The sequence below is a fragment of the Leiobunum rupestre genome, chromosome 4 (genome assembly GCF_980474605.1).
Source record: "Leiobunum rupestre chromosome 4, qqLeiRupe1.1.hap1, whole genome shotgun sequence".
NCBI classification, from domain to species: domain Eukaryota; kingdom Metazoa; phylum Arthropoda; class Arachnida; order Opiliones; family Sclerosomatidae; genus Leiobunum; species Leiobunum rupestre.
This window is the reverse complement of record NC_143387.1, coordinates 52509942-52582030: the sequence shown is the minus strand read 5'-3', so window position 1 is coordinate 52582030 and position 72089 is coordinate 52509942. Positions and strand designations below refer to the sequence as shown.

Below are 72089 nucleotides of genomic sequence, written 5' to 3'. Positions count from 1 at the left end.
TGATTAGCGTCCCCACAATTTATATCAATTGCGACGATGATAAAGAGGATAAATGTTTAAATAATTTACGAGTTATACCTTACGATAAATTAAAAGAATTGATGACTGTATCGTTTCAAATATCGTCCGGAAGTCACGAAGAACAAGTAAATTTGTGCGAACGATTAACGAATATAATGATAGAATCTACAGCTGCAGCTGACAATCACCTAGAAGATGTATTAATGTTCGTTAAATTGGCCGCTAAAATGGGCAAAGATTTAGACGTAAAAGACGATTACGTGGATTCAACCACGCAATCTATTAGTTTCGATATCATTCGGAATTATATAAACGATCCGGAGACGGGACTATTGTCTTCTACCGAACCAACGCGATGGAATGGCGCGTGTTTGTACTCCCAATTGCCTGACGAACAAGGTACGTTGGCTCGATCGCAAACGAACGACACTGATCTAAATAGAATTTACTATTGTTTATCGCGTTACGAATCTACTTTGCTATTTAAACCGGGATACGTATACGATAAAACGATTAAAGTCGCTAATTTAGGCGTATTTTACACGTGTCTTTTGCATTATTCGAGACCTATAGAAAATATGTGCTCTAACGATATCAAAGCGAATATGCTAAGTTTCGTTATGGATTTAGTAGTTAGAAGTCGGGTAATTCAAGCTTGGAGAAAAGAACGCGCCAGCAAACTATTACTTTCTGATCTAATAAAAAATTACGATGGCAATAATCATATAATCGCCATGTGCAGACTAGATACTCCAAAAGCTAGAGCTAAATATTTAATCGGTCAGCTAGCGAAAGCCCCCGAAGTTTCCAAATTCATTAAACACATATCCTACGAGTCGTACGAAGCTTTACTAGAAGGGTCCAGACAAAGGATCGCGGACTCGGATTATTACGTTTTGGGTAATAAATTCCTAACATCCGCGGCTACGGAGCAAGGATTCGCGTCGTTAAGGAAACTTTACGAGGAATCACGACAAAATGATACAAAAAGCGACATAAATAATTTACTAAGCCAGATATGAGTTACAAAAAAAAACACACACACCCATTTAGTTGGTCGTTTTTTTTTATTTTTTATTGCGAATATTGATATGTAAGTAACGCGTGTATTGGAGGTGAAGGGAAAGATAATTTATCAAGTCTATAGTATTTAAGTTTAGAAGAGAATAAAAAAAATAATTAATATTTAATCGTCATAGTCTCCGGTATTTACAGTTATTTCTTGATTCAAGCTATTTAATTTTTCTTGAATATCTTTGAATGCTGTAGATTGCGCTAACAAGGCAACGATTTGATCTATGTTATTGGGATTATTGAATAGTTGCTTCATCGATTGAAACGTGGCGTTCTCCTTCGACGTGGTTGGCGGCTTGTACTCGCTTATATGAGCTACTTCATGACGACTGATATTTCCCAACTTGTACCCGTCTTTAAGCTCCACGGGAATGACGCGTTCAAATAAATTGATGTTGTTGGCATCAACACCGGTAACTGCAACTTCCGCGTTATTTAGTGTGATAGTTAATGAACCATCGGTACGGTTAACGGCGTTAGTTGATTTGTTTGACTTGTACATTGTTGTTCCAATAAGAGCCGACGTTGGACCAGATATATTTGATTTTAACTTGCATACTAAACCGTCGTCCGATCTGAATGCCAACCACGCGTGCTTTTCAAATGTACCAATTACCGCGACTGTCAAATTTGGCTTGTAGTAGATATACGAAGGTCCAAACCCGTCTTTCTTCTTCTGGATGTAACTCGTTTCGATACGTTCCGCCGTAGCTGTTACCGTTTTTACGTTATTGAATAGTTTATTAATCAACGTTATACGTTCAAAGTAGTTTGAAGATAAAACGCAATCTTTTATATTGGTTTGGATAATATCTAATACTTTATTTTTTGTAGACATTAAGACATCCAACAAAAGGTATTCTTCTTTTCCTAACGACGCTTTCAGTATCATGTTTTTTTGTAAGTCCTTTTCGGTGCTCAAAGGTGGCAGAATAAATTGGTATCCGTCGAAGATCATAGTTAGACAGTTGGTTATTAACACCGTCGAACGTTTGAAATTGGAAATTTGAATTCTTACGTAATCTTCTCGTTTCGTGTCGATTTCGTCTTCTTCGTATTCGGCGTCTTTAAATTTTAATTCACCAATTAGCTTGTACATTTTGGGCGATAGCTCGATACCGTTTTCCACGATAAACCGTAAAGCCTTAACATCGTCTTTATCGCTACGACTCAAATTGCTCGCGAACAAATCCAAAGTTTTGATATATTCGACTAGGATTCCACCATTACTTAATTGTCCGACGCTTTTGGGTTTTTTTTCATGCTTTACCAATTTATTCGTATCGATAAAATCATTCGGCGTGACAAATCTCGAATGCGTAGCCAAGAAATATTTTAAATGTTCCTTTTGAAATTGTAAATTGACATTTGCTTTTTCAAAATCGGCAAATAGTCGCGCCACGATTGTCATAAATATCGAACGTTTACATTGCAATTTATAGTTCTCGTTAGCCGCGATGGTCGCTGCATCTTCAGCGCCAATTTCGTCTCCGTTGGGTTCGGTATCGAAATCCCGGGGTTTTGCAATTTTAGTTGGTAGTTGTTGCGTTGTCGCTTCATCCAAATAAGATACGAACGAGTTGGGAATTATTAGCTGCTTCGCCGTACTGATAACTTTTATATCATTATAAGCGCGCCATAATATCTTGATAAATTGATATAAATTTACAGTCGCGGACACGGCTTTACGCTTTTTCGACTCGGTAGCGGATAAATAACTTGGCGACGGTACGATGGCTGGCACTGATGATACGGTAGAAACGTTGGATACAATAATTGGAGAGCTCGGAGGTGGTCCTTCACTAACAATTACACTTTCACTCGTCGACGATTCCATTTTAAGTTAATTTGAAAGAAAAGCAGTTACAATGTACGTCTACGTGTTAACAAACGATACTATTTTGGAAATAACCGGACGTGTCGCTAATGTTGGCGCTATATATGTGTGTGTGGATAAAGCTAACGCTCGAATAGTTTGATATCAATGTCATCCAAATCAAATCGTATACGGCTCAGACACGGATGTCGAAGCGATTTTTTGCGCGTTAATTTATCGGCAATAATCGTTACTATAGTTGGTTTTAAAAAGAAACCATCGTTAGGATTTACAAGCATCTTTATCTGATTTCTTTTTTCCGAATCGATACCGCTAGCAACTTTACAGACGAGTTGGAATTCGTTGTTCTCGTAATATCCGCATTCTAAAATATTAGGTATATTGTTTTTATCCGGCAAAATACGCCGAGCGTACAACTCGAACTCTTCTTTTCGTTCGTTAATGTGTAAAGACTTTAGTTTGATCCAACATCTTTTGTTTGGTATATAAGGTTCATTTTGTTCTTTCAAGATAAGACCTTCGCCACCAGCGTTCGTAACTTTATCAAATGCCCGTAAAGTTTGGCTTTGAGATACGCATTTGGTATACGCTGATATTTGGACACGTTCCGTTTCGACTAAACATTTAACGAGAAGGTTTTTACGTTCCAGTAAGGGTTTAAAATGCACGGGGATCCCGTTCACGTACTGAACGTCGAACACTTTGTACGCGGAGTTCAGTCCCTTTCGGAAACCAGTATCGCATATAGGTACGATTTGATTTCGTTCGTCGGTATATATCAATTCGCCGTCAAACACGCAATTAGTAAATCCATCAGCTAGGATTATTGGGTACGCGAATGACGCGCGGTTTAACGTTCGCGTATAAAACGCGCGTTGTTCCGCGTTGGAGACGGCACTCAGTAGTCGTTCGCCGTCGTATTTTTCTTCGTACACATAGTCGGCGTAGTTTATTTTATTCGGATCGACGGGTTTCGCGAGCATCGGTAATAACGGATCCAAAGTTACGACGGTATTATAAGTCGTCGAAGAGGCGTGAACAAATTGCGAAGCTCGGGTTCGAATATCGTTTAACATCTCCGTCGCCGTAGGCATTCGATTCGTTAAGTAGTTACTAGTCGTCGCGATCGCTAAATTTAAAGAAATTTGGTCGAGTGGTTCTTTTTGAATTTTCCGTTTTATTCTTCTTAAAGGTTTTCTTTTAATTCGAAGCATTGTTTTTTTTTTTGAACCGGGAGCTAAATAGTATATACACCGTATCGTGTTAAACCATCTCGCGCCACCCCCACTATAATCACGTCGGACAAAGATAGTTGGAAGCGTATATAGGTGCGTGGATTCCATTTTCCTACAAATAATAAAAAAAACTCATGGATTACGACGAAACAAGTAGCTCAGCATTTTTACAGTCGTCGCCAGTTCGATACGAACCAATCAGTCCGCCTCATTCGCCATCGTATTACCAGCGAAGCAGTCCCATTCATTCGCCATCATCGGACGTACCACCAACAAGTCCAACATCCGCGCCGACTTGCTCGAAAAATGTGGATAATTTTTATTTTGAGGAAGGAAGCGTCCGGCCACGCGATAACCCATGCAAATTTTATACCGAAAAAGTCGTTACGCGTAAACGCATATATGGCGAGGAGTATCGTATACCCGACGTGTTAAAAAACCAACCGAAATGTAAAATTTTGAAATTGGATCAGCCTGAATTTGTAAATATAAGTTCGTCTTTAAATGATACTACGCGATTGGAACAAAAAATTGTATATAATAAAATATTCCCAACACCTACTAAACGGCAATATTGCACCGTTATAATAAATCAAAATGATATAGGTCAACTATGCGATAATTGTTACGCTCGCAATTGCATTTGTTTGATATGAAAGAATAAAGACGATAGAATTAATATTAAATGGTTTTGAATATTATTTATGGTCCGGGGAGGTGTATTTGTCCCCCCCCCCCCCCGTTTCAATTAAGTGTTTATATTTTTTTTAGATTTGGGAGATGGCGTTGGATTTCCATTTATATTAACGTTGTTATCTGAAAATTCGTTATCGATTTCGCAGTCTGTATTAAAATCTACTTCATCATTAGCGAGAGAAATCCACTCATCACCCGAAACATCGGTTAAGACTTCTTCGCTTTCGTTATCGCTTAAATGGTGTTTTGCCGATTGATCATCGTCATAGTCGCTATAACCATCACCGCTGGAATCGTATCCGTCATTGTCGAACACCTCGTCATCGAGACGTTCTTTTATTTCTTCCTTTAACAATCCTCCATCGTTATTATTGTAGTTTGGAACGGATTCAACTTTGACATTGTCATTGACTTGTGGAACTAATTGTTTGTAGCTCATATTTATTACGTAAAATTTTGGTTCTCTAATATTATTTTATTCAACGGTTCAATCTTAAAAGGAACGGATACAATTTCTGTATAACTATATTACGCCCCTTCTTAATGATAAATAAAATTAAGTAATATCCCCCCCCCCCCTTCCTCACAGACACACACACACACAAACACGCGCGCGCTTTCTAGCGCGTTTAGGCAATGAGAAAAAAAATAGTTTATATCCTTAGATCTGAATCATATTTACGCGATCCGATAAATCGAGCAGTTGCTTTTGTATGTCTGTTTCGATAAATAAATTACCGTTCATTCTTGGAAGATAAATATTTATTTCGTCGTTATTAACGTACAAAGGCCAGACATTTCGAATCGCGGTAACTATATCTCGAATAGAAATTTGCGAAGTTTTTTGCGTCGGAGCCCTGTCTACGATCACGATACCATCGTCGAAAGTAAGAAACGAGCCTAATAGCTGTCTCGAAATATTCAACGGCCCTTCCCACGAAGAATTAAATACGTCGCCGTTTGAATTTCCGAATTTAATAAACATTTTTTTTTAAATCCCATTCTATAATAAACGCCGCGCTATAATATAAAATCTATATGTACGGTTAAAATTGGAAGAAGTGAGAAAAAATTGAATCTTAAAGGGTAGGTAATAATTGTAGAGCGAAACTTTCAGTTTCATTGTAAATGCTTATTAGTTGTTCTTTATATACGCTATCCGACTGGTCCAAATTCCTTATCAATTGTTTCAAACGTTCAAGGCGTAAAAACACCCCGTCCTCGATTCTGACCTCGGCTCTAAGCGCTCGAATGACGTTGGCTGGGGTATTTGTCCGGATTTTTTGAATCAAAGCGTTGATTTGTTCTTTCGGAGCGCCCTCTTCGATTCCAATATCATTTACGATCTTTATGAAATCTTCAATTCTATCTTTAGTGTTCGGGGTGTATATCGTATTTTCTTCAATCAGTCGTAAGTTTTCCAAAACACTAGCCGCGCTTATCGGCGGATTTGTTCGTAAGCTAGTGCTAAAATTGCGATTATTTATTGTCACCGTTGGAGGATCGACCGTCGCTAAATTAAACGCGATATTCGACGAGGTTATTATATTGGCTAGGTTCTTTTGTACGCGAGTTAAGGGCGAATCATTTTCAGAAAGCTCGTCTATCAAGAGCCCCAACTCTTTAAGATCTAAAGTTTTTTTCTTCACTTTTATAAGTCCCCGATAAAATAATTCACTTTGCGATTGTATCGCGCCCAATTGGGTTTTAATTTTGGTTTCGGCGTGCATAGCTAGAGTTAATTGCTTTTGAATAGACTTGGATTTAGTAATACGCTGTTTAGCTAATGCCACCGGGCTTTCGGGCAAACCGCCCAACGTCGTATCGCCGCTAAGACTGCGTATATTCGTCGACGCTTCCGAATAGCGACCCAAATTATCTAATAGATCGGATGATTGTTCTTGCAAATTTATAAACCAAGAGTTTAAAGTCGCTTTGCCTTGCTTGATTTTAGCCAAAACGGCGTTTACTTTATTGAAGGTCGCGACATTCGATTTCACCTCGTGAAGCGTAAATTTAATTTCAAATTCGCTTTCTTTCGCTTTCAGCCAATCTTTGTATTCGCTAATACTTTCGCCTATAGCTCTTGTTACTTCGTAAATATTATTTCTAATGCTATCTACGTCTAAAAACCGAGCGGATATGGATATATGACCGCTCGATTCGTTTGAAAACGGATTTGTACCATTATTGGCGCACGAACCCAACGAACACGTAAATGTTCTATCATTTGAAGTGACAGTTTGATCCATTGGTTCGCCCATTCCGTCGTTCATATAAAAAAAACCGAAACAATACAAACAAAAAAAAAACAATAAGTTTTAAATAATAGTTCTTTTATACATCAGAATATACTATTTACAATCAGTAAACATAAAACGCGAATACTAATAACATTTCATTCAAACAGGTCAATATCGCTACAATCTTCCATTTCGAACGTTGGTGCGGACGCATTTTGAACTACTTCTTCTTCTTTTTCTTCGTTCGGATTTTCGAGTAACTTAGATATATCAGACGCCAAAATATAATCCTTTTTAGAATCCGGTCGCGTTATATTATGGATATTTAAATAGGAAGGCGCGTACGGATTCAAATTAAAGTTCTCCGCCGAATCGACTATATCGCGACATCCAGCGCGACCGATAGATCGATACATATGCGTAGTTATATTTGCCAAGGTATAATCGCGTTTGACAGTCGGCAGTCTAGTTTTAACTAGTAGCGGCCTAACAATTCCTCCGTTGCTGATTTTAGATAATAAATTTGACAAGAATGTCGAAACCCCTAACACCACTACGTCAGAATCAGTATCGGATTTAAACCACGCCATGTCGATAATGGCTCCTGGATATAACGTTTCGTACATTAAATTTTGAAGCGGAGTGTAATACAACCATTTCGATCGTTCTTCGTCGGTGCCTCGTTTTCGCGCGCTTCTTAACTCGTCGCATCTGTTGATATCACTATCGATAAATGCCAAACCATTAATTAGGATACGAAGGTTTTTGTAATAATACGTATTTTTCAGCCAAAGGAAGGTATTTTTAAAATTATCTAAAAATTCAATTACGGACGAATCCGCGTTTTGGGGTCTTACATTTCCAAACTTCAACAAATAGGCGTTAAACTGCTTCCACAACACGTTCCATTCTAAAACGTTTAACGGCGAACGATCATTAAAATGCGGACCAATACAATTTTGATCCACAAAACCGGACGACATATATCCAAGCATCGACGGAAAATACGTGTCCGTATTTTTAACATTATTATTGCGTGTTACTTTGGTCACTTCATATCCGGAAGCTGCGAGTATGGAAGATTTTTTGGTGCAAGATGTACCGTCTACCGACAACGCGAACGTTGGAGCGGTAAATAGTGTCGTATCTATTCTGTCGTCGCAAATATTAATAATTTCTTGTATCGACGACATGTCTACTTATACGGAAGACGATATCGGGGCGGCCGGAAAATTTGCGGAAAGCAATAACAAAATTCGCTTAATTCGAAAGATAAATCAGAAGGCCCCGCACTTAGCCTCTTGGTTAAACGTGACTGTTCGCGATGCCACTAACGACGATTATTATATACCCTCCACCGTCAAACACGCGGCGAAAGTCGTAGATGTCGAAATAACGGAAGATTTATGCAGACGTTTATCGTGTAATCCCATCAAAGAAAAAGACGTCTGCACTCCGAATAATAAAGCCAGTTACTATTACGTCGGCGACGATAGCTACGATATACAATGCCAGCCGGCGTGTTTTAATACAGCAGCAAAAATATCGTACGACGAAGATGGATCTAGAGCGCCCGATACGCCAATGTTAAATTGGCATAATAATACGTGTCGGCTTGTCAATTCAAACATGGTTTCGTATTTAGAAAAGACCTTTTACCGATCGGATACGAAATACGAAACCCGACTGAACGACATGCCTACGGGGTTTAGTAGATCGAAAAGTCAAAACCCGTACGGTTGTGGGTTTACGTATAAATCAAACGAAGCCTATTGTAACTACTACGATCGTCATTTGGAAAAAGACGGATCGTGCGCGATGACGGTATGGGAATTGGTTTTAGATTCCGTAATTGGAATGTCTTTAATTAATACCGCGAAGTCGAGTATAAGACTACTTTCAAATGGAAACAAACCATTCGATCTACCGAGCAATTTACCAATTTTACCCGAAATACCAGCAATATATACGTTAGATGGTTGGCGAAAAAATATAAATCCGACATTCGTCGTTCCCGAGCTAATTGATACCAAGCCTAGACCACCAACGAATAAAGCGGCTTACTATAAAAATATCGGTGGTGCCAGCGGCGGCGGCGAACGCCATAAATCTAGCGACAAACCAACTTTAATTGATTTCGTAAATTACAGGCGGCGAGCTGAGATACTCTCGGAAGACGCGTCTGGTTTTACGCTCGCGCAAATGGGTCGACCTGAAAACTCTACAAATAAAACGTTAGACGCGAAACGAGACGGTTACTCGAGCTTTGAAGAGGAACGTTTTGGCGGCGATGAGGAGGGGGAACAAGATACGTCGTGGACTAAAAAAGCGAAAGAAGTGTTTTTACAGTTGCTCGAAATGATAACTACAGATCCAACGTTTTGGGCGCAAGTCGGATTTGATTTTGCTACTAGTCTCGCTTTAGACCAACTTAAGGTTTTGTGTAAGAAAATTATAGAAAAACTAACGTCGTATCTCGGAAAAGAACTTCTACATATTGGTGGATCGATAGGTACTAAAGTTTTAGCGAGCAGCGTAAAGAGTTTAGGTATTAAAATGGTGACGTCTATGGCTTTGCGAGTCGGTGCTAAAGCGGCAGTTATGTTGACAAAAATATTGAGTGCCGCGGCATCCGTTATTGGATGGATTTTAGTCGGAACGATGTTGTTGGGTCTTTTGTTTACCTTCTGGGATCCATACGGCTATAATAACTTATTTCCACCAGAAATGCCCGATATTGTAATGCAAAACGGAGAGCTGGCTTTTAGACGAGCCTTAGAAACAGCTACCGCCGATTTCCGATTTGACAATTTCGTAGCTTTGATTTTGAGCGAAGAGGAAATGATGGAGGTACAAATTGAATCGTTAATCGATCGTATTATATATTTGGACTCGTTGGTAATTAATTCCGAAGGATCTCGTATCGATAAAGGCGATGAAATAAATCTGAACGGTAACCAATCGGAAATGGATGCCGCGGAAAAACAGGCTATGGCCGAGCGAGTCAAGTTCGACCCCGAATCGTACGAACAATACAACAAACGCTTTATGCTAAGAGTCGATGTGAATAAATATTTAAACTACGTCGCAGGCGCTAGTTTGTTATTTTCTGGTGTATTGTTTATAATCGGATTGCCTATATTATGCGTTTTATTTCTACTGTTGGCTGTAATTGTACTCGCGATAGCGCGCTGCGAACTACAAAATGACTTGTTAGTGGATTTGTTTGACAAGTATAATATAAGAGGAGCCCTTCTACCAAACTATTAAGTATACCGTTTCTTTATATCAACGAGCATCGTAGCTGGGGGGAAAAAAAGGTTACTATACGCGAACAATTTTGTATTTATTGTTGTTTTGTATTTTTTTTTTTGCCAATCAAATATAAACGTACGTTATAGTATAAAGTTGAACCACTCGGTAAATATGGATACGCCGAACGTGCCGCCTTTAAGATCTATCCCTTTGAGGCCGATTAACAAGGGCCAATCGAGAACCAATATAGATAAAAAAGAATTCAGCGAAGAAGAATACGCGATAGAGTGTCAAATATATAACCCGAATAACTTGAATCTTGGACAACGAGTCATTTACGATTACATGTTTAAGAATCCAACCGACATGATTCTAATACAAGCTGGCCCCGGGACCGGAAAAACTTTTACATTGATGAGTATCGCTCACGCGTGGCAAAATCCCGTCAACGTTATAATCTATAAACACGATTTGCTGTACACGTTTCGCTACAACGCCGTAAGATATACCGTGGCCAAGTTTATAATGCAATTGCTGAATCTACAATTCTTCGAATATAAATCTATGGAACAGCAACTAAGTGGCAAACTGAGCGCGGTGGAGTTTATAACGTGCATTGTCGGTTTGCTTCGTCGCGCAAAAATGTTAAACTTTCGTCAATCGCTCGTCGTATTGGACGAACATACCGTAGTACCAAAACCCTTGCTATTTTTAACTCTAATGTTGATGAAGCATTATAAAATTGGAACTATAATTTGCGGAGACAAGAACCAGCTGCAAAACATTCACAATTCCTCGCATATTAAATGTTCGTCTTTCGATATTGCCAAACACTTTACGGATCGTATATTTGCGTTGGACGTTAACGAGCGCTGCGCTGATATCGAATACAATCGAACGGTCGAATACATTTCGCGGTTCTCATCTGAAAAGAAAATGGACGATTTTGGATACGCTCTAGTGACGGCGTTATTTACTAAGCAATTAATGCGGCAAAGTAAATTTTCAGATATACATTTAGCAGCTACGCATCAAGAACTCGCCGATACCGCCCACATGCTGGTTATTAACGGTAATCATCCCACGTCGTTTTATTATATCGATGGTTCCAAAACGAGAGACGCGAGCCGCGTAAGTGGAGCGCTTATGCCTGACGGATTGTTTATGCCTAACGCTGTATTGGAATACGTGAAAAATAAAAAACCCAATAAATTTCTACCTTACATCCCGTTGGTTGTCGGATCATTGTATTTTGTATACAAATATTCGGAATATTCGCAAGCTCTATTGGCTAAAATTAACGAGGACGGATCGCTTGTGATGGCTAACGCTTCTGGAGGAGAATTTAAAGTGAATAAAACCAGCAATCACGCGGTGATGTTTGATCAACACCGAGACTTTCTACTCAACAACGGGTTGGGTAACGTCTACAACTATCCGATATATCCGGCAAATTTGATGTCGATTCATAAATGCCAAGGGTGTACCGTTACAGACAATTTGGATTTGATATTAAACCGGACTACGTATCAGGGACTGTACGTTTCGGTATCGAGAGTTAAAACGCCCAACCAAATAACCAGAGTTTTAGTTCCAAATATGATTTCGCATTTAATCTCCTGCATCATTAACTTTCCCGAAATGGTTAATAATATACCAATAACTGCGAATATATTAGAATCGCGATTGATAAATTACGTGTTTTATAAAATTGAAGATTATCGCGCGTTAGCGAGTAAGGCTGTTAATTTTATGACGAGCGAAGACGCGACGAGCAAGCAAATTATTCGAGACGACATTATACGCGAAGCTATAAAATGCAGACAGGTCATTTTAAACCCGCCCGACGTTTCGGAAATGGACCCAAATATCATTACTATAAATAAAATAATTAAATATAAAAACGTGATTTTGGCTTTGTCGTGTATCGATGAAATAGACAGCAATGTATGGGTCCACGAATTCATTTTATGCTCGCCAGAAATGATGGTGTTAGATTTAAACAGTCCGGCGCAAGAACGAGAAGTTACGGTACTCGTTGGGTTGGTGGGACTGAGAAATAGCTATTCCATGTCGACACCAAGCTCGACGTATATCGAGAGTAAAGCGAAAGTAAACGCGAAACTTCAGGAAAACAAGCGACAATACTTTATCAAAGAAGTGGCGCCTGGACTTGTTATGGAGACGAGTCGTTTTTGTTCGCGAGTCTATAATATGTACGCTACTAACGAAAAAATTACTTTTTCTTGGTTAGTTGGCGAACTAAACGCTATGTTGGATGATGTTAATTACGAGAAAACGCCAGAACCTGAAAACACACCTACGGTTGATTCAAATTTGTTACTACAAAACAAACGCAAAATATATACAAATATTAACGATATAACCAGCTCTAGCAATATCAAAAATAAAACGTCTAAATCTCAATTTACTATTATGAAGAGAGTAAAAAAAAATCAGTAATAAAACCAAACGATATTTAAATGAACATTGCGCATTTTTATTATTACAGTTTTAGTAAGAAGTAATTTTTTGTATGGTTAATCATTTTTACCCGTTGTATTTTAATTTTGGTCTCGTATTCGTTATAATAAAGAAATTAATCAAAAAAAAAACGTTTCTGTACGCACGCAGAGGGAGGAATGAGGCGAGAGAGAGAGAGAGAGAGAGAGAGAGAGAGAGAGAGAGAGAGAGAGAGAGAGAGAGAGAGAGAGAGAGAGAGAGAGAGAGAGAGAGAGAGAGAGAGAGAGAGAGAGAGAGAGAGAGAGAGAGAGAGAGAGAGAGAGAGAGAGAGAGAGAGAGAGGGGCTTTATTTGGCAAGACACAAATTATAATTTAACAAATGTGGATTAATAAAAAAAATATACGATATATCGAATTTTGCAATTACACATAAATACGGTTTAAGTGAGAGATAGGGGGGGAGATATATTACAAAAAGACAAGTATCGAATCAGATTTAAAATTAAAAGAATTAGAGACATTTTATAGGTATTGTCAAATCGTTATTAAGTAATAAATAAGTATTATGCCTAAAATTAAACCCAAAAGCAGAACTGACGATGAAAATGAGACCAAAACTTGAAATAAAACTGAAAATAAGACTAAAAAAATGATACCAAAACTGAAACCTAAACTCAAAATATAAATAAAATTAAAACGAAATCTAAAATTGAAACCAAAACTTGAAATGAAACTAAAATTGAAACTAAAAATAAGACTAAAAAAAATGAAACCAAACTGAAACTTAAACTCAAAATATAAATAAAATTAAAACGAAATCTAAAATTGAAACCAAAACTTGAAATAAAACTAAAACTGAAACTAAAAATAAGACTAAAAAAAATGAAACCAAAACTGAAACCTAAACTCAAAATATAAATAAAATTAAAACGAAATCTAAAAATTAACGCAGTCCAGATTTAAGATCTATTTATAAGTTTATTTTTGTACGGCAAATCATATTTACCCGTTGTAGTTTTGGTTTCGTAACCTATGACATTGTTATATTCGTTATAATAAATTCTCAGGTATAATACTCCTTTTGGTATTATTTTGTTATTTAGGACTAGTATTTTTTCAGACTTATACGTTGGTTCTTTAACATCGACGACTATTCGCTCCAGCGTACCCGCGTGTTCAAATTGTTGCAACGCGCGATTATAGTCGCATAAGAAATATTGTTTATCGTCATGACCGTAAGCGACGCAAACCGTTCTATAATCGGCCATTTCTAAACTAAAGTGTAATCGATTAAAGGCGGTGAGCGTTGTCGATGTATCTTTTAATCTCACTATAGAATTAGTTATAAAATCGTAACAGCACGTTAGATTAAATCTATACTCCATGGGTACATCGTTTAATCGCGAATCTCTTTTTCTTACAATCACTCCGACTATCGGATTATATATATCTTGGCTTTTGTTATATTCGGATTCAATTGTACTCCAGTACGCGTCGTTCGAAGTCGGTCTAACGTGATCGTTTCGAACATATTTTAAATACTTTATACGCTCGGAAAATGGAGTGTCAATCAGAACCGTCTGTTTAAATCGCAACATATCTACGGGATAAATGACAAAATCTTGTTTATATGGCCAATAACGCCACGATCGCTCGTTGCTTAGATAATCTACGGGCAAAATTATCGCTTCAAACGTACAATTTATGTCGAAGTGTAGATTATACAATAATCTTTGCTGTAATTCTCCGAATCTATTGTAACACCTCGTCCCTTTTTCGTTGATATTCATAATCACGTGAAATCCCTGGTACAACGGTTGCGTAATATATTCATTGTTTACGTTGTGGGGCTTAGCGTATATACGCCGACACGACGGCAATGTTATAAATCTAAAACTTTTCGGGTCTTTATTGCAATCTTGAAATTTCACGGACTTAAAAAATTGCAAATATTTGCGCGTGATTGACTCTTGATCTACTTTTATATCGGTTCTATCAGATTGCAAATTATCGGGTAACAATAAATTCGCCATGTGCGATAAAAACTGACCATAGCGCTTCGTTCCGATATTGTGACGCATTACTTTTTCGTACGTACTCATACCGACCAATGGATCAGTATGTACTTTGCTACGCGATTTAGATCTTACGTTTCGCATTAGGTCTATAACGGTTATATTTTCTCGAGTATTTTTGCTACTATCGTCTAAATCTTGATCCGACGAAAATAGTTGCCTGTCGACCATCACACGGTCAACACTTAATGTTGGAGTCTTATTTATAAGTAAACTAATATTGTTTCTAACCGATACGGCGCTAATATTACAAAAGCTATACAACGTGTCGGTGTCGAACGTAACTGGTTCTTTTTTGCCGGATTTGGAGACGTTTTCTAACAAGAATAGCAACGCGGCCAGGTGTATAGGGTCGTACGTTCTCGCAATTTCCCACATCTTTAATCGTGACGGCTCGTAATCGCGAAAGATCATTAACAAATCAGACAAGCGGATAGCTGACATCGTTCCGTTATGTTTTTCGAAATGTACTTTTTGAGTTCGTATAATCATCAACTACGTAACATGTTATTGATTGATTGCGAATGTTACGAAATTTATAAAGACGAAGCTACATTTATCGAGGAAATTGTATATCAGCGAAAATCGTATATGGCCTGTATTTGCTACGAATCTAAGACGAGAAAGCGGGTCAACCACAAGAGTGTACCGATAGTGTTAGGGTCGTATTTGGATTACCGCATACGAGGCAAATCAGCGATAATCGCGAGCCGCGCGCAATGGGGAGCGGTAATATTGAGAGGCGTTTTGAAGGTCTACTCGTCTTTTTCGACATTTGACGCTTTATCGATGCACGTGCGAGAAAACAAAAACACGAAGACTATCGATTGGTACACGTACGTTGATGGTGAGGGTTTGGCGTTAAGCTATAAAGACAAAGTCGTTCAATGGACGTATAACTACGAAGTTTCCGACAATTTAAAATCAAACAATTGGATCCGCTTGTTGAACGAGTCGAACCCGTTTACTCAACGCGCCATACTGGCTTCAGAATATTTGCAAATGTTTAATACGATATTGGATTATCCGTACAATATGAATGACTTAAAGAATCGTCAATTTTTAAACGGAGCGACTATTATCAAAAAATACATCGATTACGATTTAAATAAGCGCCAGAAGAAGAAGGGTGTGGGGTGCGTTAAAATGTCAGTGGCGTTTGAATTGGGCACGTTATTTCAAGCTTTAAGCAAAAAGAATACTTTCGAAACCGAAGAATGGTGCAAAAACTACACGCAAAATTACGACAACACTCTGCACGAAGGTCGCAGCAATAAAACCGCTCATTTCCTACCGAACGTAACTCGCGCGTCCAATGACGCCGTACGTAATTCTAAAGCGTTGGCCTTTCCAGAGGACGCTGTTAATTTCTTTTGCATGTTAAACACGAAAGATTTAAAATCGGCCGGAGAACAAAACGTATTGGCTGATTTTGTCATTATGACTGAAAAAAGTAATTGTGGAAAATTGCATACGTATCTAAAATCAATATCTACTGGCGACGGCGATCGTTTAGTGATCGACGGGTATATTACCGATTGCGCGAAATTGTGGACCCTGGAAGATTTACTAGCCATGAAACGCGTCCTGCCGCACGTAACTACCAAATATTATCATCCGTTCGTAATTTTTTCAACGCGAGCGTCAATACCGATCAAATATTCCGATTCGCACGACGCCTTCTTTTCACCGGCCGAAACGATACGTTACGAAATTAAATATCCAGAAGCGGATATGCTCTCAATTACGGCTAAAGAATTGAACGTGATATTTTTACGCAAAACGCCAGCGGCAAAATCTACGGTTACGATAAATAACATCAAAGGAAGCGTAGCGATGATAACGTCCGACCTTCATAAAAAATTAATACGCAACTCTTTAGGTATAACCTGCTGTATGGACGCGACGGAGGATCAAATTAAACGACTCATTGATTTCGCCGTTATATCTCGCGGGCACGATACGACAGCGTTTGAACGAGTGTACGCTAAACTACGAGAAAAATTAAATCTCAACGAGCCACCAGTGCCAGTTACCGAAACTAACAAGAAAAAAGGTATCGACTCGTTAAAAAGAATGTACGATTCGTCCGAATTATTAAACGAATGCAAACGATCAACGAATACGCCGTACGTAAAAGAAAGAACGCCGAGCAGCGCGGTACATGTGGGTGACTATTTGTCCACCATTTTAAACGCGAAATACTACAAGCCACCGAGCATTTGGAATTTAAAATTACGAGCGGTTTTTGGAAATCCGTACGGGTCGTGCATCGAAGACGGCGTAGTTATTCAAAGCGGCATTTTGGAACATATACCTCCGATATTTTACAACGCCTGTATAACCATAGAGTTTACGTTTAAAACGGCAAAACAGCCCAAAGACGCTAGATTCGTAAGTATTGACGAAACAAACGGCGACATTAAAGACGAATCGCTTATAGGATGTTTAATTTCCGAACACGAAGCTTACGTTAAAAACAGCAAACATAGCCAAATAAAAGTATCCAAAATCGGAAGCCACTTTTACTACTTGATTCATTTTTTGCCAAAGAAGACTCAAATGTACGAAAATTTAAAAATTAGACCCGTACAAAGCGGAAATTCAATTACAGTCATCATAACTGGGCATCACGAAGCTCGCGTAAATGTCGGATCGAAAGTGGCTAATTCGTTTGGCCAGAAAAATGTCATATCGCTAAAAACTGACGATTTAAAAGATTGTTGGGGCATCACTCGAGATGGAAGAAAAGTCCACGCCCAACTCGTATACAGCGACGTCTCTTTAATTAGTAGAATCCCTTCGGGACAACTGTACGATATGTTGATGTCTGACGAGTTGGCTATAGGTCCCAACGAAGAACTTATAGCGCCGGTCGATTTGGTTATTCATACTTTGCATCCGTATACGAATATAAAATTATTCGACGTGAAAGTTGATACCCTTACGAACATTAACGGATTTGATTCGCAAAATCTACCAACGGTCAGTTTGGCTTTACGATCCGAACCGGTATGCGATAAAGTCCTACAAGTGTTGGGTCTCCACGGATTCAATATTAAATTCGACACAACGGAGGACGAGACGAAACCGACGACGACGAGAGAAGAGTCAAAGTCGTCGACACCTCAAAAACGTCAATACGGCGACTCTAGTCCGAGAGAAGTCAAACAGGCTAGGATACGCGATCGCGCGGAATCGTCGGTGATATAAAAGTCCAATAAAACGAAAATTATTTCACAAGCTTCCTTAAAATTATTCACGTATCGATTATAATCCGCTAAACGTGAGTTCTTAAGTAGTATAATAGACGTAAGCTATCAAATAGACTCAATGGTTCGGGAGAGGTTGTTTTGTGTATATAAGTTTTATACATTATCATATAACTGCTATAACAAACCCATGTTAATATCAATAATATAATTATAGATGCGATAGCTAACAGGACGGTGAACGTAATGGAACATATCCATGCGGCATTGGCGGAGCTCTCCATGCTAGGAGTCATTACTCGGCAAACTTCCAATTGCGCGTATATTGATAGAACTCGACTATCTAAACTGGGATATATTTTAATATTTAACGGAATAGAACCAATTTTTACGAGAATAAGCGATTTCAATTACATGTATAATCAAATTTTATATTTTGGAGATATCGTACCGCTGTCTAGTTTAAGTTCTTATATTTTGTTAAAAATTAAAAGTGAACGTGTGAGCCCATAAACGCGTTATTTTAACTTTTGTGTGTAATAAACCACTAAATAAAATACTAAAAAAAAAGATTTAATTTAATTAGCGTGTTTTTGTTTTGGCGTTATTTCATTTTTTATTTTTAAACAGAAATACCGTATAGAAGATAAATCCAATGAGAAATATGATGAGAAGAATTTTAATACCCTTAGATATTGACTTGTTTTGAAAGAGTATTAGCGCGACAACGAGAGTTAGAACTAAAATAGCAATGCCAGGATACACGTATTCCGAGTTATTAAATTGTTTCAACATATCAATAAGATTTTTTTTCGCTTCATCTACTCCGGATTCAGCATTTCTTCCTTCGTCCGCTGCCTCAGAGAAATTTAAAGCGTCTCTTAATGTATGTTGCGGTGTCTTGTAATTTAAAGATGGCTGATTGAATCTCGGAAGGCTATCGCTATCTCGCATTTTTCCAAAATTATTTTCTTTCTTTCTTTTTAGTATAAACGGTTTCGGCTGCCGCCGGGCTGGTATAAGAGATGTCGTCAATATCAAAATCGGACGTCACTTTACAGCAAGTTTGTACGCACAAACTATATATAGATCTAATTATTCTGGCAATTAAAGATGCACTACGTAATCGTGTCATGAATACTCTTAGGTATTAAACCTTTTATTTTTTTCCCCGACTCGTTGATTCCTCGGTTGGTAAAATAAAAGTGGGTATAGTGAGTTGTTCTATTTAAACCGCGCAATTAGAACCTGGCGGAGTAATAATTTATAATTTATTAATAATTTATAGCGCCTCGTTATTTATAAATTTTATATATTTATAAGTTTAAGAAACGAAAATGAAAAGTGACACGAATAATTTGTGGTTTTCGCTTTTGGTAGTACTCGCTTTACTAATATTACTGATTGCTACTGTGATATCCGCTAAAAATAATACCAAAACGCTCGAATTTTTAGATAGAAGCATACCTAGATTCAGCGTCGACGTATATTTTGATCCATACCCGCAAACGGTAAATTTGGGTAACGAATACGACTGTAACGCTAAAAGTTTACGCGTGTGTGATATAAATGATTCGACTACCTTATTTGGATGCAAAGAGTTGACGGTTAGATGTCAACATTTTAATAAAGATACCGAGTATATTGCCCAAGGTGAGACCCACGAAATACCACGAAATAAATCTGAAAACGAAGGATACGCTCTTGCTATTAGCGATATAGCCGAGGCGTGCAATCCATATCACGGCGATTTTACTTTAGTCGCTATTAATGCCGATTCGAGCGAATACATGTTCATTTGTACTTGCAAAAATCCCGGATATATCGGAAACGACGACGTACTAGGGTCGTGCACCACGGTCAATATTTGCGAAGGAAAGATTGACGACATCGATCAACCGCTTAACAAAATAAACTGCGTTTGCGATTTGAGAGAGAAAAACGTTAGATACAGCGACGGTTTGCCCGTTTGCAAACCTTTGTTGGTGAAAGAAGCTAATGAAAAATTCACCGATTGGTCAAACATCGTACCGTGGAATTCCGATCGCGTCATATATACCGGAGTGTTTAATAGGACCATCGCTGATAATCTTAAGACTAGCCGACTCTTGGATCCGTGTCGTAATTCCATACACGATACGTCTATTGAAATCCCAAATTCTAATTATAACGACTATATCCGCACGTGCAGTTTTAAAGATTTTGGTTTGCCACTGGTGGTTGGTCTATTAGAGCCTGTGAAACAAACGTCGGACGACCCTGATAGACAATTAATAACGATCGATGGTGGACTAATAACCGAGCAGTATAACAGCATTCGCTTAACGGATAACGTTGCTGGCGTAAGAAAAATAGCTAGTTTAAACGCGCGTTTACCCTTTTCGAAGGATTATAAAAACCAAAACCTCGTTAGCGAGCTTCCACGAGGCATTGGGTTTTCCGAAACTTCGCAAATATATTTATCGATGGATAATCAAATGGTTGGTGGGCAATGCAACGGCATTTGGCCGGGATATTATTGCAGACTTGAAGAATATTTCAGTTATAATTTGAACGGTGTGCCTAAATCCGGATACCGATCAGTTCCTTCTAGCTTCTTATGGAAGAAAGAGCCGTGGACTGATTCGGAAAGTATCGTCGCGAATGGCGTTCAAGTACCGCCGGAAGGCGTATATCTCGTGCAAAGAGATATGACTAAAGTAGACAAAGTATGGAATTACGGTGTGGAATACGCTTGGAAGGGTAGTTCCAAATTAAACGGAGTTCTTTCATTCGCTCTCGAAGCAGATTATAACATTCATAAGCGAGTTTTAACTTAACTTTATTTATATATATATATATATATATATATATATATATATATATATATATATATATATATATATATATATATATATATATATATATATTCTAATTAAGCGGCATACTCGATTCCATTATTATATTTTTATTTTTATTTTTGCTACATCAGGGCTCATGAAGAGGAAATTAGGATTAAGAGGAACTATAAGGATGGGTCGCGCGTTTTTTAGCAAGCAGAAAGGAGAGGGGAGGGGAAAAAAACAAATTTCCTTAAACGCGGATGCTAAAACGTAATCGCGTGACTCTCGGCGGACCAATGATGGCGCCGCGTCGCGCACCCCATTGACCGTCACCAAGACTCATTTCGGTCGCGAATATACTATCGTCATTTATAAAACTAAGTTCGGTGCGCCATGCAGGTTGTAAATTAATTATGAATTCTAAACGTGAACGTGTTGAAAGTAAAAATTCATCAACAAATCGCGGCAAAGATATTGCTAGCGCGAGTACGGACAAGCAGGAATGCGAATCCCGCCAAGAGGAAGCGGAATTTGAAATCGTTATATCCGATTCGCGATCTGGCGATTTGAGCGGAGAAAGCGACGAAAAAACTGTACTATTAAAATACGATTATACCTACGACAAGTTATTTGAAACCGTAAAACCCGGAACTAACCTATACAAAAAAATTCACGGAAGCGCGCCGATACTCGCGTCTTCGTTGTTAACTAAAAATTTAAACATCGAACATGTCCAGTGCTCATACCTCGCGCCATCCGGCGACCAACGACCATTTTGTACTAAAAAGGCAACTGCTGCAAGAAGCAAAGCGAAAGCTAAACAATCTAACTGAAGCGCAAAAAGATGAAACGTCGCCTTTCTCCGGTTTGATTTTCGTGACGCAGTGGATGGATAACGATAACGATATAATTGGATACGGATGCGATGCTTACGGAAAAGCCACAAAATTGACAATGAACATCGAGCCTGGGCTATTCGCCGTGACTGCGGACGTTCAACTTTTAGTCACAGTATGCGCGTTGATGAAATATCGAGTCCAAGTATCCGAGATATGGTATACGTGTAACAATTTCACTCTTCACGACTTGCTGGTCGATTATAACGCCGCCAAACCTTGCTGCTTGATCAAAATTATTACATCGACCGTAGCCGAGGCCAATGAGATATATTACCAATTTAAAAAAGACGCAAGAGCGTATAGATATATATCGGTTACACAGTATTGGGATGTTACTAAACAGATCATGTTTGAAATGATTTTAAAACGACAACGAGAGAAAAAACTCAACGGCGAGCCGGTAGACTTTATCGTGCCAAAGATTTGTTCTCGATGGTTTGATTCCGATTTAAAAGTGTATAAATTGCCTCAACCTAAAATACCAATAATAACTTTCGATATAGAGACCGTGTCTACCGACCCCTACCGAGTACCTACGGGCGAGGACGTAGATGATGTATTGTTTACCGTTTCAATACATCACACCCATACGAACGTTTTGTATACATTGGCGTATTTACCAATAGATAATAAATCTGTCGACGAACTCCGCGAGTACGTTATGGACGACGGCTATCCGCGATATAATGAATGCATCAACGCGCTAGAAACATTTAAATCCGAAAAGGCGCTGTTAGATCGAACAATGCAACTACTCACGCTAAATGGGACTCTACATTATTTGGTGGGCTATAATTCGTTGTCCTACGATATAAAATATCTGTTAGTACGTTGCGCGTTCTACGGTATCCACGTTGACAAATTCGTTTGGAATGAAGGATATAGTTTTGGCTACGACCAACTTCATTTGGATTTATTTCGAATTATAAGCATGCAGTATAAATTTACAAAGTATACGTTGAGTAACGTTAGTCGTCAACTGCTAAAAGACGACAAAACGGGTGTAGATGCCGTCGCATTACGATATACGTTTCATCGTATGAAAAAACACCAAACCTACTTCAAGCACGAAGAGTCGGATAAATGGCCTTCGGTTCGAGACACTCTCCACTACAATAATTACGACACGCTTTTAGTTAGTAAATTGTTAGATAAAACAAGCGCCATCAACTATATCATTGAGAGAGCTCACGCGTGCCGAGTTCCGTTATTCAGCATGAATACAAACTATAATAAAATGCAATACAAGTTATGGAACGAGTGTTTGGTAGTCGGATTGAATCAAGGAATATTTTTATCGACGTTTAAATCGTCACAGGCGTCGATCAAATATCCTTTGCCTAACAACGACTGTATCGATATACGTTTAAATTTGGAAGAACAATTAGTTATCAACCGTCCACCAATAACCCAAATGATAAGGAACCATACGGAAGAAAGCCACACCGCGGCCGCTGCGACAACAACGTATCAGCATAATTGTTCGTCCTACGATACTAACGAAAACAAAAAGAAGTTCCCCGGGGGTGCTAATTTTTGCTTGGGTGAATATTCGGAAACTGACGTACAAATGTATGACTATCGCATAGCGTATCCGCTCTTGATTGACCGAAAAAATATATCCGACGAAACGTCCATTATCATGCCCGCCAACGTATTGTTTGGTTTATATTTAAAAATATACAACAAGCACGAATTTAAATCTTACGATTATCTAACGCATACCGGAGCTACGAAAAGCGAGACGAAAATCTTATATCATCAGTGTATTTATAATCGCGGACATTGCGGCGGAGAATTCCCATTTACCCAAGCCGAACTGTTCAAACGCAATACCGCGTCGGTAATTTTAATATGGGAGGGACGTCGCGGAGTATTATCCACAATCATCGCGACGTTCAACGAAACCAGAGAAAATACCAAAATTAAACGTAAAATGTTGGACGGAGTCCTATCATTAATCGATGACACGATTAATAATATGACTTCGGAGCAAATGGAATTGGAGGCGTACGGCTTAAGCATTATCGGCAATGATCATGCCAATAATACCGCGAATCAAGAACTGGAGGATTGCGATTCGAACGAAGCTTTTGGATGTTCGGATAATGAAGACGCGGACGATTCGCGTAGTCAGTTTGATCCGCCAAAATCTCACGAACCTAGTAATAACGACGACAACGATGACGACAATTTTGGCGCGGAAGAAACGATCGGTGGAGATGACGGATTCTTTGGATGTAGCGACGAAAACCCGATCGCTACAACCGCCGGCGATTCGGATTTTAATCAAAAACCGGTAGAAGCCGCGTCGAATGTTTTCAATTTCGAATTTGTAAACGAATGCATTTCCGTATACGAAAACGGAACTTGCGACATAAACGAAGAAAAATTAAAACGACTGAACGATCCCATTGGCGAGCTTAAAAATATCAGAACAAACGTATCCCTCGAACGAGATAGATACGATAACTCCTATAATTTGCAAAAATCAGTCGTGGCGAGTATTTACGGGTGCGTGGGAAAGTTAATACCCGTCGTGGCTGCTCTTATTACGTGTTTGATTCGAAGCACGTTATTATCGACAGCGCAATATGTGGTTGGTAAAGGTTATCTCGTTTATTTCGCCGATACCGATTCTATTTTTATTAAAAAGGAGCATTGCGATGATATCGATTTATCTCCGGAATTAAATCGACTATACCCGTACACCGAAATTGAAATGAAACGTTATAAAAAGTGCGTGTTTGTGCAAACCAAAACGTATTATAAATGGGAAGGCGGAGCGATCAAATACGGTCAAAACGCGAACGGGCCGCCAGCTTGGAGGCTATTCGTCGAATTCTTTATGAATCGATCCGAAATCGAAACAAATGATCAGATTTATATCGCGTTTAAAGATTTCTTTACCGAAACATATACGGAACTTTTAATTTGCGAAGAAATTACGGAAAATGTACTCTCCAAAGTCACGCAAGACATAAAGATAAAATCCATCTATAAAACTAAGACGGTATCCGCCAAATTGAAAGATTATTTAATCGAAAATCACCCGGAATTATCGGGATCATTTAGGCAAAAAGTGTATTACTATCTCGACGTAGATGCCACTACGGCGTCCCTAAGACCGAGTGTCGATTTAAAAACTAAAGACGATTTAAAACATTTAAACTTGTTTAAGTACTATCAAAATATGTTTAAAACGGTATTCAATATAATTAAGTTCCATATTCGCAAAAACAACGAACCCTTCAACGTGACAATTTGTAGCTCTTACGTTCAGCTTATGATGTTAAAAAGTTTCCTCGATGTCTACGGGAAAATGTTTCCCGGTCAATATATCGACGGTCAAGACGTTGATAAAGCATCGTTAAGCGATCGAACTATAGATATAAGTCAATACGCGTATGACGAAGATGGGTTAAATAATATGGATGACATAGTCTTAGCAAATTCAACGTAATAATTTGACTATACATTTTTTTTTTGGGGTTTTAGTTTATTAGTGTTGTTTTTTTTGTTAAATGGCTATCAAAAAAAACTAAATGCATACCCATTTTTGGTAAAATAAAGCGATACAAAGATGTAACGTTAAAATTTAATTAAAATATATCAATAGGATTTTAGTATCACCAAATTTAATCCCACCAACATACGTTGATACAAATACCAATTTAATTCGTAGTAATTATTTTATAAATTCACAACAGGTTGTTCGATTATTTAAAGTGTTTCTTAGCAAATATGTACCGTGCTAATAATAGGTAGCGCCGCATTGATTGTGCAAATAATAAATAATGTATATTGGATCAGCAACAACGTTTCGCTTTTATTTTTAGTTTAATTAACATAGTTAAAACGAATCAAAATACTTCTCGAATTTTTTTATGATAAGGCTAAATAATTATTTTATGATGGGTTTTAGCTACACCAACTGAAAAAAAATCAGATTTGGCCAAAAAAATGTATTTCCCAAGTTCAAAAAAAAGAATTACTCCCTGATTAATATACCGCCAATTTCCAGAAAAATAATACATGATAAAAAAATATTTTTGATATCCAAAGTTTCGCGAGTCTTACAACGACGAATCGACCGTCAGAACACTATATAAATATAAAATCTACTATAGGATAAAGAAAAAAGAAAAAAAAACTAATCGGATAAAGACCAAAAAAAAACAAATAAGAAATAAAAGTTATTTATATATCCCGACAGCTATCGGGTATTCGTTATCAATGATATAGGCGTTGCTTGGTTTACTAAATTGAACGAGTGGTAATTCCGTTAAATCGGGATTGCCAAATAAAAGTTTTAATTCTTCAGCGATATTTTTATACTCTGATGGATTAAACTCGCGATCTTCGGTATACGGAACGCAATAAACGTCCCAGCCAAATATTCGGGCTACGGTGTAGTAAGCGATAGCTTGTACAACGGCGTACGATTTCAAACGCGATCTGTAAGCATCTCCGTTTGTGGCGCGCTTTAACATACGCGCGGAGTTGATACTAGGATATGGGTCGATAAAAACGACTCCTTTCTGCTGTATATAATACGCGATACTTGGTTCGTTTAGTTGGGAGCTTAGAAATTTAATTAGTTCATCAACCACGCAGTCTTTTAATCTGGGATTACAAAGGGGCATAATAATCGACCATAAAGGATTGTCAATTGGGCCTCGGTCACCAATCACGTTGCCTTTTCGAAGCGCAAATTCTAAAGCTCCGTGCAAAACGCCGATCGACGAGGCATTACTGGATTTTCCCGAGAATGTTCCCAAGCTTCCGCGACTGCAAATTGTCCACCCTTGAGCTTTAAACGTATCTAGTAACGTTGTTTTTCCGCAGCACGCTTGACCAGTAACGAATTTTATTTCGGCTTTTAACTTCAAACGTTCCACGCTGTCGATATTTTTCAGTTCAAAGGGTACATCCATACTCGCTTCTATAATAGCGATTTCGCCCTTTTGAATGCTTTCATCAATGAGCCATTTATATACCAACTTTAGATGGTTTATAAAATCGTGACTCAAGTGCCGCGATAAAGAAAATGCCACTTTAGATGGCGACGGATTTTCGAAGCATCGTTTAATTAACTTGAACGTGCATTTTATAAATGGCACTCCTCGATATTGATAAATGTAACGTCCGTTATCCTTTTTCTTTTCCAGAATTAATTCCTCGATTAAACGTTGAAAGTTGGGACGGCGTTTGGCAAATCGAATTAAACTCTCGTTATTCCAAAATAACATAAACGACACTATAGCGTAAATAACGCGATCGAATCGTCTATCAGATAATAGATCCCTATTAAATTCCTTGGCGGTTAAGTACTCGTTCGCGTGATCCATTTCGTTACTAGTAGTATTTCCGTTTCTTTCGGTCGCGATTTAGAGTTACTTAGCCGGTTATTTAAAGAATACTCGATTATCTCTATTAAATTCGCTGTCTCTATCGATCGCTTTGACATTATGACTTCGAATGATAAAGTCTCCAAAACAACGGAAATAACTATCTTACCAAACTCGGACTGGGTTCAAAGCGCTAATGAGGAGGATCCCTTAAAGTTCCCCCCTCTAATATATTCCCAAGTTGAAGCGTTAGACGTTCCCAAATCGATAATAGTTGGGGGTAGTTGGAATTACTGGTGCGATTTGCCCATGTACCGAGAGCGACGCGCTCTTTGCGAGAGACAGTACCTGCCGTACAGCTTAAATTCCACATTCCTAAAAGTCAGACACGGTATATTGTTATGGCCGCGTTTTAACTTATCGGCGTATACGTCTACAAAACATCCTCAGCAAATATTTGTTAAAAATTCATACGGTAAGTTTATAGCTCAAATTGAGTTTGGTTCCGAATTTATTTCGATCAAAGAATTGATTGACGACGAAATAATATAAATAGTTAATAAGAGAGCGAGATAATTAACTCTTAAAAGATCACCCGTTTTTCGCGCTCGAGGAGTAGATCGAGGTCCCTGTAGTATAGCGCCACTCGCATTCCAATTGTAATTATTGATAATTAAAATACAATTTTTTTTAAATTGCAAAAATAGTATTTTAAAACAGCAATTTTCGCTTTAGTTATAATTATATTATACTTACATTTGAAATAATAATAATTATAATAATGAGTACTTTTTTTCACAATCAAGTTGGCGCTTGAGAAGCTATAATTTCAATGCGGGGGGGGGGTAAACGCTAGCAGTACGTAACGCCCCCCCCCCTCCTTCTTGTGTACGTACGAAAGTACACCGAATTCTAACCCGCCTATATAAGCCGCGGCTTCAGCCTTGCGGACTACAGAACTTTTATTATATTTCGTAACGCCAAGTTATTTTAGAATACTTTATAATATAATATAGTGCAATGGATTTAAAAGGCGATGTTGTTTGCTGCGTGAATAACTGTAGCAGTTATTCGAAGCTTCATGGGGATGTCGACCACGATGAGATAACATTTTACAAGTTTCCAAAGGACCCTTTATATCGGGCAGAGTGGATTGCACGAATTCGGTTGAGTTACGAAAATAGTAATGCGAATGAAAATCTACGTACTGAAAAGATGATATGGGAACCGTTAAAATCAAGCCAAATTTGTGGGCGACATTTCAGTATATCTGAAGGAGAAACCATAGAAAACAAACTACCAGTGTTCATTGGGAACTGTGTGCTTCCATCGGACACTTTTTATTTTAGTAGTGAAAATTTAGATGAGGAAAATACCGGTTTGCTGAAAAATATCGCTTCGGAAATTGAAACTGATTGCAAAGAAGTTTTAGAAGAGGACTCCGCAAATTTAGAAGAGCAGTTAAAAGAAGATATTTCTAGGTTGAGTAGTGAGATTTGCCAGTTACAGCAAGAAAATCAAAAGCTGATGCAAGAAAAACAAGAGCTAATGGCTTCAGTTAAGAGTAAAAAGGAAGAAGCTCAAAAAACGAAATTTCTTCTAGAAAATATCAAAACGTACCTAGCGCTAAGTTCTATCTTTCAAAAGCTAATGGATTTAGTTAAGAGTAAAGAGGAAGACGGTCAATGAACGAAATTTCTTCTAGAAAATATATATCAAAACGTAGCTATCGCGAAGTTCTATCTCTAAAAAAAAAGGATATTTATAATCGCGCCCCTTATCACAAAAGTGTTCAAAATGAAATATTTGGTTTTTAATATTTTGGCAATATATTATCAAAAGTAAATAAAAAATTCTATCAAAGCGAATTCGTTCACAGAAAATTCCAATGCCGGTATCAACAAAGAAGTCGAAACCAATCGAGGCCAGATATACCTAACTGCCCAATCACTTGATAAAAATAGTTATGTGTACGTTTATAAGTTAGTTTTTCCCGTATATATGGAAATATAATATATTGTATTTGTCGTTAAATAAAGAAACACGATAATTCGTTATGAATAGTTATTTTGACGAGAGTGTGTTTGTTCATGGGTTTATAGTGAACGATTACGTTTCTGTTGGCGTTTCAAATAATGCCGATAAATATTTAGTCGAACGGCTGGGCAAAATAGCTAATACGCTTATTTGTTCAAACGATAATAACGGTATCAGTTTAAATCCGCCATCTTTATGTCGAGGAATAAATATATACACGATGGATGGATATAATAAGCAAATACAAAAGGTATTACCGTTTAATCAGATTGGCGTGATTGACACTCAAACCGATGTTCCAATTTATATTGGAGAACACGTGAAAGGAAATATTTATACGTCATCCAGTCGTATTAACCCCTTAGAATCGGCCATAATGGTTAAATATTTCGCTATGAATCACGTCGTTTTTATTACAAAATATCTGTATACACTCATTGAGCCCTTTTTTAAAGACACGCGTAGCTGGTTCAATATGAAACATATAGGGGTTTTACAAACTACCGATAATGAATTAAAACTTGGAAAGGAGATATTGAACATTCCGAATCTATCAATATTCAGCGACGAGGTTTTGATAGTTTGACAATATAATAATAAAAATATATATGGTATATAAGGTACATTGTATTAAATACAACATTTTAAACTATATATTTTTTTTTTTGGTTTCTACCGAATATGGATAATCTATCGGTTTAAAATAATCTATATTTCCCGAGTGTAATTCTTTCGTTCTTGATGTAAACCAAAACAGAGACGGTACAGCCGCTTGGTAGCGCACATTAGGCGCGGCTACCGCGTCGTTCCTCGTCACGAAACTTTGCACCGATGAATTCACCTCTGGCAAAATATTAGGGTGTAGCGTCGATATAATTTTTGGATTTTGCGGTTGCTGGATCGGCGGCTCTGGCGACGTAGTGGATTGGTTCGGTAAAGAACTATCATTCGGCTGTTGACTAGTATTAGTAGTAGAATATAGAAATGGATTAATATTCGAACTACTGTTGAGTGGTATAAACGATATAGGCGGGAGTTGCGTTTGTGGTAATTGTTGTTGAATTCTAACTGTAAATTCGGGATGTAACTCGTAATAAATTAACATACTATCACATTCGCAATTTTTAACGTATTTAGTTATCCCGTTTAAAACCACCCCCTTATCAAAAAACCACCACTCGCCCGAACAGACCAATTCAAAACCGACAAAATTTGGCGTCACTCGAGAATAAGAAATTCGATCAAAGGACGCTACCCACGAACCAACGCAAGATCTATAGCGCTCGGCTGCTTCTGGCGTTGGAGTTATTACGTCAAACAATAAAATAGCGTCATTATCTCTATGTAATAACGTAGTTTCTGCGCGTGCGACAATTACCGTCTTATGGTTACGATATAGAGTAAAATGATTTCTATATTTTTCCGTTCGGTTTGGTAGCTCGTTAGGTTGTTGCGATACTAAAAACATGCAAGATTTATAACTGGAACTAATAAGAACCCTAGGTCTTTTTTCAAAATTTCTATTGCTAAAGCCGTACTCTGCAAATATGTTCATTTCCGTAGCGGATATCGGTAATAATGCGCTCATTTCTTTTACTTTTTTTTTAAACCACCCCGTAACAGCTAAAAAAAACAATTGAAAATGACTAAACTAAATATTTAATCTTCTTTAATTAGTTTTTTTCTCCTTCAAACACGAACCCACACTATTTACTCTAAATTGAAAACCAAAATCAATAAATACAATGTTAGAGGAATAAAGGTTTTATTTTAGAATTATATAAGGTGGGTAAAACTTTTACGAATTTTTAAGACCATTTAGGGTATTGCCACAGAGAACGTATTCTGCTCTTTAAATTCAGTACTTCTGTGTAATATTTATTTTTTTACACTTTTTTATCCATTTTACTTCATAAACAGTAAGAATTGAAGACCTTTTAAATTCTAGGCGCTTATTTATTTCTATGTTTACTAGTCTCGAATGTTTTTTTTTTAGTTAATGGGTGGGTGGGGGTGAATTGGTATCCAAAAGGACTAAATGTTAGAATTTAACTTTATTTTTATACTGTTACTGGAAAAAGTCTTAGGGTTATTTCTCTTTCAATACCTCCCCCTCTACGCAAAAAACTGTATCGTATGAAACATTAAAGAGTATAAGAATTTGGTCTGTAATATTATTATTATATTATTTTTATTTACCCCTAATTGGTTCGAAATAAATAAAAAGTTCAATTTTAGTCGTTTTGTAAACCTTTATTTTTCAACATCGTACACTATATTCGATTATTCAATTTTAGCCTGTTTTGCTTTTGGCATTTCATCATCGTGATTTTCAGCTGGACATTTCTCATTTTCCGACGATTTTACGGTTGTTAGTTTTAATTCGTTAAGCTGATCATCGGTGAATAAATCCTTACAGTACACGTACAACAAATATTTAAACGCGGTATACATGTTTGCGCTATAAGCGTTGGTGTAAACTGGTTTGCAATAAAACATGCCTCTATCATCGTGCTGAAGTTTTTCAATTAGATCTTTATCCGTTTCTGAAACGCTACCATGGTAATCGCACAACTTTAGAAGCGTATGAATGTTTAAGCCTGTATTTTTAGATATAGCTATACAAGTTTTAGCACCAACGCTAAGACCATGCAAACCACCAATAATTTGACGAATGCTTTTAGCAACTTCCTTGTAGTTTTCGCAATTAATGAACGCGCCATTAACAATTTTAACGTTGGTGGATTTAGCATCTCCTTGGTCACTAAACAAGGTTAGTTTGGACTCTACAAACACCAAGCAATGGGTGTTCTTGTGGTATTCCGATCCTTTGGCGATTTTGGGAGCTACCGTATTTTTCGGATCCGAAGTATAAACCCCACTAAGAGTCAACAAATTCTGATCGAACCATTCTCGTTTGCGACTCGTAAATATCGTTGTGAGTTTGTTGATCTTAACTTTCTGCTTTTCAAAGGTCGTTATCGGCTTGGTTGTCGAATTAAATGTGGAAAGTAACAAGTTTCCGTCCGTATCCACGCTGAAGGCATCGAAATGGATCTTAATTTTGGTGTTTTTAACAAATCTACCGCTCCGCGAATCCTTGGGCTTAAACACGTCGGCCGTTCCTTGTTCGGAATTGATCAGCGACACGGCATTAAGCGGTCGCTTCACTTTATACGCCTTAAACACGACACGTATTTTGCCAACTTTTCCGGAAACGGTGGTGAAATTTACAGTAAATAGTCCGGTATCTTCTGGATCTCTTGTGTAAATTGCGGGAACAAAATCTTTTCCATCGGCCATCACTCGCGATATAATCACGAAATCGGGTTGCTTCGATGGTGCAGTTGTTTCAACGACGTTATTCTTCACATTTCGACCTTTAGTTACCGTGGGAATTTTTATTATGTACCCAGTGTTAATACGGACACCAGAATTTGGCGACACATCACCGACGTCGATGATCATTCTTGGTGGAAACAGCTTCGCTGAACCTCCGGTGTTTTTCATTTCGGCGGGATAGTAAATTACTTTGGGATTATCTACGACTTTGATTACTTCCATAATCGCTAGCTCTCGACCCTTTGGTACGTTGTCTAAGGCCTTGTCAAACGCGGCTACGTGTTCGCTGGAGATTGAAACTAAATCTACGGTACCGTATTTTGGTTTAGTTTCGATAAACGGCTGGTTCTTCATGGCATTTTGCAAATCCTCAAACGTAACGCTTTTTCCGTACAACGAAATTTCAGCTTTTTGATTAACCACGTTCTCTACTGACTTGTAGAGTTCGCCTAAACGAGAACGCGTAAATTCGGAAAACTCTTTCTTACTCGCCATTGCAATTTCCGATCGTTATACTTCTCGTTTAATACGATACTGACGGTACGATATTGCGAATCGGTATGCCATAGTATGGCGACTCATCACCCCCCTTTATATATACGCCTCTTGAAACGATCGCGCAAACCAAAATAACGATGTATTTAAAAATAAAAAAAAAATTGAAAAAAATTAATCAAGTTTTAATATAAAGGTAACTACGCGGTTAACGGTATCTTGAGCTGCCGGCAAATTCAGTAATAAAGGAAACGTATGCTTTAACTCGTTATGTATTTTATATTCGCACGGCTCCAACGTTATGTATTTGGAAGTTTGAGCGTGAAAAAACTCGGCTGACGAACCAATAACTAATTTGGGTAAGTTCAGACCGTAACAGCTATATTTGATTGGATTTTTCGTGCCACGCATTATGTAAAAGTTAAAGAGAGCCGACAACAGTTTATTATCAAATTTGGGCTCGTACAACCCGCAAATCCCAGTAAACGATTTAAAATTTAAACCGATTTGCGGGACTTTTATAAGATCAGACGTCGTTTTCGATGATTCTTTCTGAATAAAAGTCCCCGCTAGTAACGTTCCAGCTGAAATCCCGATGGCGTGATACGTTTGATACGTCAAGAATTTGGACAAAGTCTTATTTGCCGAAAATACCGCATCTTGAACGGTATATTTAAATCGAACTGGATAGTCAAATACTAGTATATCGTAGTGTGGTAATTTTTCATTCAACGCGTTCAAAAGGCCGTACGTGCTGGAGCGAGAGCTATGAAGAAAAACACTTCCGTGAAACAAAACAATTAATTTGGTATTTGTACCGTTAGAATATAAAGTATAGTTTTCGTTTTCGATTCCGTTTTTATTTAAGTCGTAGCCAGTCGTAGTCATAATCTTCGCGACTGGGATTTTTAACGGCGCGGGCGCGATAAGAAATAGCGCCAATAGAATAATAACGATAAGCGACAAAAGCGCCTTCAACAACGACCACATATCCATTTGAACACCCCCCCCCCTACAGTGCTATATATTTGAAAGAATTACCCAAAAAATATTATATTCTAAAAGAAATAAATTACTCGTAATAATAAGAAAATCAGGAAAAAACAATTTTTTTTACGGAATGTTTTTAATGAAATTAAATGATTTTTATTTATTACAATAATAATAGGAACTACGAATAAAGTAATTAAACGTTTATTTTTTTGGAGTTGTTGAGGAAGGCCCATTAAGAGAAAGAAAGGCCATATTAATAAATAAAATAATCGACCCCTAAAAGTACGGAATAGTGGCGTGGAATAGTCCTATAATATTAAGTTACACCGCAATTCAATTCTCTAGGTTTTTTTTTCTGCTTAATTTTACAATAACCAGATATTATATATTTTATTTCAATTTTCTAGTAAATGAATCGATTGCGTAAATAATTCGTATTCCTTTAATGAACTGGCAGCAATTCTATCGTTTCTTTCTCGTAGTATATCGAAGTTTGGCGAAATCTCGTATATACAATCCGTGACTCCCGGATCTGGCAACTTTAAAATTTTATCCGCGACCTTGTAAGTGTAAGGAGCGACACACTTAACGTCGATAGTAGGCATTTTCCATTTAATAATCATATCATTTTGCGCAATAATAAACCCATCGTATAGTGATTTATCATAAGTGTCGGGCAATGGCGCTTTGTTGAATGTTTGTACTATTAGTAACTTCCCGCCAATTGTGGTATTTTTTAGCATCTTACGAAGATGTTTTAGAAATGAAATGTTAGTTATTGGTTCCGTAGTATACGTTTTATTATAAAATGAAGCGGCGATAACTTCAATAATAATTACGCGATCTTCCATGATTTCAACTAACAAGCATAAGTTGGCGATACACGACAAGTCTCCAACGTAACGTTCGGTTTTTAGACCGCCGGCATCGGGCCATATATACACCAAGTTGTCAGTATTGAGAGCCATTAATTTAGCTTTAATTCCGTTCCATTTGAACGCCCATTTATATTCGACTCTCGGATCGAAGCAATGCCACATTTGAACTTTCGACATAACGCACGAAAATATATCTTCCAACGCCATAGTATCGGTAGTGATGACGTGATTGTCCCTAATAGCGATTCGCATCAACTTCTTTTCCCATTTTAATATCTCACCGTACGCCGTATCTTTAGGATATTCAATTTCGTATTGAACACTGTACTTGACGCCGTTTTCGCATTCCTCTTTATTATAAGAGACGCGAACACCGTCCTCGCTTTGGTAAGTGATTAATCGATGAATAGCTTTTTCAATTTCTACGTGATCAATTGTGTCCACTGCAGTTTCGTTCGCCGTAGTTCTTGAAATTGGAAAGCGCATTCCATCGCAAAAGCTCAAGATACTTCTTTTTGTCAATGTAGTTTTTTTCTGCATGGTGCGCTGACTCAGTCGTTGTCCGTTTTTAAACAAAAATATTACATCGTCTAATCCCGTGACGCTTTTATACTGGTGTTTGCTTATACATACGCGTATTGTGCTTTCACACTCGTTAGAATCTAAATTGTCGGGGATAGACATGTTTTCGCTGTTTTGGAAGCGATTGTAAATTCCCACACCGAACCTAATACGGCTAGGGAGCCGATCACGACCGCACTAATTGTAAATCCGCCGATCACTTTCTTTTTCTGATACTCCAACGCCTTTGTTTCATCCACAGTGGCTCCGTCTGTCTTTTTCAAATAGTTATAGACTATTGCAGATAATAATAAAACCACCGCGATTGTAATCAAAACCATCGTAATCAACGAAGACCTTTTGATCGATCGTGATAATTGATCACATTCCGGTGTTATCGCGGATCGCGCACGTCCAAGTGCGGAAGACATTTTTTAATAATGAAGTATAATCGAAGGGTAGGTTTACGAAGTATACTATATTATACTCTAATATTGAAATAACTACGCGATCTATTTCGTTTTGCGACGATGCTATATTTGAAAATCGAGTACAATCTACGAGACGTTCTGGCGTTATTGGCACAATCCAGGTAGTAAACTGGTTGGCGTTACTATATTTACGAATATTTTTAATACGCGTGTTCTGGTTACTCGGCGTTGTGAATTTTATTTCTTCCGTACTATGCATAAACATAAGCGGATAAGTAGGCTCGTTAAATAGAAACGCCGACGATTTAAATTTTTCTAGTATAACGCAAACATGAATACCGAATCCCACGAAGTCCCTAGCTGGTCCTGCCACGTCCATTCCTCGTCTAGTTGTCGTATGTCTTATCGTAACAACGTACAATATCATATAGTCCCGGTTAAGGAAACGACAATCTTCGCGCAAATGAAATATAATGCTCGGACGGAAAGTGGCGAATTTTGGGAAGAACTTAAAGGGGGTTGTTATATGAGTCCAATAACCTACTGTAGTTTGCGTAATGATCGCAAAGTATTCGAGTTAATATTAAATGTTTTTCGAGACCTGGATAACGAATCTTTAGTTTTCCACCAACAGCGAACCGCTGTCGATATGGTTAAGAGACATATATTGACAGATTGCAAAGAAAACATAGTGCTTTGCAATAAGCATCTATTAAAGCGAGTCAACCGAAAACAATCGAACCAAATCAAGTATACGTCTCTCGGGTGGATCAAACAAATTATAAAAGCTCTATTTCCTAACGCTACATCCCGTAAAAATACACCTACTAGTACTCCAGCTTGGGCCTTAAAAATATTAAATTATCCAGCCACGCGCCATAAAAATGAACAACACGGCGTATTATAGATGCGCGCAACTGGCAAATCTTTATCCCCAAGTAAATTAAATTTTACATTCTCAAATAAAATATTTATTACTTTTATTTTCGTTTTTTTTTTATGTTTTAGCTTTGGTCTTATATACGTCAAAATGATCCGGCCGTTATATATTTTTCTTTAAACAAAAATGACGCGCTTAGAGCACCACCAGATGTACCGCAGATTTACAATATGGATGCTTTGAGTTACATTTCGGGTCCAGCTTTGTTGTATAATAGACGCGTTATAATAGCGACTCATAATTATATAAATATACCAAATAGTGATTTTCTTATTGTCCGAAGATTGAAATAAGAAATAAATTAATATGAAATTTTATACATTATCCTCGTAGTCTACTTATTATCTATTTATTTATTTAAATAAATGGAACTCGGAGTTCTATTATCCGAATTAGACGGTCACGCTACAATTATGGATAAACGTAATTATAACGTGAACATCTTTGTTGGCGATAATATTCAAAGCTTTAGGAATAGGTTTTCCGAACGCCGAAGCGCTCCAATCTCCAATCGGCGATTGGATCCGGTATATGGCTTAATGATCGAGCCAATTTTAGCTAAACCCGAAGATTATATTTATTTATCATCACCGCCAAAACGCACCAAATTAGAAGAGTCCGGGGTCATAGAATCGCCAATACAAGATACAGTCATAGATTCGTTGCAAAGACCGCGCCATATTTTATTGAACGACCGATACGGGTTCTTAACAACTGGCGACACTAGAAAAGCCGATATCGAAAATGACGTCCTAATTAAAACACCAACGGTCAGTTTGCAAGACTCGTACGCTGCCCGTCGAAAAAATAACATATTCGATCCTTATAACCCGAAACCGGTAAACGGCAGTTTCAATAACGATAACAACGATAATAATATCAATCAAGCGATTTTTAAATCTCCGATCACAACTGCAACGTGTGATCCACCGAAATTTAATTCCTTACCATTATCGACTCGAATGGACAATATTAATACTCCCTTAAGTGTCAAAACAAACACATCGCCTGTGGTTAATTTTAACGGCCAATTGTTACCACTATCGTCTCAATCGACGTCGCCAGCACTGCCCATATTGACCAGTATAGACGATAATAATAATAATAATAATAATAATAATAATAGTCCTAGATTATCCCCGCCGCCGTCGTTGATATTATCACCACCACAATCAACAAATATCAATAAGAAAACCAATAACGCCTCTATTCCAGTATTTTCACCGATTCCATCTGTAATCCAAGAACCAGCCACTAATGATTCAACTCCTAAGCCCCCTCCTCCACCACCACCACCACCTCCCCCTCCTCCTCTTTCGCCACTAATTCTACCAAATCTATCATCTACAACGCCAGATCCAAAAGATGAAATTGTTACAGATAATAATAATTTTAAAGCTTCAAACTTAAAAAAAACAGTATTACGAGAAACGCCGCAGAGTCGTGAAAGCTTGATGAATGAAATATCGAACTCACTTAAGAATTTTAACCGTTCGAAATTAAGAAAAGTACGACCGTCGGAAATTGACTCTGATTCGGCTAAAAATCTGAACGGTCCGAGCGACTTGAATAATGAATTGGCCCAAAAATTAGCCGTTAGGAATAAAGCTATACATGGGACGTCAAAAAGAAAAGGTGGAGTTGTTCAAGCCGTTTTCGATCGTATAAATAGTAAAAACGAAAATATAGAGGCCGACAACGGCGATTCATCCTCGGATAACTTTGACGACGGTGACTGGAGCAGCTAGCGGTTTTTTTTTAAAGAAAATAGTGGTAAACAAAATGGACAATAAAAACCGAAGCAATATCGACAATCAAACGCGGCGAGCGGCGCAAAACGGGTCAGAGCCCCAAGAGCAACCACAATCACCACCGGTCATGTCGTCCCTAGAAACCGAGCAATTAAATCAAAATGCGCCTACGAATTTGAACACGCTCGTAAATTCGTTTATTCTGACCAAGTTCGAATTCCGGTTCGCGGATGCGCTAAAATATGCTACTATGGTTGTGGGAGCGTTAATAATGGCGTTATATTTATTTCATAGATATATAACGTTGATATTGCTTTTGATCTTGTTTATTATTTGTGTTATAGTATATATAGCTATACAACGGTCATCTGGCTTACATAAAAGCGACAAACCTATTAACCAAGAAAAATTGAATCGCCTGCGCCAAAATGTCAATCGAATTAGGAGAACTTATTGAAATGGCGCTGAACATTCCGCAGACTAGACAATTACTCGCGCTTTATAATATTAATATTAATAAAAATAAACTTATCCATTTAATACACCAAGTACCGGAATCAAAACGACGAATAATTAATTTTCAAGATTTTATTGATAATTACGATTTAATTCTACTAGAAATATCACCCAATCTAACAAACCGAGAGCGAACAGCGTTAAATAAATATAAATCAATCGCTCAATCTTTAGTTTGGAATATATTTCAAGTCATTATATGATTTTTTTTTAATTCATATAACGCAAAAGATTTATAAATAACTGCATTTTGCAGGAAAAATACACCTTTAGAAACCGGTGTTCAGTTTCATTCTTATATTAAAAGTTTGTGATGGCAAAAATATACGTGTGAAACGAATTAATAAAAAGAATTTGAAATGTTCTGGCAGCGCATCAGCAGGATACCCAAAACTTTCCGTAAAATTTTTATAGGTAAGACTACTCGGTAGTTTCATTTGAAACGTACCGTAAAATAAATAGTTACACTACTGCCTAGAACGGTGTTCATGGTCAAAGACTATATCATAAGCTATCGCTACATAGCCTGGAGACTTCAGTGCTTTAGAAAGGTTGACTTTTTTACACTTAGCGCCACATAGTATCGGTGGGTGGAACTAAAATAACTGCACGGCTCTGCCAGGCGCGGTTCTAAAAAATTATTCATAGGTAGACCCATACTTCAGGCAATAGTGGGGGGGGAGGGGGGGAGGAATCCGAGGAAATCGAATGGAAGTTTACATAAATCATAAAATTTTGGGTGCACACGGGCTCGCTGGGCCACCCCCTAAAACCGCGCCTGGGCTCTGCCATCTACGATTTTTCTTAGCACCAAAAAAAATGGCGGTAAATTTTAATTTATTTTTGTTGGAAACGCGGTATATCATTTTTTGATATTCGACCGAGTTGTACAAAAAAAAGGCGTTCAACCGATTAATTGGTAGGCTCAAAACTATATTATTTTGCAGTATTATTATGATTATTTATAGGCTTCTTTTAAAGATGTTTACCTAAATGGCCAAAATTTATAACTATAAGCTATTAAATTTTAGCTTTCTTAACAATTCCGCTTTATTGTAAAATTGATAATACGACTATTTCTTTTATCACTTAACTCGAATACGGAAGAAGCCTATTAAGACAAATGCATTTATTTCAGAGTTCCAGTCATAACAAAATTGATAATACAGTTATTTATCTTATCACTGGTACCAGGATATGAAAAATTGATTTTTATGGCCTGAATGTTATGCATCAAGCAAAACTGCAAAAAACATATTTAATAATAAAATATTTTCAACGACAGATACTTCATGGTATTATTTTAAAAATAACACCATGAAGTATCTGTCGTTGAAAATATTTTATTATTAAATTAGTTATTAAAACCATGGTAAAAAAATTAAACATATTCGACAGCGTCCCTTAACTTTTACTCCAGGTTAGTTGGGCGATTTATTCATTTAAGTATGTATTTAAAAAATGAAGAACTTGGTTGCAAAAAAAATAAAGAAAATCTATTATAATAGATACTGTCAAATTCGATAATAATAAGTTCGCTCGGGCTTTTTTTTTTAAACTTTATTATTGGAAATCGTAATATCGTTACGTACGGGTTCATTATATAGGTTGTGTGATAATACATTTTGCCGTGCGGTTTTCGCTTTCAGTGTCTCCTCCGCTGCTCTACAGCACCTATTTATTACTGCAGCGCATTTTTGCCATTCTTTTTTATTCGAATCGCTCGCCACTCCGAACGCTGTTGGAAAATGAAGGAACGCTAGTTTTTTAACGGTATTTAATTTCTCAACGTTTAACTTTTTTTTAGGATTGTCAATGCTTTTTGAAATTCCCGAACAATTTCTTCCAACCATTTCCTCTGGTTTAAAAAAATGTTTAAAAACTTCTCGGCTAAAGTTTACACGATTTTTTTGGTGTAAATGCGCCATACTTTTTGCATTTTTATGAGCTCCGGAGAATGAATCCAAATAATCCTTTAATTCTGAATTTATGTTGGGATAACTTTCATTCTCCGAAATAAAATTATTTAATAAATTTCCAACAACGTTCGTAGCGTTTTCAAAGCGCGGCTCGATTCTTCTTACGGGGGTGCTACTACACGTTTCTAGGTTTCTCCGAGGCATTGTATTTGGAGAACGATGTGGTGTAGCGCCTACGTCAGAACGGTAAGCGCACGGGCAGGTGGTATGTGGGATTTCTTGCCTTGGCTGCTGTAGTACTTCGTTTATTTTTCTCAATTCGTGGATTATAATTTCCGAATCATTATTTTTCTGGTTAAGTTCCGCTAAAATGTCTTTAAAAATTGATATTTTTTCATTATCACGGCCGTCGTTTCGGTTTGTTTGTCTATCCACTTGGTTTAACACCTCAAAAGAAGGTTCTTTCATCGCGTCGCTCATACACGGAACCATGTCTTTAGCTTTAGTGCTGTGTAACGGGGTTTCCAGATTTAAATCTAAGTTAATAGACTTGTTATAGTTTAAGGGTTTATGTATTATGCCTTCTGGTTGGGTATCTTTGGCTAACGGTCTCATTTTTCTGGGTTTTTTAATTAAGCTGGGTGCGTGCACATAATCTTTGCTTTCAGATGGTAATTTGCGGCGAACCGCCACTCTTTTTCCTCTGTTTTGGATGTAGTTTTTAATTTTGAAGTTTTCCGGGGATTTGTTTTTGGGGTTAAGATTGGCCTTAGGTTTTGATTTTGCTACTGTGGTCGAGCCCTCTTTAGTATTAGCTAATTCTTTTTTCTTCACATCTTCATAGGCAACCTCGAAGTCTGGTTTCCCTTCAAGTTTCAGCACCCCTTTCGCGTAATCATTAAAGACAACCGTGCCTTCTAGGTTTACTTCGTCACATCCGTAACAAATTTTATCTCCTCTTTTTAAAGGTTTTAAGTCGCTCCTCTTTAAGGAAGAATTTCTCGGAATTACTCGCTCTTTTTCTATAAAACGACAGTCATCTGTAAATAACAATGAATTTGTTAAAAAAAAAATTAATATAAAAAAAATTATAGAGTTGGAGTTAAGATCTCTTAACCTAACAAGGAATATCACATTCCCGCGTCCAGGTTTAACGGAAGCTAAAGGGACCAATCATATATGTTACCATGAAAAATTTGAAGGGTGTGTCTGTTTATGTGCTTTAGGCATAATTTGACATTGAAACGACAGTTGGTTTTTCTGATAAAGCCAAATCTTTATACTCCGGCAATTTGCGGCTCGCGTGGAATCACCCTCCTACGCTATTTCACCCAATCACCTGAGTTAAAGGCAGTTAAAGTCGCTAAATGACTTGGGGCCTGAGGTGATGCCTATTTGGGTATACATGTAGTTTATAAAAAAACGAATTAAACAGTGTCGAACAAAAACAAGCAATTTATCTAAATAAATATACTAAATAACTATTAAATTTTATAGGCAAACTGATAAGAAAGTGAAACGTACCTTTATGGTAATTTCCATCCCTAGTCTCTGAGAGATTAATGAAACGCAATTTCAACTGCTCATCAAAAATTTCCAAAATTTGGGCTATGAAAAAGGTTCCCTCTTTCCGATCCAAATACTCGATGTAATCGTTAACTTGGAACATTTTAGTTAAAAACTTTAGAACAATCCTTTCGCTCGTGACCGTTTAAGAAATTCGAAAATGATCAAATGAAAAAGAACAGCGTCCCAGGTTAAATAATTAAGTAGGTTCTTGAATGACCACTATTCAGCGAATCTTTAATTCCTGCAGGCTTATCCGAACAATGCGAGTACATTCAAGTAAGAATCGATTAAGAGTATCAGGCAACTATAGAATGGTGCTGGGGTGAGCCCTAGTATACGAGTAGAAAGGTACGGAACTCCGTAAAAATTATAGTATAAAGAAACGTACGCTTGTTGGAGGAGATAAACGCATCTACTACCCTTACAATAAAGTTTTATCCCTTCGCTGAATGATTATCTACCGGCACACTCACAAATCAAAATTTTAAATGTCAGCTTAATTTCGAAGAGACGAAATGACCAAACTGATTATGATTATGACTGTAATATAAATCCATGGTATCCTGGATGTAAATTAGTTTCCTGGTTTTCGCGATTTTTCGTAAAACGCCACTGACAGGAATAGATCGACGACGTCATAAAGAGATGTGGGTATGTATAGTCTAAGAAATTCCTGGCTCCAGTTTGTGTGAGACAAAAATTTTAGTCACATTTGATACCAATCCGTTGGTTTACGTGGTCAGAGATCCCAGTAAGAACGAATACCACGCTGTTAAACCCTATACTAAGACGAAAAAAAGCTTTGTAGTTGCAATTTCGGAAACCGCCGCTGCTTTCACGTGTTGGCGGTAGAAATGAATCAAAATAAGAGCGCCATTTCCGCAAAGATTCCGGACGTACCGTCTCTCATGCCGACGATTACGAGAAAGAACGATTCCAGACCAAATAACTTGATGAATATCAGACTGGACCGAAAACCAATTAGGTTCGAGGAAATCGGTTCTTATATACCGTCACCCGATTCCATCGTTATCGCGCGAAGTCATCAGTCGACGCCTTTGAAAGATGACTTAGAATCTAACGACGGTAATGATGGTTTATTAGCGCCAATGTCCATTCCCGATACTCCTGACAAGAGAACGGTAGCTTTTAACACGCCAATTAAAAGAGAGTCGTCTAGTACGCGAATTAAAAAAGCAAAAATAGCTACCGGCCTAAGAACTGGCGGAACCGAAAAACGTAGAGTTCAGAAAAACAAGATCCCAGATGAGGAAAAATGTTTCCGCGAGGACGAAAGACCAGCAAGGAGAACGATCAGTAACGAGACTACTAACTCTAGCCTCGACATGGACGAGGCGGGAGAGTTAAACGTTTACGATAATTGGGTTTGTTCTCCGGAATGTCACCAAGATCTTGAAACTAAAGAATTTTCTACTCATAAACCCAGAGAGTACATTCACGATGTCATCCCGACTGAAAATATTCCATTTGTATCTGGACGAAGCGAGAAAACGGTCGAGCCCATTTATCAAAATAAACCAATCATTTTGGCTATTGAGAACGAGGAAAGGAAAAAAGTGGTTTTAAATATGATTATCGCTGTCGGACTAAATTTAGAACGCATAACGGAGATACGAAGTGCTAAATTTGACTTTTCGGACGCCGAAACAGTTATACATTTGGAATCGGATATTCGTGACATATTTTTGTCCAAGGGAAAGCATTATTTGCCTCAAGATTTATTGGATATCTTGGAAAACCGTAATCACAAAGATTTCTTGTGGGCCCAGGAACAATATAACCATTGGTATAAGACCGGAAGTCGATGGCCCTTGGTGTCTAGTCCAACGGGCAAAGAATTAATACAATTAAGCCCAGTCCAAACTGAGGATGAGAGATCGTTAAAAAATAATAAGCACGAGTTAGCGGGTACTTTCCATCTTCGTAAACATCAAATCGTGTTAAAAAACCGAATTAATGCCCACATTGAAAATGAGCAGAGAAAACATCCTCAAATTTCACGTACCGAAGCTTTTGCGTTATTAGATTTAACGCCAAACGAAATGCAGGAGCTTACTTTCTTCGATGTGAATGTCCAAGATTTGATTGAGAGCGGAAATGAGAAACTTGACCTATGAAATGTTAGACTCCCCAAAAAAATTATGTTATTCTTCAAATTAAATTTTATTCCAATTCTGTATTTTTTTTTACCCATTAAATTCATCAATAATCCATCTATAATTTCATTGTTTTTTTTCCTTTTATTAAATCGGACTCGAGATTAGATAAACTAGCAAGTATAATGCAGTTAATATATTATCAATATTATTTGCGAGTTTATTAAGGTTTCAGAATTCTACGTACAAAGTTTTTTAAGTTGGCGCTAAAGGTATATATGTAGAGAAATGTTTAACTTCACATTGAGTTCCGTCTTTATACAAGAATAGATTATCTTACCGAGTTCTACTCTACTTCGCTAAAACTTAAACTACCTAGAATTAATTCAAAAAAATTGGACCCACGACGATACCGTTACTTAGAAATCTCATAGGTAACTAGAATGCTGCCGTGTAACTGGAAAATGGACCAAACGCCGTGGCAGACGATAGCCAGATCTCAGCCAATCAGAGCTCAAAGAGTGGTTCTGCCAAGAATTTAATGTCACCAAAGAGAATGAAGTAACCTAGCTCCCGCTATAGTTACGTGGAACCAAGGAGGATTATTATCCTCCTTGGCGGAACCACTCTACGGCCTCTCATTGGCTGAAGGATCAAGGCGAACTGGCGTCAAGCTCGGCCGTAGGCGGCAGCATTCTAGTTACCCATGAGATTTCTATGTACTGTTACGTAGGTCCAATTTTAGTCAAAATAACATTTCAATGCGACAGGCGTTGTCGCATATTTAATCTGAGCATATTTTTTAACTTCGAGAATTTTTTTTATAAAAAAACTATTCTCCGGACACAGCCTATTTGTATGGTGACTATGACTGTGTATAGTGCGAAGTCGACGTCCATCGAACATAAAGGATTTCTGTGCTCGGTGGTTAATTTGATGGGAAATGCATTAATTTGGTCTTGCTATTTACGTGATAAACCAGGATACGCGAAGAAAGAAATCCTGATTGGACTATATAAATGATATGGTAAAAGCAATATGTGGTGATTTTAGTGGATGAAATGTAAGACGGATGGGATCTCTAAAGTTAAATCACTAACGAAACTACGAAAGAGCTTTTAAAATCACGAGGGCAATTTAGAGATGAATACGTAGTGTTTGATCTCGGGGGATACTGCAGGTTCCTTCTTGGTAGAATGTTTAAGCTTTTGTGTAACGACTTAGGCCATGGCGAGACAGTGGCCCGGCCTCGTATTTAGGAAATATGTTAAACAGTAATTTTGAAAAGCTTATGTCTAAGCATGTTTGTCGAACATCATTCTTCTGTCGACTGCTCGGTAATGATTTAATAACTATAATGTAACTCACTGGCATTTTATGTACTGGCGGGAAAGGATTATGTTTAACTTTTTAAATTTCAAATAAACAATAATAATGACTCGTGGTTTTAACTTTAATAATACGAAAATTATTAAACGGCGCAAAAAACTGAATCCATGCTGATCGCAATAACGACTTGTATGTTTCAGACTCCAAGGCGAAAATGATAATCCTGTAAATTGAACAAAAGCAGGATAATGAGCAAGTAGTTATAATTGCAAAGCCAAAGCCAGTCAAGCTTGAAATCCGGTTTAGAGCTTGGTAATTTCATAGACCATAAAACCATTTGGAGTTACATTTAACTAATTTTTTTTTTCCAGAATTTTGGAATGTTAATTGTTCAAACATCAATACATTATTCGCTCAAGAAAGTAATCACACTATCAAAATCAGCAATTTTTTTCTAGAACCTTAAATTTATAACTCTTAGATAACGAAAATAAGTTTCCAGATAATTCATTGAAGCTAGCATGACACGGAATATAAGGTTTCAAAAAAAAAGCAAAGCTTGTGCAATTCAATTTCATTAAATCCAAGTAAAATTAAGCCTCATAAAAAATTAAATAGATCATATTATTAAAAAAGCTAATGGTACCATGATTACAGTTTACTTTAATTTTTTTTAACCATTGTTTACCTAAAGTTTATCATATGGTTTTAAAATTTAATTCAAAACTATAATCTGACACAGGCTATTGTACCCAATTAAACGTCCCATTTGCACAGTTACTTTTGGTAAAGGTTTCACTTAAATTTTTATAATAATTATTATTAATTTGAGGAAAAATAGCCTACAAAAATTAAAGTCAGGCTCGAGCAGCTTCAGACTACGTGGTTTGATAAATTAATCAATTAAAAAACTAATAGCTCATGCACTGTTGCGATTCCACTCGTGAGCTTTCAAAATAGCTATTATTCGCTGATTTTACCCAGCTGACATGGTTTTATCCAAGATATTAACCGTTACATCCTGCATAAGTGAAAGTTAGGCCATTTTGAGTATTTTAGTCAAATAAAAGTTTAACAGTCAACACAGTGAAATTTATTGTTCACTTGTCAATTTTAACCAAAGAAATTGAATAAATAGTCGATTGATTTTAAGGTATGAGATCCTAATCAGGGTTAAACTTAATTATCATTGACATAACCTCAATAATCTCTTAAAGGTTTAGGAATGACTAATATAACTTTACAGATATGATTTACAGAATCATATTTGGAAAATATAGCATTTTCCGCTGTTAGCGATTGTCTTCAATTTCAAATTTTTACAGCTAAACTCAAGAGGTGAAAATTTCTATAAAATGAAATCAGTAAACTACAAACCTTGGGTTGCCCTTATGTTTTGTTTTAGCCACCAAAATAATCTAGCCAACTTTCCTCACATCATTTGCCTTCATAAATGCCAATTCAAATATAATCATCTATATTTGGATATAACCAAGATATTTCTAATAAAATTGCCGCAGATATTAGTTCTGTCCCTTGATGCTATTAGGACGAGAGAAAAAATGTCAATTACACGATCACCAACTAAACATGCTCAGATGTTTAGTCTAAATCACATTTGGTGGTGGTGAGGAATTCCTGTAGAGTTTTTTTTTTTTTGGTCACTCCGCATGTTGTTGTTTTAGTAGTTAAATAGCCCAACTTCGAAAACGAAAATTCATCAGCCACTAACAATTGCAAGAGCTGATTGAGAAAATCAGAGTTTTCTGACACCCATGATGTTTAGAAAAGATGAGAAAGGTGGCGGCGGAGAATTTTCCAGACATGATCCCAAATTATCACGCCCTAGAAGAATTTTAAAGTTGTTAGTTTCATTCAAACTTACGCCTCTAGGAAAAAAAAACAAGACAATGGGAGGGGGTTTCATTTTTTTATGATTTTGCAGATAATGTATCCACCACCTTAGGTTTAAATTTAGAGAAAATATTTAGTTTTCAATAAGTGATGATTTAAAATCCCTCCTAATAAGCGACTCAACCTAAAATGATAAAATATAAACTCATACCATTTGATCCTTACTTCTGACTTTTGGAATTCTGAGAATAACAAAAAAAACACTAAATTAGCTGGTCTATTCTAGTACAATAAATTATCTTAAATTACTCTTTCGCTTAGGGAAAATTGAGTGAGCGAATGTTAATCATCTGTCCTGCCTTTTTTTTTTTTCAAATTAAGGAACTGATCATGGGAACATATCTATTGAAAAATAAAGTAAAGATTGGAATAAATATTTTAAAACTCAAAATTAAAAACAATTCAAACTTACAACTGAAGTTTTTTTTTATGGAAAATGGAAATGCCTAATCTACATTTTATCGACTTCTAGATTATCTTTGCTTGTTGTAGCATGGAGAAAAGGCCTGTAGTCTGTCTGATCATTAGCCCTAGGTTAATGGAAATTACGGGTCATTCATATTCCTAGATTAGCCTAGTAACATTTGTTTTTTTTTTTTTCAACTTTGATGGGAGCTTATGACTCTTCGCACATAATCTGACTGAACCACCATGATTGTACATTTAGAACCACTCATATTTTTGGTATTTTAAATTTCAATACTAAATAATCAAACAATAACCAAGGCTTACGGGGCCGTGACCTAGCAGACGTGATTATAAATTTTGAGCCTCGGAAATAAGCAAAAAAACCGCACCATCTACGGTACTTGTATCATTTTGGTATGGGATTTTAAAATCCCATGTCAAAACGAACCAAAAATTGTAGATAGATTGTTGTGCTATGGGAATTTTACCCAAAATTCGAAATGGCAAAACATTTGTTTTTTTTTGGTTTTTAAACTTTTACTGGACATAGCTGTTTTACGAGCAATGGTTATGGGAAAACCAGTAATGGTTTATCGCGAATATCTACGTTAGTATTGTATGTACGGCTATAAACCCATGTATGAACATTAGGGTCCGGCTATTTCTTACAATAAATGTTCTATGAACATTTTTCATACGAGCAATCGTTGTGTCGTAATCGCGGTTTTAACGTTGTACCTGAAATGCGTCTTACAATTTTGCGCCTTCGTTGACTTAAAGGGGCTCCAAAGTTCGGTGGCAAAATGTGTGTAAAGTCAGTAAAGTGCGAAATTTACGGTGTCCGTGGTTGACTCTGCCATGGCCCAAGGTTCATAAATACGGCCGCTAATCAAAGATAATTTAAACTCGCACCCTAGATTCGAAATCACTCTCTCGCGCGTTGCCGATAGCGTTTACCCACTTCCCGCCGGAACTCAGAAAAACTTCGCTCCATGGTTTGCGCCTTACCGCAACCACAGCCAACTTCGATCACGCACTGCCGCGTTATATAGCTCGGCAGCGCGTGATCGAAGTTGGCCGTGCCACAACCGATGGAGCCCGATTTTTCTGAGGTCACGTGCCGGAAAAGGGTAAACGCTTCGTAACAAAACCGTCAATGGGAAAGCTCTCAGTATTCGAATCTAGGGTACGAGTTTAAATCATCTTTGCGCTAATAAAGGTTGCCTACATAGCGGGGTTTTCATTTTCCCGTCGTCTGCTCTTCGGTCTTCTACGCCAGCTATGACGTCAGTGGGAAGCCTAAAGACCTGATGCAACCTTTACTGTGTGTCGACATTGCTTTCTTAAATGTTTTTTAAAGCATCGTTTTCAATTAAAATTACCTTTACATATGCTAATAAATAAACTGAATAGTCTGTTATATGATTTGCACTATCTAAAGTACAAATGCTCTGAAGTTTTCATTATTTAAAGGTGGCTAAAAGAGGAAGGTCTATTTTGTTTTTGGGAAAAACTAGAGTATTAATAATTCAATTCAATGTAAAACGAGCAATATCTCATTTATCAAAGTATTTAATTATAATTGTTTATTAAACTTAAATAAAATATTTCAGTTTTAAGAATATAAAAGGAAAATTTATTCACAAAGTTATTAGAAATCACTGAATTATATAAATATTACAAATAACTATTGATCAAACTTCAATTTCAGTAGAGTTGTAACTACTGATTATATGTAGTTAAATATAAAGATTGAGATCAAAACAATAACTAAATACTTTTTTCTCAAGAGTCCAGGTGGGGGCTAGGGTCAGAAGACCGAAGAGCCCGATTGTTAAGATATAAATAGGAAACCACATGGGTGGTTAAATTAAATTACAAAAAGTGACATTTGACAATTTTTTCTTGAAGACATCCAGAGTGCCCGCGCACACAATGTCATCTGGGAAGTAGTTCCAGGGAATAATAACCCGATGAAAAAAGGATAATTTTAACGAGTCACATTTAGAGTACCGGAGTCATAGCTTACGACTGTTGCCTCTCGTTCTGAAGGTAGAGACCAAATATGAAAAATAAGATTGATTCGGATCATGGAGGAGCTTGTAGAGGGTAACCAGATCAAGAACTAATTAAGGGAAGTTCGTCTACCTGAACGAGAAAATTTTACCATTATTATCTTTATTATATCTGAAATAGAGATTCACAGTAATATTTTAACATGCTTTTGTTTTAAAAATCTTGATTAAATTTTCTAATCCGTTTACTGGCTTAATTTACTTTATTCAATTGAGTCAATGATTAACTATTCCTAATTTCTTCAGCTCCTCGAATCGTGAAATCTTCTATTATTAATCCAAGGTGAAATCGACACTGTTTTGGCCTAGGCTTACTACCGGCTAAGATCTTTAAACCAAATAAAAATATATATTGAATTTATTTAAATGAAATTTTTGGGTTACTTACTTTAGTTTACATAATTTAGTGATCATAAAATGGTCTTAATGGATACTAATTTCATTTAATTACTAAAATATGTCAAAGACTGGCATTTTATGTACTGGCGGGAAAGGATTATGTTTAACTTTTTAAATTTCAAATAAACAATAATAATGACTCGTGGTTTTAACTTTAATAATACGAAAATTATTAAACGGCGCAAAAAACTGAATCCATGCTGATCGCAATAACGACTTGTATGTTTCAGACTCCAAGGCGAAAATGATAATCCTGTAAATTGAACAAAAGCAGGATAATGAGCAAGTAGTTATAATTGCAAAGCCAAAGCCAGTCAAGCTTGAAATCCGGTTTAGAGCTTGGTAATTTCATAGACCATAAAACCATTTGGAGTTACATTTAACTAATTTTTTTTTTCCAGAATTTTGGAATGTTAATTGTTCAAACATCAATACATTATTCGCTCAAGAAAGTAATCACACTATCAAAATCAGCAATTTTTTTCTAGAACCTTAAATTTATAACTCTTAGATAACGAAAATAAGTTTCCAGATAATTCATTGAAGCTAGCATGACACGGAATATAAGGTTTCAAAAAAAAAGCAAAGCTTGTGCAATTCAATTTCATTAAATCCAAGTAAAATTAAGCCTCATAAAAAATTAAATAGATCATATTATTAAAAAAGCTAATGGTACCATGATTACAGTTTACTTTAATTTTTTTTAACCATTGTTTACCTAAAGTTTATCATATGGTTTTAAAATTTAATTCAAAACTATAATCTGACACAGGCTATTGTACCCAATTAAACGTCCCATTTGCACAGTTACTTTTGGTAAAGGTTTCACTTAAATTTTTATAATAATTATTATTAATTTGAGGAAAAATAGCCTACAAAAATTAAAGTCAGGCTCGAGCAGCTTCAGACTACGTGGTTTGATAAATTAATCAATTAAAAAACTAATAGCTCATGCACTGTTGCGATTCCACTCGTGAGCTTTCAAAATAGCTATTATTCGCTGATTTTACCCAGCTGACATGGTTTTATCCAAGATATTAACCGTTACATCCTGCATAAGTGAAAGTTAGGCCATTTTGAGTATTTTAGTCAAATAAAAGTTTAACAGTCAACACAGTGAAATTTATTGTTCACTTGTCAATTTTAACCAAAGAAATTGAATAAATAGTCGATTGATTTTAAGGTATGAGATCCTAATCAGGGTTAAACTTAATTATCATTGACATAACCTCAATAATCTCTTAAAGGTTTAGGAATGACTAATATAACTTTACAGATATGATTTACAGAATCATATTTGGAAAATATAGCATTTTCCGCTGTTAGCGATTGTCTTCAATTTCAAATTTTTACAGCTAAACTCAAGAGGTGAAAATTTCTATAAAATGAAATCAGTAAACTACAAACCTTGGGTTGCCCTTATGTTTTGTTTTAGCCACCAAAATAATCTAGCCAACTTTCCTCACATCATTTGCCTTCATAAATGCCAATTCAAATATAATCATCTATATTTGGATATAACCAAGATATTTCTAATAAAATTGCCGCAGATATTAGTTCTGTCCCTTGATGCTATTAGGACGAGAGAAAAAATGTCAATTACACGATCACCAACTAAACATGCTCAGATGTTTAGTCTAAATCACATTTGGTGGTGGTGAGGAATTCCTGTAGAGTTTTTTTTTTTTTGGTCACTCCGCATGTTGTTGTTTTAGTAGTTAAATAGCCCAACTTCGAAAACGAAAATTCATCAGCCACTAACAATTGCAAGAGCTGATTGAGAAAATCAGAGTTTTCTGACACCCATGATGTTTAGAAAAGATGAGAAAGGTGGCGGCGGAGAATTTTCCAGACATGATCCCAAATTATCACGCCCTAGAAGAATTTTAAAGTTGTTAGTTTCATTCAAACTTACGCCTCTAGGAAAAAAAAACAAGACAATGGGAGGGGGTTTCATTTTTTTATGATTTTGCAGATAATGTATCCACCACCTTAGGTTTAAATTTAGAGAAAATATTTAGTTTTCAATAAGTGATGATTTAAAATCCCTCCTAATAAGCGACTCAACCTAAAATGATAAAATATAAACTCATACCATTTGATCCTTACTTCTGACTTTTGGAATTCTGAGAATAACAAAAAAAACACTAAATTAGCTGGTCTATTCTAGTACAATAAATTATCTTAAATTACTCTTTCGCTTAGGGAAAATTGAGTGAGCGAATGTTAATCATCTGTCCTGCCTTTTTTTTTTTTCAAATTAAGGAACTGATCATGGGAACATATCTATTGAAAAATAAAGTAAAGATTGGAATAAATATTTTAAAACTCAAAATTAAAAACAATTCAAACTTACAACTGAAGTTTTTTTTTATGGAAAATGGAAATGCCTAATCTACATTTTATCGACTTCTAGATTATCTTTGCTTGTTGTAGCATGGAGAAAAGGCCTGTAGTCTGTCTGATCATTAGCCCTAGGTTAATGGAAATTACGGGTCATTCATATTCCTAGATTAGCCTAGTAACATTTGTTTTTTTTTTTTCAACTTTGATGGGAGCTTATGACTCTTCGCACATAATCTGACTGAACCACCATGATTGTACATTTAGAACCACTCATATTTTTGGTATTTTAAATTTCAATACTAAATAATCAAACAATAACCAAGGCTTACGGGGCCGTGACCTAGCAGACGTGATTATAAATTTTGAGCCTCGGAAATAAGCAAAAAAACCGCACCATCTACGGTACTTGTATCATTTTGGTATGGGATTTTAAAATCCCATGTCAAAACGAACCAAAAATTGTAGATAGATTGTTGTGCTATGGGAATTTTACCCAAAATTCGAAATGGCAAAACATTTGTTTTTTTTTGGTTTTTAAACTTTTACTGGACATAGCTGTTTTACGAGCAATGGTTATGGGAAAACCAGTAATGGTTTATCGCGAATATCTACGTTAGTATTGTATGTACGGCTATAAACCCATGTATGAACATTAGGGTCCGGCTATTTCTTACAATAAATGTTCTATGAACATTTTTCATACGAGCAATCGTTGTGTCGTAATCGCGGTTTTAACGTTGTACCTGAAATGCGTCTTACAATTTTGCGCCTTCGTTGACTTAAAGGGGCTCCAAAGTTCGGTGGCAAAATGTGTGTAAAGTCAGTAAAGTGCGAAATTTACGGTGTCCGTGGTTGACTCTGCCATGGCCCAAGGTTCATAAATACGGCCGCTAATCAAAGATAATTTAAACTCGCACCCTAGATTCGAAATCACTCTCTCGCGCGTTGCCGATAGCGTTTACCCACTTCCCGCCGGAACTCAGAAAAACTTCGCTCCATGGTTTGCGCCTTACCGCAACCACAGCCAACTTCGATCACGCACTGCCGCGTTATATAGCTCGGCAGCGCGTGATCGAAGTTGGCCGTGCCACAACCGATGGAGCCCGATTTTTCTGAGGTCACGTGCCGGAAAAGGGTAAACGCTTCGTAACAAAACCGTCAATGGGAAAGCTCTCAGTATTCGAATCTAGGGTACGAGTTTAAATCATCTTTGCGCTAATAAAGGTTGCCTACATAGCGGGGTTTTCATTTTCCCGTCGTCTGCTCTTCGGTCTTCTACGCCAGCTATGACGTCAGTGGGAAGCCTAAAGACCTGATGCAACCTTTACTGTGTGTCGACATTGCTTTCTTAAATGTTTTTTAAAGCATCGTTTTCAATTAAAATTACCTTTACATATGCTAATAAATAAACTGAATAGTCTGTTATATGATTTGCACTATCTAAAGTACAAATGCTCTGAAGTTTTCATTATTTAAAGGTGGCTAAAAGAGGAAGGTCTATTTTGTTTTTGGGAAAAACTAGAGTATTAATAATTCAATTCAATGTAAAACGAGCAATATCTCATTTATCAAAGTATTTAATTATAATTGTTTATTAAACTTAAATAAAATATTTCAGTTTTAAGAATATAAAAGGAAAATTTATTCACAAAGTTATTAGAAATCACTGAATTATATAAATATTACAAATAACTATTGATCAAACTTCAATTTCAGTAGAGTTGTAACTACTGATTATATGTAGTTAAATATAAAGATTGAGATCAAAACAATAACTAAATACTTTTTTCTCAAGAGTCCAGGTGGGGGCTAGGGTCAGAAGACCGAAGAGCCCGATTGTTAAGATATAAATAGGAAACCACATGGGTGGTTAAATTAAATTACAAAAAGTGACATTTGACAATTTTTTCTTGAAGACATCCAGAGTGCCCGCGCACACAATGTCATCTGGGAAGTAGTTCCAGGGAATAATAACCCGATGAAAAAAGGATAATTTTAACGAGTCACATTTAGAGTACCGGAGTCATAGCTTACGACTGTTGCCTCTCGTTCTGAAGGTAGAGACCAAATATGAAAAATAAGATTGATTCGGATCATGGAGGAGCTTGTAGAGGGTAACCAGATCAAGAACTAATTAAGGGAAGTTCGTCTACCTGAACGAGAAAATTTTACCATTATTATCTTTATTATATCTGAAATAGAGATTCACAGTAATATTTTAACATGCTTTTGTTTTAAAAATCTTGATTAAATTTTCTAATCCGTTTACTGGCTTAATTTACTTTATTCAATTGAGTCAATGATTAACTATTCCTAATTTCTTCAGCTCCTCGAATCGTGAAATCTTCTATTATTAATCCAAGGTGAAATCGACACTGTTTTGGCCTAGGCTTACTACCGGCTAAGATCTTTAAACCAAATAAAAATATATATTGAATTTATTTAAATGAAATTTTTGGGTTACTTACTTTAGTTTACATAATTTAGTGATCATAAAATGGTCTTAATGGATACTAATTTCATTTAATTACTAAAATATGTCAAAGATACGGCGATAAGACAATACTACAGCATTGATTTCAATGGGGAAATCTGAGCTTCTGGCTTCCCACTGACGTCACCATCCCGGCATCGGCTGCTTATGCAGCTAGCCAATGACAATAACTGGATCGTGCTCTTTTTTTTATATATTATTGAAGCTTTGGGCACTGCCAAGGTATTTTTAAATGGAATTTACAATTTTTAACTTACGTACAACCCTTTAGCAAATTCCAAAATTTCACAGCCCATATTTCTGACTTTTTCATCTGTTTCCTTTGATCCATCTGGCTTTTTTTTTTCTTACATACTCAAAATGTAGTTCCATTTCATCAAAGTCATTTTCATTGCTACATATTTCTGGATATTGTGCTTTTCCTTGAGTATAATGGATGTCAGGGCCGTCACCAGGGGGGGGGGCGAGCGGTAGGGCCCGGCCCTGCCTAGAATTGTTTTGGCACTACCTAGAAATTCGCGATAAATAAAAATTAAAGCCCTTGGCCCTACCTAAAATTTTGGGCTGGTGACGGCCCTGATGGATGTGTTTGCAAATACGTGAATTAAAAATTAGAAAAAAAAAACTGCAGGAATAAGTGATAATGGAAATGTTGCAAAAACTACTAATTTGTGGGTAGACGCAAGATTCACATATTTTTTCAAGAGATATTCAGTGGTTTTTTGTTTTCTCAGATTTCAATTTTAAACAACCTTGTATTTTTTTAAATTCTTGCATTAAGATTCTGATTGTTGTGCATTATGTTCCTTTAAATTTTTTAACAAAATTACATAAAAAATAATTATCGTAAACTACATAAAAAACAAAACGATTACCGTAATCGTTTGGTTTTTTATGTAGTTTTAAGATAATTATTTTGTAACAAATCCATCGGTACGCCCATTAAGTTGGGAATATTAATCTAGAGATCCAATCAAACCTGCTCGCCGCGAAAAATGTTTTTTAAAATTACGAATGTACCGTCTCCTCTAAAATGACGAGAAAACGTTATCATATGACCCGTGGTACCATCCATCATTTTTGAAAAAAAAATATATTTTTGCCGTAAAACGCGTTTTATTTGAACGTACCATTTAGAGATAGACGGCGCCACGAGTAGAATGATAAAGTTTTCTTAAAAACTTGTTTCGCGAAATACTGAAATCCGATGTTTTGATTGAACCTCTAGATAAATATTCCCAACTCAATGGGTACGTCGAATAAAAAGGATTGGACATCATAAGCAGACGACATAACAGAAACACACGTGATTCCAGCTAGTTTTTGATCAGCGGGAAATTCGAATTTCATTGAGGTTTTATCTCTTTAATGATCTGGAAATTGGAATTTCTATTTATTTTTCGGCCTTTAAATAAGACGAAAATTAAAGTGGTGCAATTTCAACAGTTTAGTAACGGTAGATTTTGCATTAAGAGTCGAGGTTTCAAACGAATAAATATAATAATTGTGCAATAATAAATATACTTGAAAGAACTGCTCGTATCTTACCTCAATAAAGTTATCCTTTAAAACGCATCTTCCATATTATTTTTTGTTGTAATTGACATTGCTAAAATATTGAATTCTATACGAAACTTTTCAACTTCAATTCATCTCACTAGGATTGTTTTTTATTTGTTTAAATAAAATAACGGAGGTTAGAATGCACGATATAAGCAGTTCTAAACTGAAGTTTTTGAAAGCGGAACTTCCTGGAGCACCGTACGTTTGAGATGTCTCGAGCGTGTAAACCTTATGAGCGTGAAAAAGAAACCTCGATTTCTATCAAAAGCAAATTGAACTTTACTTATGCCACATACAATTAGTTTTTATTTGGTAATAAAAATATTTTTTTCATGCGTAAAAACAACAAGGAACCCTTTTTTTTGGTTATTAGTAGAGATGCAAAAATACAATAACAAATGTGGACCATAAAATATTTAGCGGCTTGCACCTTTCTTATTGTTCCCATCACCACTTCCTTAAGAACGTGCTGAAAGTGGATGCAGCGTGGCTTAAGCCAATAATTGTAACAGCAGTACCGAGCAACACCATTATCCCCAAACCAACCATTTTCATTAGGATGTTTGAAACTGGTTGTAAGGTCTGCGATTTAATAGACTTCTGTAAAGTAAAACAAAACATTAAACCCTTGCCCATAAAATGGCAAGGAGTAATGTGTAAAAGCACACTTACCCACCCTCCTTGTTGGTCAATCCACGCACCAGCGTAATCTTCAATGGCACCACCAATAATAACCCCAAAGTTGTCTAGAAACTCAGGGTGTGATGACTTCTTTGGAAGAATGGGTTTTGCCATCATCACTCCAAAGGCAAATAAAGTGCCTATCCTTATCCACGTTATGCCTTTGTTGTCACCATGTAGAACATCCATGGCAAGGGTGGAGAAAACATCACCAATAGACAATTCACTATATTCCATTTCCTGAATTAACTTTTCAAAGTGTGGACGATTTGCGTCCAAAAGCTTATTCAAGAGCTCTAAAAGAGCTTGCGAGGCTTCGATCTCCGTATCGTTGTAAAATTTTCGATAGTTGTCGCTGTCATTGTCTCGCCGAAGTTTAAAATTCAGCACGAATTTGGCTAGCCTAACATTAAACGTTTCCAACATATCACTTTCCACAAATGTGGTTTTATCGTTCCTGTTAGAATTCAGTACTCCAGCATTGAAATTGACGTTTTCATTACAAGTGGCACCGAGATCACGATTAATATCTGGACTCATTATCACCGGGTTCTTTGAGTGAATGAAAAGTGGACTTAGTTCCTCGACGATCGAGAAGCCAATGAACAGGACCAATGAATATCTGCCGTTGCTAAAAAGAAATAAGGATGTTTTATTTTGTTTAACCCAGTTTTGAAATTAGATACCGATGCTAATTTTAAAGATGAAGAGGGGGGAAAAAAAGAGAATGTTGGATTTCAATTACCAGAAATATAAAATTTATGGCGGTGACATTAAAATAGACGGAATTTTTTATTATCCTCTAATTATGGGTTTAACAAAAAATTAAAATGAATATTGAGTTTTAGTTTGAGAGATTACCATCATGATCAAAAACTTCCACGCTTGTTCGAAGCGTCATAATACTCGGAAACCAAATATGGGTTCATTATTCAAATCGGATATGGGGTTGTAAAGTTATTGAAGAAATAGTGATGACGAAAAACATGAAAATTAACCCTAATTTAAATTAGGGTTAATTAGGGTTAATTTTCATGTTTTTCGTCATCACTATTTCTTCAATAACTTTACAACCCCATATCCGATTTGAATAATGAACCCATATTTGGTTTCCGAGTATTATGACGCTTCGAACAAGCGTAGACACGACCACGGCCGTCTCGAGATCTGCTTCGCGCTCATAGCGGCCCAGGCGATCGTACGAAAATCGCGTATGGGAAATTAGTTCAAAAACTTCTCACATCGTTTTATGGCGCTAGTCTAGCCCCCCCCCCCTCCTCCCCCCCCCCTTGAGAAAATTCGCAGCCATGTTATCGAATGGGAGGAACGGCGCGGAACTTTGAATTTCAATTATTATCGCGTAATGTGTAATTTTTTGTAAAATATTTTTTTAGTAATATTTAAGTTAATTAATAATAAAAATTTAAACACCTCTTCAGATTTTTTAACGCAAAGTGGAGTTTTGAAAAACGTTATTAAAGTTTGGTCATTCTGGAGCCAGAAGTCGCTGTCGACGTTTCTGTATAAAAATGTAAACATAAACACGTGGTTCTCCTTACAACTGTATTTTTGTTATGTAGTAACTTCCAGAGGTCTGTGTTTTGTATTAATGTTTAAAAACTTAATTGAATTAAAATAGTAAAATAAATGAATTTTAAAAGAAAATAAATGTGACTTCTCTTGAAGATTATGTAAAAGTTTATTATTAAGGTATTAACTTGATTTTTTAAGAGCCAAAATAAGTTTAATAATACATAATAGTTAGAATATAGAATGATGTATTATAATGATAATTTATACAGGACTAGTTGGAATATTGTTTAACATAGTATGATTATTTATTCAAATATTGACTAGTTGAAATATGGGTTAACGTGTGATAATTTATATGTGTTGACTAGGTGGACTATGAGTTAACATATATTGATGATTTATACTGGCATGGATTAACTAACTGTCACTTGGAAGATCTCTATGAATGAAAATAGTGATGGAAACTTGGAAGGTATTTAAATCTGATAAATATAATAAACCAAGGTGGATTTCCCACTGAATGGTACACAACTAAACAATAGATAGGAAAAATTTAGAATTTACGACTTGAGTACTTTTTGAGAAAGAGGCTTATGCACAAGTTCTTTCACTTTCTAAAATTTTGCGGACAGAGTTTTGGTAATATTTGTGATAATTAGGGGTACAACCTTTCTACAAATTAAATTAGCAATTTCATTTGGGTGATTATTATTCAAATCACATTGGATGTAAGGGCATAGAGCAATTTTTGGCCACAAGTGGATTTCAATGTTTTTTAAAATTGCAGGTGAATCCCAAAGATAGGGAGAATGTTGTTACTATATCCAATATTAGCCATTAACATGATAAAGCTTTGCTGGGGATACCTAAGGTTTCCTCTGTCGGATAATTTAAATGGTGAGTCAGAATTAGGCACAATTAGCAAAAATGTTTTTCTTCTAGGATTTGTACTACATAATCAGCCAAGTATGCGATACTTGCTAGCCGTTCAAAGCATTTAGTATGTCAGTAACTTCAGATGGTAATGTAACTTCATTGCCGTTAAAAATAGTGGAAAATTCATCGAGTCTAGTATCAATCATGGCTGATAGATCTGTGAAGCTGTCTTGGGGAACGTTAGATGTTTTAGGTTTTTGACTAAATGAAAAACGTGGCGTTTTAAACAAAAGTTCTACTAATTCATGGTTCATTTATATCTGTAAATTTAATAATAATGAAGAATGCACAACACAATTATGTCACTAGAATAACAAAGTCATGTAAATATATATTATAACATAAAACAGTTCTGAGAGCTGAAAAAATAGTTTATAGGTTTGGCCTTAAAGGGACATATTTTTATTGTTGATTAACATGTCAGCTTCATTTTAATGGTATTAAAGTACATTTCTGCGAATAACAAAATGTCGTCATTCAGTCTTTCAAATCACAGTCCATTCTTGGTCCATTGCTAACTACAAATTTCTAACACAATTTTTTGGTCACATTTTTTGACCCACAAAAAAAGTATTCATATTTATATAAATTTTTCTACCTTACACATCTAACATTTAAAAGTTTCTATTATAAATTTATATTTGTTGCAGATTACCGCAACAAAAAAAAACTAAAAAATTTTAAATGTATGTTCCTAAAAAACCAAATACTACACCAGATGGCGATACGTTTTCTGTCACGAGTCGGAGACAAAACCAGACGGCGAGCTGCAGCGTCCCGCTCGTAATTTCGAGGTTTACAAAATCTCATTTCTTAGCGGTGTTAACTAATTAAATAATAAACGTCAAATACAAAAGCGTATGCTCCAGAATGCTAGGAATTGAAATATGTTTTCAGAATTAAAATCCGTTATAAAAAAATTCTTAAAACTAGAAAAATAAACCTAGAGTAGTTCTATCAGTTCACAAATTAAGAAATTAGACCCAAAAAAAAAAGATAATATATGGGAAATATATATTTTTATATATACAGATTTTACGTTAAAAAATAATTTAGATTAAACGAGTCTTATTTGTACGATTTCCGCGAATTAAATTCACCACTAGCAGGAGAGACAAAACTAAAACCGCCAAATTTAAAACGGTGGTATGCGTTATATTTACGGAAAACAACATAGGTACGGTTCTATTGTTGGCAAAGTACATTGCGGATTCTAGAATTGTCGGAAGCTTTAGTTCCAAATGATTAGTGATAATAACTGGCTGTGTTTGATCAAAATCGGCTATAAATGTAACTCCGGTTTGATCTTTATATTTAGGTGCAAAAACATTTCGCAGAAAATCAATCCAGAATAATTGAGTTTCCGTTTGATTCGTAATCGTATTATACATTCGACCTCCAAACTCACGCATGCACCATTGTAGAGGTCTAATTTTCGAAAATTCTTCGGTCGTTAATTTCATATTCTGGGTGATATATGATTGTAATTTGTTAATGTCACGTTCAAATAGTATACGGACGTCAACGTACAATGTCGCGTTCTATTTATACCGTAAAACCAATCACGCTTTTAGATTCCGAGGACGATTTTACCGTCATGTCGTCCGACGCGGAAATGACAAACTCCGACTCGGAATGCCATGGCCGTACGTTGATGACGCCATCGCCAAAATCTCCGATACGCGATTCGTCAAATAGTCGCGATTCCATCGTCCAGGTGATTGAGAAAATGGAACGCGATTCTAAAGCCGAGACGCCCGGTGTAAGTCCCGGAAAACGGCCATTCGCGTTTGAAGATGTACAGAGCGACATTGATGCATCGGGTGACATTGACTCACCACGACCCGCAAACGGGACTATCGCGGAACCTAATAACGTGTTGCTAAAGGTGGCCGTAACAAAAGTACCATTAACTGAAACGAAAAAACTAAACCGAATGAAGCGAAAGAAACTGTTTGACTTCACCACGAGAAATCCAGATGATGACAGGATCGAAGATTTGTCGAAAACCAATCCAATGTTATACCACGCTAAAATGTGCGGAAACGCGAATGATATGGTACGAATGGCGTGTCTAAATAGGCATAACTACGATAATATCCCGTTGCTAGAATGGAGCGAAGCGGTCTTGTTACAACTTAGTCGGCCATCAAAAAAAATTGATTTTAAAGCGCTAATATGGAACGACGCTCGCAATTTGATCTTGGAAGATCAATGGGGAAAAGAAATTTCGGCTGCGATCAATGAATTCGTACATAGTGCCGAGACGTTAAGTAACATCCTCATTAAAAACCATTATGTGAAGGTGAATAAACGATACGTCACATCCAACATGTTGTTTTTAAATCCTCCCAATATCGACTATATATTATTACGAGAATATAAACCGAACTTGTTCGTATCACCTACAAAATCCAATATATTGAAAATAAAAACCAAAAAAATAAATGTAACGACCAGTCTATCAATAAATAGTACTTAGTTTAAATACTCAAGCCACCAACTTATGGACTCTAGTGAGGTTTAACTACGATTAGGGCCAAAATTTTCAAATAACGACGTAACCATGGAATTTAACGATATTTTTTAAATTATCTCCGTCGCTTGCAGCGTCTTCAGCGAGTGATAAAAGCGTCCGAAGGTGCCCCCCTCCCCCCCCCCCCGGGGAAGGGACGGGGGAGAAAGAGGCACGTCATCCGCCGCGTTATACAGCGAAGATATTATCCTAACTTACCTTTACTCGTTCGTACTCAGCGGGCGAGTGGGCGTGCTAGAGCATCATGGTTAATGAGTAAGTGGGCGAAACGGACGATCGACGAACGAAAGGGTGTTTTATCCGGTTCCGAGATAGTGGCGCTCCGTAAGGTTTCGAAGGAGTTCCTATAGTCTGTTCATGGCCAGTGTCCAAACTTCGTACGATTTCAATTATACAAAAACTTTATGGACGCGACTGGCGCGTGTAGCGTCGCTTCGTCCAACTGCCGGTTGTGGTCCAGGATCGAGAGACCGCCTTACTCTTACGTCGACCTGATAGCCATGGCCATCCGCCACACTCCCGATCAGATGATCATCGTCCGAGATATTTACAAATTCATCACGGACCGATTTCCGTATTACCGCGACAATAAAAAAAAATCGTGGCGGAACAGTATTCGAATAACTTTGACTCTCAATGACTGGTTCGTCAAAGTGGCGGACCGAGCTCACTACTGGACGCTAGCGCCTAACTGGGAAGACAGGTTCCAAAACCAAAACTACCGAAGACGGAAAAACCAACAGCCACCGGGCGATGAAGGCGGCTCGAATTCTCCTCTAGATTTGACAATCAAGGGGAAAAGGCAGAATTTGGTTTGACCGTCCGATTCTCCTCGTCATGAAATTCGGATACGTTAATAGGCGCTTAAATTAATCATCCTCCCAGGAATTTGCCAACAAATAATATTTCCGAGAGCCATTATTAAAATAATGAAAGCTTTTCACCCGCAAACAAAACGTCGTGTTTTTGCCAATTAGCCTTAACCTGGTTAAGAGGGGAACCCTCCTAATTGTTGCCAAAAAAAGGTGCCAAATTCCCATTATATTTTAAAACGCACTGTATAAACAGCGACTCGCGGGTCCTGGCTCTTGAAAAAATATTACTTGTGGGCGATATCCTTGGAGGGTGATTTACTGAAGCGTCTATTTATATATCGTCAATCTGTTAAATGAATTTTGAATTTTAATATTATTGCAAAAAAATTTGATTGCAAATGTGTTATAACCATTATTGTAACTCTAACTTCGGCGCGGCTTAAATAAAGCCCGTTTATACTGTCTCAAGATCTGACTTTTATTTTAATTTCTTAGCCCATTTCGAGGCTTAGCGGGTCCTGGCTCTCGGAGATATTACTTCTTGGCGATTTATTAAATAAAAATATTACACAACATTTTAATTAATAATAATAATAATTGGCTAGGCATATACCTATAAGTCATCACCTTATAAGGCCCAAGTCATCTATCGACTTTTAATGCCTTTGAACAGACTGGTAGCCGGGTTACAATCATAGATATAGGAAACGTATATAAAGGTCTAGATAAAATATTTCAAAGGGAGTGAATACGGAGGTAACAGCTAGCAGAAACGCGTAATTTCTGCAGGCTATCCTTATAAAGCGCTATCTATTGGTTAGAAAGCTCGTGCTATCGTCGCGAGAGCCATTGTCTCCTGCTTAAAAATTATACTAATTACTAAAACTCACCAACAGATGGTGTCTAAAGAATACGCCTGCGGAAAGGTCAAGCACTTAGTACTAAAATGCTAAGAGAGCTCACGCTCTTGGTCACGTGCCTTCCTCGGTGTCTGCTAGCGGTCAATTCCGTATTTTATGTTAGGCTTAGACGACCCGAAATTTATCTAGACCTTTATATACATTTCTTATATCTATGGTTACAATGCCTGGTATAGGCAGTGGCGGATTAACTACCACTCGGGCCCTTAGGCTTAGCTTTGTTTGGGGCCCCCTTGACTTTGGGAAACTTGCCGCAGCTTAAAAGCTTAAATATTTTTCTATTTTGCGTTAACTGTGGATTATTTATTCTCAAGGGCCCCTCTAAAGAATTCCTACCGGGCCCATTTATCCTCCGGGCCCGTAGACTTAAGCCTACTCAGCCTATTGGATAATCCGCCACTAGGTATAGGAGGGTTTGTTTATCGTGGTTACCCGTTTCAGTGCTATTCCAAATCGTATTCATGTTAATGATCCTCAATGTAAATCTGACGTTTTTTTTTTTCAAACATGTTGTTTAACGTTTTACGGGAGTTGCCGCTCTCGCCTAGCCGACGATGTGGTCGTTCCACGCCGCGCACCGTCAGCGAACACCCGTTCGATCTCCTCGCCGCCGTTGTTTCGCTTGGCCACGAGATGGCTGCAGGGTCCGTTTGCGCGACTGCGGCGTTTCCGGCTCTCCGCCTGTTTACGCCTGGAGCGTAACATATGTTTCCTAGGTATCAGCGAAAGACAGGCGGCGAGGCGTGTTAAGCGGGTGGGCGGCGCAGCGTCTTCCTTCCGAGAGATTTACCCGCAATAAGAATACCGCCATCGGAAAAAGAAAGGGCGAGTCTAGATTGTAACATTGAGCGAGAATTTTATATTTTTAGTTCTAAAATAAAACGTGAACGTATAGAGGCACTGATTTTTGTCATGGTTTTACAGTAATAAGGTTAATTAAATTACGGAGGACTCATGAGGCCAATGAATTTTAATTGAAATTTATTAAAACAATTAAAAACATATATACAACTTAGATATTATACAAAGCCGGACACAACGTTTCGGGTCTTAACGAGCCCCTGTGTCAAGTGTGTGAACCTATATATTTTATTATTGGGATTTTACTTATTTTTGTATATTTCATATTCTTTTTTTATATAAGATATTATATATACATATATTATTTGAATATAGCTTTAAAATTTCTAAATCAACATATGTAATATCAATATAATGAATGGTATATATATATATATATATATATATACTATATTGATATTATATATGCTGATTTAGAAATTTTAAAGCTATATTCAAATAAAAAAAAAACCATATGACGAAGATTATATCGCAATACCTATTTATTTTTTATTTATATACAACAAAGAAACAACTAGTTTTAAAGATTAAACGACAGGTCAAACATGTTAATGCATTCATTTGTAATAACTGCATTAACATGTTTTATTATTTCCTTGTCGAGGTCGCTCAAAAGAGGCGATACGTGGTTGGGGAGAAGTTCCGCGTGTTCTTCCCGGAAATTTCGACGATATAAATAAGACTCGAAAATCGCAGTTTGAATGCTAAATATAAAATGAAAACTTAATTAGTGTTGTTTATTAATAATAATAATAATGATGATGATGCGAATAAAAAAACTCTTACGCAAAACCATCGGCATTTGGTGCTACGCAATCTTCGTGGGCTGGGGAGTATATTCCTTCGGCATTCCTAGTTGGGCTAAATCGCGATATAGAAAAAGTGGGAGGGGAGATGAGAGAAATCATATAGAAACGTATTCAACGCGATCAATCTTAAGGAAACATACTTGGGATAGGTGTTGGCTGCGACGATATCTTCGAGTCTTTCCATTAAAAAATGGACATCATCGTCCTCTGCTTGAACCTTTGGCAGCAAGAAGGTCCGAATGGCTAAAATAATAACGAATCCGTTTACGTTGAAGATCTTCGGTGGCACAACCTCGGATCTAGTTGTCTGGGTAGCCTCATCTCTAAATAAAATTTCAAAAAAAAATCGCAATTATATATATATATACAGGTTTTTTTCAAAAGGTTATGCAAAAACTTTAAGGAGTTGTAGGGGGTGAGTTGAGAAGTATGCCTGTTTTATTCCCATTTTCCTACGATGAGTTGAAAGAGCGCCAGAGAGCTTCAAAGTGGGGCCTACTAGCCCCTGGAAGTAGGCTGCAACAAGCGCAAAACTAAGGAGCAGGGACTTTAAATACTGTTTAATTTTACTCTTTTACGCTGGTTACCTCGATTTATTTACAAAGTCCCTTTTTTACCTATCACACGAACCCAAACCTTTATGTACGCATTTCCCCGCTGCTTGGGTTGACGCTGGCTGCAGCCTACTTCCTTGGTCTAGTAGGCCACACTTTGAAGCTCTCTGGCGCTCTTTAAACTCATCGTAGGAAAATGGGGAAAGAACAGGCATACTTCTCAACTCACCCCCCCCCCTACAACTCCTTAAAGTTTTTGCATAACCTTTTGAAACACCAAAATACTCACAAGTCATCTTCCTCACTGTCTGAATGGGGCAGGTCATCGTTATTGTTTTCCAATTCTTCTTCTTCGTCAGAAGAATGTTGATCCGATAAATATTCATCCTCTTCCGGGTGTACGGGGATGCGTCCGACGACCATTTTAAATATAAAGAAATAAATAAATATACAGTACAACCAAATATGAATTATAGAAACGAACAAGGAGGCAGAGACGATTTTGCCCGGACGTTGTGAAAGACAAAATATACGAGAAAGAGTCCCTGATTTCTGGACTTTAATGTCGGCGCGAGGTTGCCACCCACGCTGAATAATATGTAAATAAAACTATCATTCGCCATCGCCACGGAATAAAGGGGGGGGGGGCGGGGGCTGAGCTAGTGTATTATGACAAATATATATATATATATATATATATAATAATCTACTTTTTATAACCTGCATCGCAACAGACCTGAGGCCCTTTTAACAGCGATACAGGGTAATTTTAACTATGTGGGAGGATGGTGGCTAGCCCTGCCACAGCTAACTACTAGCGTCCCTACACTAACTATTGCATTAAAACCTCTGCAAGTTTTTGTGCGAAGGGGAAACCGAAGATCTCGGGGAAATTCCCCTTAAACCAGTGGGGAGAAAACTTGCAAACTCTACTCAGAAGGAGTGGTTCCAGATTTTTCACCCAGTGCCACGGAGACGGTATACGGTACATTCATAATTTATATAAAAAAAAGAAGTATATTGCATTGAAAGCTTGTTTATACTTATTTGAAATTTAATTTACTAATTACGCGAATAAGATCAGCTCTTAATCAAGTATACTCGATAACCCCTACTCTTTAAAAATGTACTCGATTTTTTTTTCTGATTTACTTGACTCGAATAAGAGAAAATTTCCCCCGAATCAAGTACTCGATACCCGACTCGATTGCCTAAAACCACGACAAGCGCAGCCCCAGTGAATTCGAATTGGAGGGTACAAACATGCCACAGCCGCTGTTACACGGACCTTCTAATCCAAAGACTTATAATATAACATTTGGACCACTAACCCTCCCCCCCCCCCTCTGATTTAATTAATAAACTGGTCCGGGCAATTTTTAAACTGGTCATTTGCCCACTGCCTTATTTCCCACGCTGGTCTCTCAGTTAAATTTTGCGTGTGAAGAATTGGAAGTGTCACGCTTCTATAACAATATTATACACTTCTGGTAATATATATTCTAAAAAAAAAACCAGATATATGACTTATACTAACATTTGGATACCCTACTATAGTGGTACCCTATTTCGTGATAGCAATTCATACCCGGTGATATCTGTTTAGAATCTTTCTTGGATTGGGATGACGCTCGGGAAAACTAATAAAGCTCCGTCTTACGACGGATAAGAGAAAGTATACATTTATATTTCTTTCGTTCAATTTGTTTAATAGAAACATCTATACGCTATATACAATTATACAATTTTTAATTAGACGTGAAATGTACATTTTAAATCTTTTTTACAACGAGAACGATACAAATTACCTCAGTCGATGACGAGGTAGTTGTTTAGAAAAGGCCGCTCATCAATTTTAAAACAAAAGCGGCTGCAATTTTCCGCTTTGACTAGGTGAATGGTTTTATTTATTATCAATCTACAATGCGGGCAATTATTAGTTGGTAAATTATTTTTACAGTCCAAACACACACTGTGACTGCAACAGTCAAAAAATACAAAATCCGACTGCGTTTTCGTTGAGCGGCAAATTTCGCATTCGCGACTAACGGTCGCGAACGTATCTAGCGATATAGATGTAACAATCGGACTATTTATCGAATCTAGTTTACTCGCCAATTGTTTGACCTTAAGTTCGTATTGCGATTTGCACTCGTTTAATCGGGTATTAAGGTTTTGTATTTTATATTCGTAATGTTGGATCTGTCTCTCGAGTTTCTCTTTTTCTTCAACTATTTTCTGGCAGTCCAAAATCGCGTCTTCTTTATTTTTAACCTGGAATGACACGTAAAATTTATTTAATACCATTTGAAGTAAATGAATAAATGCGAAAGCGAGCCCCCTTTTACGTACCTGGTTATCAATTTCTGATAAAATATTTAGCTTTTGATTTTCCACAAATTTTCTTAATTTAGAAGCTAAATCGTCGGAAGAATTCGTGTTGATGGATTTCCTCTTGAAACCTCGCGACGTAGTCGGCAACGACAGCGATTGAATCGAAGCATCTGATTCTTCACTCGAAGACATTTCGGTAATGGTAACGCCGTTTAGTCACCCTCGCCGACCAGTCGACCTAAACCAGTCCGGGCCTATACTTCTAATTATTGATATTCCTCACTTCCAACTTAGCTTTCATGACTCATAACCCGCTAGAAAAAAATTCCACCCTTATAGAATGTTGATTTAGCCTTATTAAGAATGGATCTATTTATACTTAGAGAGGATGTTTAGAATAAAATTTATTGAACAGGAAAAGAAAGCTTATACCTTTGGAGCCCTGCTTTTGTATCGCGAGGGGATTTAATAGCAAGGACACGAATGACGATGTTATGGCACGCGTTGAAGCCTCTCGGTAAGAAAATTAGCTATCCAGTGAATAATCATAGGGGGGGGGGGCTATATAATATTATTAAAAAAAATCAGTCTATAGAAACAACTGTTATAACTACGGTAATCGGACGCTTATTATATTGGCTTCGATGCTAAAACTATACACATTCTAAAAATAATATACAGATATCTTTTGCTCGTAGGTAAACGTAGAAACTTTAACGAAGAATGGGTTGGCCACTACAGCGCGAGATCAAAGTTGGGCGTGAATAAACGCGCTAGAGTGACGACTGGGTTTTTACGAAGGCTGGTAGTAAAGTAGGAAACGTAAAGATTGATTAGTAAAAGCTTATGTAACATAAATACTCGTAAGTTTGCGTCCTTATAACATTTCCATATAAAAAAATCCAATGAGTCTTTGTTTCACACGAAACATGAAATAAAGAGACCCAAAAATGCAAAAATTCTTAAAATCCTTGTGCTATTGAAACTATCAAACGTTATTGCGTGAAACGAATTCCTTGGTCAGAGTGATATATCATGATGGGCCACGAATATGGTGTAGAATCTATAAAACCGCCTAGAGATTGCTCGGTGCGTGCTCAGTGTTCCGATCGTTCTAAAGGCGTTGTATGTTGGAGAAAACATAAAAAATGCCATCACCGTCAAGTAGTTTTGTTTTGCCAATCACGCTGTTTTCTCAGATTCTATAAATAAAAAGGTGTACACGTTTGAGGCTACGATAATAGTTTAAGCTAAGAGCAACAAACGCAACGCCCCACACAAGGAGAACGCAACCCTTCAAAAGTCGTGGATTTTATGGCGTACATTTTTCATTGGTTAGACGCTGTAGCGCCTGCTGCCGTCGGAAGGGGGAATTCGGAAATTGCCCCCCCCCCCGCCCGTAAAACGTTCAGCGTAAAGGCTCGTGCAATGAAATTCGTACACAACCCTTCGTTAGGGTGTTTTAAGGCTAGCTGCGTTCTCCTTGTGATTGTTGCTCCTAGGTTTAAGGTTCCGCGATTTATACGACCGTATAAATCTGGGTGTACGGAAACTAAAATCAAACGCGCACCGGGAAAGGATTTACTGTATGCCCGCGGCGCCTACATTAGCTCTTTCCCTTCCGGCACCGAAGAACAATTACACTCTTGACTATTTTATCTTTTGTCTCCTACAAATCGACTCGAAATTCCCTATTTTCCATATTTTTTTTGCCGTTGTCATCCTGTATAAATACTACAGCTATATATATATAGTTTCAACGCGACTTACGTCGTTACTATCGATTGAGATTTGAAAGATAACGCTACCCATATAGGAGCGTTGATAGAACGGTATATATGGCGTGCGCGGCCGACATTGTCAGACGTTATATTTACGTCCTAACAACCGTAATAACTTTGTTCGTAATTGGATATTTAATATTCTATATAATTGACTCGCTTCACGGAAAAAGTGTGAAGATTTCGTCGGGATAAATAAAAACGTTCGATAAACCAGTCACCAAATTACTTCGAAGGGAAGAATACGAAAAACCACCGCAGTTTACACGAGTCACGTCCGAAGACGATTTATCGAAACCATCACGGAAAATCCATCATTGACTTTTAACACTAGTTAGCTAGTGATGTATGTCGAATATTAATCGGAAAAATATTATACTGGATAACCAACAAAAATATATAATTTTTTAAAATTGCCCTATGGCAAAGAAATTAATAATTGAGAATTAAAATTACATTTAATAGATTTTATTGTAACTTTTATTAATGTATTTAATTAAAATGTAAAGACGAGGTATATTGTTTGTTTTTTTTTGAAACGCATATTAACGTCTATAATTTCCCCATTGTAATTGTTTGGGTTTATTCTCACTCCTTCGCCCTTCCTCGATTGACGCGGAAAATGGCGAGGGCGGGTGTGGGGGATGGGGGGGGGGGGGTGTGAGGCTCTGCTGCAGCTGACTAGAATAGCTCTTTTTACAAGATAATATATACAAATACATGTATAAAGGTGTTGATTGTCGGAGGAGCGTATTTTATAGAAACACCTATTATCCCTTGTTATCCCTGACTTACAGGCTTCAAAAAAAATTGGACCATTTTCGTATACTACTTACGATGTATTTTCATAAACTAAAATCAAAGATAGGCAAACCGGAGAATCATTGGCGTAGCTGGGAAAATTGGGCACCAGTGTAAGATCAGAAAATGTCCCCCCCCCCCCCCCCCTGTGACATGACAATTAACTTCCCTCATTTCCACCCCTCATCTCTGTGATGGAACCCTTCAACGTATGCTTACAAAATATACAGGATGTTTCAAAAGTTATGCAAAAATTGTAAGGCGTTGT

General features: G+C 36.9%; 3 protein-coding genes and 3 long non-coding RNA genes across 14 annotated transcripts; 4 read left to right on the top strand and 2 right to left on the bottom strand.

Annotated features, from left to right (window-relative positions):
• The first annotated feature begins 8297 nt into the window (after nt 1-8297).
• LOC149948238 (uncharacterized) lies at nt 8298-10376 on the top strand. Its single transcript, XM_090171046.1, has one exon. It carries the CDS (start codon nt 8298-8300, stop codon nt 10374-10376), a length of 2079 nt encoding a protein of 692 aa, XP_090027172.1.
• A 5027-nt stretch (nt 10377-15403) lies between these two features.
• On the top strand, nt 15404-18112 carry LOC149948237 (uncharacterized). Its single transcript, XM_090171045.1, has one exon. The coding sequence runs from the start codon at nt 15404-15406 to the stop codon at nt 18110-18112; it is 2709 nt and encodes a 902-aa protein (XP_090027171.1).
• A 27532-nt stretch (nt 18113-45644) lies between these two features.
• LOC149948235 (uncharacterized) lies at nt 45645-55790 on the bottom strand. 7 transcript variants are annotated; one of them, XR_016480601.1, is made up of 16 exons: nt 55672-55790; nt 55238-55611; nt 53214-53331; nt 53051-53143; nt 52953-52983; nt 52504-52732; nt 52265-52429; nt 50847-51110; nt 50661-50786; nt 50413-50531; nt 48388-48505; nt 48225-48317; nt 48127-48157; nt 47678-47906; nt 47439-47603; nt 45645-46284 (listed from the first exon to the last, which is right to left on the bottom strand). It is a non-coding gene; the product is annotated as an uncharacterized LOC149948235 (long non-coding RNA). The 7 variants fall into 7 exon arrangements; XR_016480600.1 differs by having other exon boundaries at nt 50413-50786; nt 55238-55356; nt 55486-55611; XR_016480599.1 differs by having other exon boundaries at nt 50413-50786.
• On the top strand, nt 48892-52051 carry LOC149948236 (uncharacterized). Its single transcript, XR_016480606.1, has 3 exons — nt 48892-49856; nt 51088-51199; nt 51259-52051. It is a non-coding gene; the product is annotated as an uncharacterized LOC149948236 (long non-coding RNA).
• Nucleotides 55791-57515: 1725 nt separating the features above from the next.
• LOC149948234 (uncharacterized) lies at nt 57516-58900 on the bottom strand. 3 transcript variants are annotated; one of them, XM_090171945.1, is made up of 3 exons: nt 58803-58900; nt 57933-58572; nt 57516-57860 (listed from the first exon to the last, which is right to left on the bottom strand). In XM_090171945.1, exons 2-3 carry the CDS (start codon nt 58479-58481, stop codon nt 57708-57710), a joined length of 702 nt encoding a protein of 233 aa, XP_090028071.1. In that variant the 5' UTR covers nt 58482-58572; nt 58803-58900; the 3' UTR covers nt 57516-57707. The 3 variants fall into 3 exon arrangements, with proteins under 3 accessions (XP_090028071.1, XP_090028073.1, XP_090028070.1); XM_090171947.1 differs by having other exon boundaries at nt 57937-58572; nt 58687-58896; XM_090171944.1 differs by having other exon boundaries at nt 58687-58887.
• Nucleotides 58901-59534: 634 nt separating this feature from the next.
• On the top strand, nt 59535-60822 carry LOC149948233 (uncharacterized). The gene is made up of 3 exons (XR_016480571.1): nt 59535-59651; nt 59843-59946; nt 60262-60822. It is a non-coding gene; the product is annotated as an uncharacterized LOC149948233 (long non-coding RNA).
• Nucleotides 60823-72089: the final 11267 nt, after the last annotated feature.

What these genes read in the sequence shown, in the direction of transcription:
- LOC149948237 (XM_090171045.1), top strand. Translation starts at nt 15,404, where the DNA reads ATGTTATTGATTGATTGCGAATGTTACGAAATTTATAAAGACGAAGCT.
- LOC149948238 (XM_090171046.1), top strand. Translation starts at nt 8,298, where the DNA reads ATGTCTACTTATACGGAAGACGATATCGGGGCGGCCGGAAAATTTGCG.
- LOC149948234 (XM_090171945.1), bottom strand. Translation starts at nt 58,481, where the DNA reads ATGAGTCCAGATATTAATCGTGATCTCGGTGCCACTTGTAATGAAAAC. An exon ending in TTGACCAACAAGGAGGGTGG is followed by an intron (nt 57,861 to 57,932) that starts GTAAGTGTGCTT and finishes TTTACTTTACAG; the next exon opens with AAGTCTATTAAATCGCAGAC.